This window comes from Mustela putorius, unplaced genomic scaffold (assembly GCF_011764305.1).
Source record: "Mustela putorius furo isolate JIRA1106 unplaced genomic scaffold, ASM1176430v1.1 tig00000596_pilon_pilon_pilon, whole genome shotgun sequence".
Lineage (NCBI taxonomy): Eukaryota > Metazoa > Chordata > Mammalia > Carnivora > Mustelidae > Mustela > Mustela putorius.
This window is the reverse complement of record NW_025421428.1, coordinates 14,108,542-14,177,245: the sequence shown is the minus strand read 5'-3', so window position 1 is coordinate 14,177,245 and position 68,704 is coordinate 14,108,542. Positions and strand designations below refer to the sequence as shown.

General features: G+C 62.3%; 1 protein-coding gene and 2 non-coding genes across 24 annotated transcripts; 1 reads left to right on the top strand and 2 right to left on the bottom strand.

The window, feature by feature from the left end:
• The first annotated feature begins 36,741 nt into the window (after positions 1 to 36,741).
• On the top strand, positions 36,742 to 36,867 carry LOC123392843. Its single transcript, XR_006607524.1, has one exon. It is a non-coding gene; the product is annotated as a U6atac minor spliceosomal RNA (small nuclear RNA).
• Positions 36,868 to 38,233: 1,366 nt separating this feature from the next.
• Positions 38,234 to 60,887, bottom strand: WDR5 (WD repeat domain 5). 22 transcript variants are annotated; one of them, XR_006607494.1, is made up of 16 exons: positions 56,767 to 56,901; positions 55,968 to 56,051; positions 53,778 to 53,977; positions 53,038 to 53,146; positions 52,619 to 52,692; positions 52,155 to 52,244; positions 51,869 to 51,958; positions 51,604 to 51,687; positions 47,989 to 48,044; positions 44,883 to 44,929; positions 42,589 to 42,664; positions 41,759 to 41,792; positions 41,403 to 41,477; positions 40,851 to 40,938; positions 38,973 to 39,819; positions 38,234 to 38,462 (listed from the first exon to the last, which is right to left on the bottom strand). XR_006607494.1 is itself a non-coding variant. In XM_045082881.1 (16 exons), exons 4-16 carry the CDS (start codon positions 53,856 to 53,858, stop codon positions 39,719 to 39,721), a joined length of 1,005 nt encoding a protein of 334 aa, XP_044938816.1. In that variant the 5' UTR covers positions 53,859 to 53,977; positions 55,576 to 55,696; positions 55,968 to 56,051; positions 56,767 to 56,901; the 3' UTR covers positions 38,234 to 39,718. The 22 variants fall into 22 exon arrangements, 11 of the variants coding, with proteins under 11 accessions (XP_044938816.1, XP_044938817.1, XP_044938815.1 ...); XR_006607493.1 differs by having other exon boundaries at positions 38,234 to 39,137; positions 39,219 to 39,819; XM_045082881.1 differs by adding an exon at positions 55,576 to 55,696 and having other exon boundaries at positions 38,234 to 39,819.
• Positions 60,888 to 67,214: 6,327 nt separating this feature from the next.
• Positions 67,215 to 67,324, bottom strand: LOC123392834. Its single transcript, XR_006607515.1, has one exon. It is a non-coding gene; the product is annotated as a U6 spliceosomal RNA (small nuclear RNA).
• Positions 67,325 to 68,704: the final 1,380 nt, after the last annotated feature.

Genomic DNA, 68,704 nt, shown 5'->3' with positions numbered 1-68,704 from the left:
GGGTAAGGGTCCCCTCCGTTCTGCATTCATTTCCCTGGTGAGACGCGGAGCATCCTGGGGCTCAGCCTCCCACCCCAGGGACACAGTGGGCCTGGCACCCCAGCTCAAGCACATGGCCCACCAGTCCGGTGTCCCAAATACCCTTCCAGGGGTTCAGTCTCGTCTGCACCGCAGGAGGGGTGCCGTGCCTACCTCTAGGGACAGCTAGGAAGACACGTGCTGGGACATGTGCCAGGCCGCCTGGTCCGCAGCCCGCCTCCCTGCCGGGGGTCTACAGGGCGCTGTGCCCACCCTGGGGCACTGTCCCAGGCTCCCGACCGCCCGCTGGATGGACGCCTCTGTGACACGCCAGCCTCTGCCCACCTCCCGCCCGCACCCCGCCGACTCCACCCCCCTCGCCATCGCGGAACCGCAGGCAGCAAGCAGAACCTTCAGGAAGGCTCAGGTGACCCGCCGTGGCCGAGCGCCCCAGGGTCCGCGATGGCCGTGCTCAGGGCGTGTCCAGGCACGTCCCGCAGGCCCGTCCACCGCAGGCCTGTCCACCGCGGAACCCCTGTCATCTGCCCAAAGCAGCACGGCTAGTTAAAAGTTTTATTGATTGAACACAATTGAGTGTAAGTAGTAAAAGTTCTCCCGATGTAACCCACTTTTTCGTAATGGGTAATCTCAGACACTCGAGTTTGTGTGTTAAAGGAGCTTTAGGACAATTTAATAGCTCATAAAATTTTATAGTCCCAGTTGAAATCAGAGTGATAACTCTGGCCTGCACAGCCATCGGTTGCTAAACGTCCCTCATCTATATTCCCCCTCTGTTTATTGGAAAGTTAACATCTGCTCTGCTACGGGGAGGGGGTAGAAGACGGGGAAACAATGATCTAGTTTTCCAGAAGAAAGGTAAGACATTCGGGCTCTCCTGGCAACATCCTGTTCTCCAAACCCACGGTTTTCCTGTAGGTTGGAGAAGGTCTCATAACCGGCTGACCCACAGGTGGCCAACAGCACAAGCCCTGGGGCCCCTGCGGGGACCGCTGATCTGGGTGGACCCAGGCCACCACCGCGGCCTGGGGTTGGCGGGAACCTGGAGGTGCCCACAAGGCACAGCCTGGTCCTTTACAAAGCGCCCGCGGTGTGCACGGCCCGGGACGGAGGGGGCGCGCGAAGCACACGGACACGCACCAGCGCCAGCCCAGCACGGTGGGGGTCGCCCGCCGGCCACAGAGAGGAGCGATGTCACCGTGCAGTCCCCGCGTGGGGAGCCTCGGACCCGTCGCGGGACAAGAAAGGAGACGGACATGGTGTCGGATTCCTTTTATAGGAAATGTCTGGAATTGGCAAATCTTCAGAGGCAGGAAGCTCACTGGGGGTCGCTGGGGCTGGGGGAGCTGGAGGGGGCTCCCTGGGGGGCAGGGCACACGTTTGGGGACTAGATCCGAGGAAGCGGGGGACGCCGGCCTCGCGAACGCGCTCGATGCTTACAGATGGTCCCTCTCACGGTGTGTGAGTTTCATCTCCATGAAACGAAAGTCTGTTTGAAAGAAGGAGATTCAGCCGGGCAACACGACACGCGGCCAGACCCAGACACTGTGCCTCCCTTTCCGCTCCGGCCTGGCCAAGGTCGGACCCGGTCGGAGGGTCCAGGACGGGCAGGCGGGAGCGAGGGCGGAGGCCGGCTGCTCCGGGAAGTGCGATCGCGAGCCTGGGCCCCGGCACCGTGAGAAGGGAGCTCACTTGCGAGAGCAGCAAGTCGGACACCCTGGCCGGCACGGAGGACGCTCTCGGCACACCGAGGGGGCCCGGGCTGAGAGGACTTGCTCAGCTGGGAGAACCACAGGGGCCACCTCCAGCCGCCACGGAGGAGGCCCGGCCGACCGTGGCCATCTGCGAGAATGGTCTGTGGGAGAGGACCCACTGCTCCCTGGACAGCCTCCTGGGCTTTTGCCCACCAGGAAAAGGGACATAATGAGGCCACAGGACGCTTGTCTCCTGCCACATGGGGGCCCGCGCTCGGTGAGGCAAGGCTGTCGCACAGGCCCAGACGCCAAAGACCCGAGCGGCGCTTAGCCGGGCTCGTTGCCGTGGAAGGGGCCCCCCCGCCTTGCGGGACTGGACGGCTCGGGGAGGCCACGCCACCACCCACACCCCGGGTCTGGCCGGACCGGGGCAGCCACCCAGAATTCGAAACCTTGCTCAACCGGCAAGAAACGTGTCCGGCTAAGGAATCAGCTAAGCCTAACTCCGGGAGACGCAGGCAGGTCTCAGGGAAGAGTGGACAGGACCACCCCACGACTCAGAATGATCCACACGAGCAGGAGGGTCCTTTCCGGAGCACGTGGCTTTTCTTGGGGTGGGCTTGCTGTTTGCTCTGCGGGGCTGTTTCCCGTCCCCCCAGGCCGCCTGCGTCCCTGAGGAGCGTCCACGTGCACTGAGCCTGCACGGAGCCCTTGCGCGTGGCTGTAACCGTACGGGACTCTGTCTGCCACTCTCCCCGGCCCCCCTACCCCCAGCCTCTGCTGCCTCGTCTGTCCAGAGCGGATGCCTGCCACTCCCTGTCCCCCCCGTCTCCTCCTCCTCCTCCTCCTCGAGGCCTTCCCGACCCCCCGTCACCGAGGCAGCCCCCTGTTACCTCCCCTCGCAGCCCGTGGCCGTATTCAAGTCATTCTGCTCCACGATCTCATCTGTGGTGCTTTTCTGCCTCGGCCTCCGTGGGGCCTGACATGGTCCCGGCCCGACCTCCGGGACACCGAGCCCCAGAGGCCGGGAAATATTTGTTGAGTGGTGCCTGGGCATTGAAACAGGGAATCTGTGATCAGGACGCCTGAGCTGGAGTGCAAGCCCTGCGGCTGACTTACGTGGCCACCGTGGGCCGCTGACGTGGTTTTTCCTGTCCACGGAACAGAGAGCACGTCCTGGAGACCGCAGGCCGGCCTCTCCCTGCCTCCTGGCCCGCCCGTGGATCTTAAGCACAAAAGGCTGTTCTGAGAGTCTTGATGGCACCCTAACCCCAAAGAGAGAGGCTGCCGTGCACGCTGCCCGGCCGGCTCCCGCGCCCTCAGAGAGGCTCAGATGTGTGGGCACGAGGGCATCATGGGCGCCGAAATAATCGGGTTTCGGGTAGACGGCCAGCAGGAAGGGGAAAACCATCAAACATCCGAGAGGAAGCCATCCTCAAGTGGCCGTATCACCGTTCCTTCCCACGTTCACGCTCTCCAAGTGGCGGGAAGACAGGGGCGGCTCACGGCCACGGCGCCCTGGCTGCGGGGCCACCTGGGCTCAGTCCCAGGCCGCCGCATGGGAGGCTGCCCGCTCCCTGCCCTTCCCAGGCTCGCCCCCCCCCCCGGGGCTCAGCCATCTTCCATCATGCTGTGGCGTCACACAACTGCTCATCTCCAAGTCTGCTTACCACAGATGCAAGATGAAAAATGAGCCAATAACTCAGTAAATCCAAGGCGCTCGGCGCGAAACGCAATAACGGGGGGAAGACACTGCCAGCCAGACAGATTAAGCAGGCGTCGCCACCGAGAAGCTGCCCTCTCGGGCCTCAGGTGACGTTGAAAGGGCGCAGAGAGGTCTCAGCCCGCCAGATGGAGAGGGTCACAGCCTGGGCGGGGGCGGGGGCCCAGACTTGTGGGCATGACCCGGGAGGGGCCCCGGGCCGCTGACTCTGCTCCTGGTGCTCTAGTTCCCAGGGCTGCAAGACGGGGCGGCCCGCCGGGGCTGCCCTGGGCCCCGGAGAGCGCACACGGCCAGGAAGTTCTGGAACAGGGTGAGGACCCGAGCGTGTGCCCCCACCCCCGTCTGTGCGGGGACGGCACGATCTCGCTCACCCGGAACGACACTTCCCGAGGGAAGAGGTGATGAAGGCACCTCAAAGGCAACGCGTGTATCATACAAGTCGCCGGGCCTTCGCGCACTGCCTGCCCCCCCACTCCTGGAAAGGGTCGGGGCACAGCTTGACCTCAGCTCCAGATCATTTAACCTCCAGACTCAGAGCTCCACTGGCTCTCAGCCCCAGCTGAACCTCCTAGAGAGGGTTCTAGACATTCTCGCCCAGGCCCAAAGACGAGTTCACTGTGGGGCCAGCGGGCCAAGGACAGCCAGAGCCCATGACCCTTGCGTTCCTCCGGGCACCCAGCCAGCGGGGCCCCTGCCTGCGTGTGCTCCTGAGAGGCCCGGGAGGCTCCAAACCCCTGAATGGGCCGGCACAGTCCAGAGCCACGGGGCCATTTGCGTGAAGGTCGCCGCCCAGATGGGCCACACGGATGCCCACGCGTGTTCCGGGAAGTCTCGTTGGAACGTGGGAGCCGATGGGCCGCCCCCCGGCCTCCTGCCTCCCACGGGAGTCGATCGGACAGGCCCAACAACGCGGCCAAGGAAGGTCACACCCGCACCGGGGCCCGGCAGTGAAGCCAAGAGGGGTCTAGAAGGCTCTGAGCCTCCCAGGAACGCGCCCCAGGGCCACCCGAGCGAACGGACCCCTGCCCAGGAGAGAGCTCCCAGGGCCGAGCGCCCCGGCCGCAGCCTGCCCCACGGAGGAGAGGGGAAGTTCGGAATGCTGGCCCTCTCTATTTATTGGCCGTTTGAGGGATTTTGTTCATTGTGGATATCTCACATTAACGGTGATGTTTACAAATATTGCGGGAAAGCATCATTTCTCTGGATTGAGGTGTTTCCTGGAGCCTGGCTTTCCTCACCCGGTTCTACCCACGGCTCCCGCGCTCTGTCGCCTGGGCCCCCCCGCCCGCTCTCTGGGCCTCTGGCCCCCTTGCACTGCGACCTGCCAAGCCCCCCGGCAGGGGAAGGCTTCCTCTGGTCGGGCTCCTGGTGTCCCCCAGAGTACGTCACTGCGGTTAGGAGCTTCCCGTCCGATGGCGCATTTTGGAGACTCGGGAAATGCTCCTTGGCGTCGTCAAACGACCCCGGCGGGAGCAGTAAGCAGCAAGCAGGGCCCCTCCGTGCTGCCGACCCCGCCAACCGCCCCTCCGGAGTCTCCCACCAGGCGCTCTGGTCCGGGACAGACTGCCCTTCCCAAACCACAGATCCCAGAGCGTCTTCTGCGCGGCCTTCCTGGGAAAGCGTCCACCTGCGCACCAGTGTCTGGAGCTTTCCCTTCGGGGAAGGCGAGTCCCAAACACAGCCCACCGCCACGTCGGCAGCCCACGCCCGAGCCCAGCGCCGCCCAGAATCCGGGAACCAGGGAAGACGTCCAGCAGTCCCTACTGGGGACAGGGCAGGGCACTCTGGCATCGACACGCACGTTATTTTGTTATCCATCATTTTCTTTTAATGCGTCCTTATGTTGCCGTGAAAGCACGCTACTGATTTTTTTCTGAAATTCTACGCGAACAAGTTCTACTTCCCATGGTTTTCCTCTCAGACCATCAGTTCTCAGTAAGTTTGGGGTCCAGACTGCCCCCACCATAGCCCCTAGGAACTTGGAGCACGCTGAAGCCCAGGCCAGGATGCTGGCATATTGGGTCTGGGCAGGGGGGCGGGCAGGGGGGCGGGCAGGGGGGCAGAGGGGTTGCTCCCCTGCACAGCCACCCTAGGGATGGCCACCAACCCCAAGCAAGGCAGGTGGCCCCAGGCCTGCTGGCCTCCAGTGTCTCATCTGTACAAGACAACGTTCCTGAAGCCCCTGGAGCCAGGCGCACGGACCCTGGGAGGCAGCAGCTCTCACTCCATATCGCGGCCGCCGGACCCCCCAAGAGTCTGTCTGGTGGCCTCAGCCCTCGCGTGGCCTAGGCGGTGAACGCATACACAGCAGGAGCTCATCTGGTGTGTGCTGTCGTAGTGGGAGCCTTCCTGCAGCCCACAGGCAGGGGGAGGCTCCCATTGCTCAAGGGGGCTGGGGGGACTCCCTAATTCCTTTGGGGCACAGTAGCACAGTGACAGGTGGTCAAGGGGGCTTTGTCTAGCAGATGCCCCCCCCCAGCCATGTGAGCAGCCTCCTGCTCTGAGGGCCCTTCCAAAGGCTTGGGATTCCCTGGGAGGGGGAGGAGGAGGGAGACCCACGCGGCCTCGCACTCGCTGCTCCCACCCGCAGGCAATTCAGTGGTGAAGGGGGTGGAGAGACACAGGTCCCGCATGGGGCTCTGGAGCTGGGCCGGGGGCAGGCAGGGGTCGGGCTGGCAGGAAATGAGGGACGGACGCCTCCCAAGCCTCCCTAGAATCCCAGTTACTGTTATGGAGGAGCACACGGGAGGCCCCCACCTCGGGAGACAGCCCCCAACGCTCCACTAGCGCATTATCTCCCAGCCAGGCCGGAATGGGAAAGCAGCTCCCCCGCACAGCGTCTTTCGGGGGCTGGTTTGTCTGGGTGTCTGGGGAAAGTCCCGGCTGAGGGGGAGGACAGGAAGCGGGGCCAGGGGTGGGATCCCCCCACAGGGCCAGACCACCCGCCGAGAGCCCGGAGACCCGCAGGGGACAGGAGGCCCCGGTCTTCCTCGTCGTCACTGCTTTCTGAGCGGTGTGTCCGGCCCCGGCCCGGCCCAGGCTACCCGCTGCGTCTGCTGAAAAGGAAAAGAATCCTTTTCTGTATTTCGTCCTGGGACCACGTACCTGCAGTAAAGCCCACCCGTTCTCGCGTCCAGATCTGAGGGTCTTGACACACGCGTGTAGTCACGTAACCCACCGCGGGCCCCGGCACCCCTACCCCAGCCTCGGACGCACCCGCGACACTTTCTGGGCCGATGGTTTGGCCCTGGCTGTGGACCCAGGCGGCCTGTGGCCTTCGGAGCGGACTTGTCCGTGGAGCTCTGGCCTTCCTGCGGCCGAGCCGTACCCCACACAGGCACGGGCCCGGGCAGCCTGTCCACCTCCCTGTGGAAGAACATCTGGGCTGCTTCTGGTCGTCCGCTCAGCCACACTCCAGAAAACCGTTTCCCAGCCTGGAACAGGCTTCACAGCCGCCAGCTGGGGAACAGAGCCCCCTCCACACGGGCGGCTGGGTGCAGACATCCGGGCAACCGTGAGACGTGCCGGGGGGGCAATGGTGCTTGGGGACCCCCGTCATCGGACACCCTCCTCAGAACACCCCTGCACGGGGCAGGTCGCCACAGACCACTGCCGACCACCTGGAGTCACGGGCCTTTTCCAACCCTGGGGTCTGGGGGAGTCTGCGGGCACCAGCTCAGCCGCACCCTGTCCCTGGGCCCTCCCCCAGCCCTTCCAGACGTGCCCGGGGTTAAACTGAGCACGGGCGAGGGGGACGCGGTGTTGCTGTTTCCCAGCCCTGCTGGCCATGCGGTGCTGTCCCTTTGTTCCGACGGAGGGCCGCTGGGTGGCCGGGCTCACTGCCCCCTTGCGTCCCCGCCGCCCGCCAGCAAGGAGATCACTCAGGCGCTGATATGATCGCCGCGGGACAGGCGGAAATTGGAGTGTCCCTGGTGCTTGATCGCGCCCGCGCCAGCCGCGGCCGCAGGGACATTAGAGGCCCGCGTAATGGCCCACAGTCAGCTCCCTTCGCAGCCCCACCGTGACCTTGGGCGGCTCGGAGCCCGCTGCTGTTTTAATGAAAAATCAGGAGTTGGGGAATGGCTATGGCTTAGAGGGGGCAGGGAGGGGAGGGCTCCGAGGGGCTGCCCTCGGTCCGTCTGTCCTCGCCGGCCGCTGGCCATCGGCCGCACTGGGCCCTTTGGGGGCTGAGGACCCCAAAGAGACAAAGACAGCCCCACCCTGCAGAATGCTGGGACGAACCTGTGAGCTGGGGGGAGGCTGGGAGGGATGGGGACGCTGGGGCAGGGGTGAGGGGCTGCCTGCCAGGACACAAGGACACTCCGTCCAGGCTGGGCTGAGGTGCCCGCTCCACTCACCGGCCTCGGTTTCCCCGTCTCACAGAGCCCGGCCCCCTCCAGCGCTGCAGTGCGAACGGGCAGCTTTGGCGAGCATCTGCGCGGTGTCCCCGCTGTCTCCACAGCACCGAACCGTCCTCGGGTGCCACTCACCCTATTTTCAGACCAGGAAACAGAACGGACTGCCCAAGGGCCCGCAGCCAAGGGAGGGCAAGCGCTGGGGTGCAGATGTCCAGGGTGTCCAGGGAGCTGCCCCCTCCCCTCCCCTCCCCCCAGCCATGCCGGTTCCCCTGGGCCGATGGCAGACCAGACAGGTGAGCACGAACCCTGGCTCTCTGCAGCCACCTCCAGGCCCAGGGAGAATTCAGAGTCAGGGGAAGGGCTGAAGTGTCTCTCCTGGGGGGCCTCCCAGCCCTCCTGTCCCCCGCCAGGGGCCTGGCAGCAAGGCCCACCAGGCAGCCACCCCCTTAAAACACACACACGGCGAGCGACCCCAGGCTGACCCTGGAACGGCCGCCGCCAGAGCTGATGGAGTTGGGGGCCAGGGGAGGGTCCGCTGTCAGGGGCCCCTCTGGCTGGGCTGGGGGTGGGCGGAGTCTTCTCGTACCTCCCTCCCGTCCCCAGAGGTGCGGACATCATCCCGGGACAGAGACGGGAAATGAGGCCTCGGACCCGGGTCGGGGAGGGATCTCAGATCAGATGTCCCCACCAGACCCAGGTGCCGGCGTCCCTGGGCAGGGCCCCCACTATAGCCCAGGGCTCGGCCACGGATAATCAGGCTCCCTGCCTGCAGGAAGTTCACTGGAAACCTTGGCCTCAGCCCTCGCTTGCTGTCTCTTCCTTCTCTCTCCTCCTGGGATTCCGGAAGGCCGGTGCCTTATTAGCTTCAGTCACTCCAGCAGGATGAGAAGGACTCCTATCCTGGGGGCTCACGACTCCCTCAAAACCCCAGGTCAGCTGCCCGCTCTGAGAGAGGTACATCTGAGTGGCTTCCTTGGGGACATCAGCCCTGCTCTGAGGTCAGAGAGAGAAAAACCCTCCGTGATGACAGCTAACAGGTACAAGGCCCTCCCCCGAGGCTGGCCCAGGACCTCATGTCTGTTCACGCTCTAAAGCCCACAGCAGGGGCGCCTGGGGGGCTCAGTCAGTTAAGGGTCTGTGTGTGGCTCAGGTCATGATCCCAGAGTCCTGGGATCGAGTCCCACATCGGGCTCCTCGATGAGCGGGGCACCTGCTTCTCCCTCGGCCTCTGCCTGCCGCTCCCCCTGCTTGTGCTCTCTCTCTCTGACAAATAAATAAGTAAAATCTTTAAAAAATAAAAATAAAACCGACAGCAATGCCAGAAGACAGAGGACAGCCTGATTCCCTTTTTTCCAATCCTAGAGGGACAGAAAGACGTTCCCAAGCTCACACAGCTCCCAGCTGGTGGGGCCAGGATGGAAAACCAGACGCTGAGTTCCAGACCCCGGGCCCTTCACCGTCCCTCAGACGGGGACACTGAATACCACCCTCCCACCTCCCCGTCCTTCTACACACCCCACGTCTTTTCAGAAAGTCACGGAGCTCTGGTTCCATTTTCCTAACGTGACCTCTGGGAGCCTTCCTGGCTTAGCGCCTCTCACGTCCCAATCCCGCCTGGGCTCAGGGCCCTGCCCCCAATACCACGTGGGCTCTCACGGCCGCAGGAAGCCTTGGACGGTCCAACCGCCACCCCGAGACGGCGCCCCTGGAACCACTGTCTTCGCTTTTCATCCTTGCTCCTGGCGTCAATCCAGCAGGCCGCACGGAGTAGGGGTTCAGAAGTGCTGTCTCCCTTCCGAGATCTGGAGTCACAGAGAGACTCTACCTCATAGCAGAGCCGGAGACCAGGCACCCACGGGTCCTCAGGGGCCCAAGGGGGGCCGGGGAGACGTCCCTCATGAGTGCTCCTGTGGTCCACTGAGCCGACCACTCCATCTGCATCTCCCCACGTAGCCTGTACGAGCCTCGTGGCCCCACTGAGTCACAAGGTCCCTGCTCACAGGTTAGGAAGTTGAGGCCACATCAGCCAGAGTTTGAACCTGGCCCTTGACACCCCCTGGCGCTAATGCCATGATCCTGGGATGAGACAGGTGTCCACGGTCACGAGGCCACAGAAACCCCCGCAGTCGGCGCCTCCAATAAACGCAGCCACAGGCGCCCGAGCGGCCAAGCCCAAGGCCAGCCAGCAAGGGCACCAACCACCCTGGCCCTAGCATGGCAGCAGTTCAAAGCCCTGCGGGGTTTTCAATCAGCTCCCACACGGAGCACAGCCATGATGTACAAAGTGGGCCTGGGCCATGGCTGGGCCACGGCTGGGCCACGGGCACCTCCACTCAGCTAACGAGCACAGAGCATCGGTGGCACCCGCTCGTCACGTGTTTGGTTCGGAGGGAATCGCCCCCGCACAAGCCCCACCAGTGCCCGCAGCAACCAGTAGTCTTGGCATCTCCTTCCCACGGTGGCCGGACACAACCTGGCCGTCCGCCCTGGAGGGGAGGGAGACCTGGCAGTCACTGCCAACCCTCCCCGTCCCCGGCCAGGCGGCCTCAGGGTCTAAAGCCAGGGAGGGCAGGAGCGCTGGGCCGGAGGGAGCCCCCAGCCCCATGGAGGAGGGCAGCAGGGAAGGGCCGTCCTCACTGGAGCCTCCCGCTCCAGGACACCCAGATCAGCAGCCCATCCTCTGGCCCCGGTCGCCGCAGCCCGCAAGGATGCCCTTACCCTCCAGGCACCTCGGAGGTCACCTCTGACGCAGCCCACCCCCAGCCCACCTAGCGTCGGGCCCCGAGCCCACCCTCTGCAAACAGCCAGCACCAACTGGCAGCACCTCTCTGAGCCTCCGTCTTCTCGTCTGTAAAATGGGCACCTGTGCCACAAGGTCCTGGTGTGCTTTCCGTGAGGGGAGAGGGGTCACGCGGTAGGTCCGGAGCCCGGCTCTGGCTATGCCCCACGACCAGAAGCCGTGACCGTTAGAGTCCTCCCTGGGGCCGGGCGCCCCACGGCCCCAGCCAGAGCTGCCCACGCTCTCTTCCTGAGGCTTGACCGCACTCCCTCGCCTCACACAAAACCTCCCGAACGCCTCCTTCCTTCGCCAAGCCGGCTGCACTCCTCCAGAGCCCTCTAGGCCCACCGAGAGCAGGCTTCCTCCAGCCGCTGCGGGTCCCCAGGGACCCTGTCCTTGCCCCGTCCGCTCACGCGGCTGCCGGCACCCGAGGCCCTGCAGAGCCACGGCACTCGGCCACATGTTTGCCCACGTGGTCAGGCTGGTTTGTGGTGGAAAGGACGTGGGGCCAGAGCCCAGGGAGGGACCGACACCTCCTGGGAGCCGGACGACTTGGCTGGGCAGCCGTGAGAGCCCGCGAAGGCCTAGGAGAGGGAGCTGGCTACATGGAGGGCCACGGCGTGGGCGCCAGAGCCCCGGGCCCCCAGGCAGCCGGGCGCTCCGAGGATCTCTGCCCTGCTTGGAGACCAGCTGGGCCAGCTCTAGTCTTGCCACGCCGTCAGCCACACGGGCTCCGAGGAGAGTTGGCGGGGACTGCTCAAGCTGCGGCGTGTAAAGAAGACAAAAGAAAGTGGAGAGTCAGCGTTTGCCCGGCGTGCTTTCGCCCCTGGGGAGCATTTTGGGGCCGGAACGACCGTCACAATGTGCTCCTGGGCCACGAGATGACGCCACGGGGGAGGGCGCCGGGCTTGGGCTCCAGCTCCCCTGCAATGCCCGTTCCAGCTGCTGAAGGCCTGGCAACTGCATGGGCACAGCTGCGGGAAGTCGTGGGGCCCGTGGCACGCACGGTGGCAGGCCACCGCCACGGCAGATGGCCTGAACCCCGGCACCCATCAGAGACTGAGTCCAAACCAGTGCTGCCCAGGTCCGGCCTCCACACCGGCCGTTGAGGACAAACAAGTCCAGGAGCTGTGCCGGGAGCACCTGGGGACAGAGTTCGCGTGGCTCGCGTGCAGGGACGCTTGGAGTCCTTTGTTGTCATCGTGGCGATGGCACGGTCATGGGCCTTTGTTTTGTCTGTTTCCGTGTCTTTGCGCAGTAAAGGAAGACCCCAAATGGCTCTCTCGACCTGGTCTCGTCCGGGAGCCGAGGGACTCCTGCCCTCACGTTCTGGGCCCTCCCCGGAGTCTCCCGTCACCAAAACACCAGCTCCGATCTTTCTTACGAATTCAACAAGTCCACGGGGAACCTAGTCATGAACAAGGCAAAGAAACCCGCTGCTTTAATGGGATGTCCGTTCCAGGGAGAGAGTTGGACAACTCATAAGTAAATAGGGAATGTAGTTTCCGCTGAGCAGCCCGGATATCACGGAGCAAACGACGAGGGTCAAGGAGGGGAGGTGCAGAGAGGGAGGCGGGCAGCCCCCAAGGGTAGGACCCTTGCCCTGACAGCTCATGAAGTGAGGGAGTGAGCCATAAGAACAACTGAGGAGGCACTGCCGGCAGGGAAACAGCAGGTGCAAAGGCCCTGGGGTGCGAATGAACCAGTGGGCACAGAGAGGACAGTGTGTCCAGGAGAGTCACAGCGGGGCCGGATGGAGAATGGTGGCACCCTCTAAGGGAGAGGCAGACACCGGGAAGATCAGGTCGCCGGTTTAGACATGCGAGGGGCATAGAGGGGACCAAACCCAGGACAAGGACAGGAGGACGCAGAGCAGGGCGCAAGGGCTCCCGGCACGGAGAATGCCTGGGGGCGCTCCTGAGGGGCAGGTCCGTCTCCGTGGTTGTGAGGAGGAACTTGGAGTGAGAGCGGCTGAGGGATGCGCGGGGCCGTGCGGCCAGCTGGTGGGAGGCGGCCGGGAGTGAGCCCGCGTGGGAGTCCACGGCCAGGCCCCAAGGGCTTCGAGGCTGGGCTGGCCCCACTCCAGAGACCGGGTGCGGATGCCTACCCCCACCCCAGTCCCCTCCAGGCCGGAGCCAGAGGAAGCTGGTTTCAGGGACACGGAGCTGCAGGCTTCCTCCGCTGATGCCCCCGGGCTCTCCCGCGGGCTCAGGGCGCAGCCCGGGCCTCCTCACAGCTCCGGAGGACGCACTCTGGCCTTGCCCCTGTAAAGCCCCTCCAGGCGGCCCTCCCCTGTCACTGGGGTCCATTCACCTCCGCCCCCTTGACCTTGAGTCCTTGGAGGCCCCAGCCGTGTGGCCAGCTTAGCTGAAAGGGGACGCTGAGTCATGGCCACAGAACTACACGACGTGATGGCTGGGAGGGGCTGCGGCGATCGGTGAGCCGACCACGCGCCTTCCTCCTTTCCCCGCCTTGCCTCTCTGCCGCAGTCGTCCGGCTTTCCCTTGAATGCTCCCTACGACGAGGGGCTCAGCCCCATCAGGACAGCCGTGTCCCTGCTCAGTGTCAGTTCCAGGCTAGAGCCGGGGGCTGGCCTGTCACGGCCGTGAGTGTTGGTGCACACCCCACAGCTGGGGGCTTGCGTCTCCGAGGCCCGGACACCGTGCGCCTGCCCTTCACCGGCAGGACCGCACCTGCACCGACCAAGTCCCCAGACAGAGGGGCCGCGGCACGCACCTGCTCACCGGGCCCCGGCATCACCCAGCGGAAATAAGGCCTCTGTCACCTGAGAAGGACTCGCACAGGAGTTCCCAGATCTTTCTCGGACCCCCCCCTTCATACCCATGATCCAGGAGAAAACCGCGTCCTCTCCGTAAGCACGCCCTCTCCGCCAAGGCGCTATAAATACGGAGAGATGACATCGCTGGCCGCGCGGGCCTGTGAGTGATGTCATCGTGGGGGTTGCCTAGCAACGCCGACAACGTTTGGGAGGCTCTAATTCTCGAGTAGGGTGAAGTCCCGTTCCGCAGCTCCGTTCATCAGCTTCCTGGCAACTCCGCCAAGATGATCTCATTTTATTCATGATTATTTTATGTGAAATGCACTTTTAGCTCTAAGAGAACACAAAGATTTAATTCAAAACCCGCTATTGCTTTATGTTTCCAGGGTGCCGTTAACACGGCCTCCGTGCGGATAACCATGGTAACACGCGGGTAATTAGTCTACACCGCGCGGGGCGTTAGCGCGAAGCCAGGCCAGCTCCCCCATCGGCGCAGACTGCCGCGCGTTATTACTGGAGTAATTACCTGCAGTAACACACAAATTGAACTAAATGGTCAATTGAAGTAAAGTGAATGGCTTTTTATTCTAGTCCCTAAATAATGTGTCTGCTTGGCTGAGCCGTTCGAGGTAAATAAAAGTCTCCGACGGGCCTCGCCCCGCCCCGGGTGTGGGGGGAAGCCGCCCGGACAGGTGCGGGGCACCCGGCAGGCTCCCCGCCACCCCTGCACCGCCCCCCGCGCCTCACGGACCAAACCTTGGCCCGTCCAGGACGAGGGACCTTACGTAACGCGCCGCGGGATGAGGACGCCGCCGGCTGCCACACTCACTCCTCCCCCCGCCCGGGAAGAGGGCACAGAACTTTCCAGAGAGAGGATGGGGTGAAAAGGCAACAGGCCTTCCTCCCAGGGATGTTGTGCTCGCCCCTCTGGTAGGTGGGGCTTCCTGTGGCAGGATGCGAGGGGAGGGGGTCAAAGGTCACCTCTGCCTTATTAACACGGCGTTTCTCGAATTCCATGAACTTAGAAGATCTTCAAACAGGAAGTGGCTCGGGGCTCCTCCAGGATTCGGAGCGGAGCTGCCCGGCCTTCCCGGAGAGCGGGAGGGAGGCAGAGGTGAAGGGGCCGCTGGACGGGGCCGGCAGCCCTGGTCCCGCGTCCTGGGGTCCTTCCCCCCGCAGCAGAGGTACACCCACGAGGGCGGGGGGGCCTGGACTTTGGGCGGGAAACACCCGGTCCTCCGTGTTCCTTCGTGGGACGGATGCAGCGTGGCTTCTCCACAGGCCTGGCCCCAGGGGCTGGCCCTCAGCACAACGGCCACCGCCCCACGGGCCACCCACCCAGGCCAGACGCGGAGCCGTGAGGGCACCCGGTGCCACGAAGGCCAAGGACAGGGGAGGGGGCACCAGGGGCTCCCCAGAAGGAGTGAGGTCGACGGGCGGCTGCCAGGGGGAGGCGGGGAGGAGGGAGGTCCAGCCCGGGAGTGCGGGCAAGGCTGCAAGTCAGAGAAACTGAAGGAAGGCGTCGGACCTCAGCACCGCCTAGACGTGCCCCGGACACACACACCGAGGGAGAGGGAGACGCAGACGGAAGAAAATCATGACTTAAAACCCACAGCCGTGGGCGCCCCGGTGGCTCAGTGGGTTAAAGCCTCTGCCTTCGGCTCGGGTCATGGTCCCAGGGTCCTGGGATCGAGCCCCGCATCAGGCTCTCTGCTCCGCAGGGAGCCTGCTTCCTCCTCTCTCTCTCTGCCTCTCTGTCTACTTGTGATCTCTGTCAAACAAATAAATAAATAAAGTCTTTAAAAAAAACAACCCACAGCCGTATCTGCACTCCAGTGTGGTGGGGCAGACTCCTGGCAGGGAAAGCTGCTGTTTTTCAGAAAACGCTCTGAAAGACTTTGGTTTTCGAGATAAAGACACGTCATCTGCTCTGGGTTGGAGAGGCCCAGACAGGCACGGGCAGGAGCTTGCGCTCCCGATCAAAGGGGGACGCCCAACCACAACAGCTCGTGGGTCCGGGTCTCTCCTATCCCACTGCGGGGGCCGAGTGAGCATCGCTAAGGCGGCCCCAAGCTCGCAGTAGGGGCTGCAGACACAGTAACATCTCCAGAGGGGAGGAGCAGAGGCAGGGGGTGGTGGGCAGCGTGGCCTGCGGAGCCCAGGGGGCGGTGCGTGGGTTCTCGGCACCCCTGCAGACGAGGGGGACCTAAGCCAAGGTGGGACCAGGACACAGGCCTGTGGGAGGACGCAAGAAAGAGCAGGGCAGCCCCCACACCGAGGTTGAATGCAGACCATCGCTCACAGACACGGAGGCAAAAATACAAAGCAAACGGCCAGCGAATGGAATCCAGCCATAAAAAGGACAGTGCGTGAGGAAGGTATTGCTCGCGTCACAAGTGCGGAGTGGGGGATCGCCAGGAAACTGACGGATGCGATTCACCGCGCCGACACGCCACAAGGAGAATCAGACAGCGTCTCACTGCGGGCGGCGAAGACACTTGCGGGAAGTCAGCATCCATGTGCGACTAAAAGCAAATGGCACTTACAGACCAGGAACAAAGGGGAAATTTCTTAAGCCATTTAAGGGTATCTGCCAAAGTCAGCCTACTTAGTGGCGAAATAGTAAAAGCTTTCCTTCCAAACTTAGACGCAAGAATTTCTCCCCTCACCCTTTCTGTTCGACATTCCAATAGCCGCCCTCACCCGTGCAATAAGACAAGAAAAATAAACCAAAGGTGGAAAGACTGGAAAAGGGGAATAGAAAATTCATTTTTCATAAGTATGGGATGGCGGACACAGAGGATCCAAAATGACCCCCAGGTCAGTAACTAGGGCCACTAAGAGTTTAGCAAGGTTGCTGGATGTAATCAACACATAAAATCAGATTCATGTCTATGCGGTGGGAGTAAACAGATAGAAAGTGAGAATTTTTTTTTTAAAGATTTTATTTATTTATTTGACAGATGGCAATCCCAAGTAGGCAGAGAGACAGGCAGAGAGAGGAGGAAGCAGGCTTCCCGCCGAGCAGAGAGCCCGATGCGGGGCTCGATCCCTGGATACTGGGATCATGACCTGAGCAGAAGGCAGAGGCTTAACTCACTGAGCCACCCAGGCACCCGAAAGTGAGAATTTTTAAATGATACCTCCTGACACAACATCCAATGAGATCAGGTACCTGGAACTACATCTAGTTCTATGCACAAGACCTCTAGAGAAAAAACAATGTAATTTTATTAATAGACATTTATGAGGACCTAAATAAACAGGGGGCATAGATCGTGTTTATGGTGCAGGAAACTCAACATTCTGAAGATGTTAATTCTCCCAAATGGATTATTTTCAGATCGCGTTCATTGAGGTATAATGATCTATAGTAAAATTTTTTCTATTCTTAGTGCACAGTTCTCTAAATCTTCACAACCTCGAATAGTTGTGTAACTGTCACCAGAACCCACATAGAGAACACGACCCTCGCCTCCCTAACTCCACGCTGGTGACTAGCAACCTCTGATCTACTCTTTGTCCCTACAGTTCTGCCTTTTTTAGAATATAATTTAAATGAACTCGTACAGTGTGCAACATTGGAGGCTGACTCCTTTCACTTAGCATAACTCATTTGAAATTCATCCCTGTTCTCGCATGTATCCGTAGCTCATTCATTCTTATTGCCGGAAAGTATTTCATTAGATGGACGTACCACCGTTTGAAAAATATATGAATTGCTTCCAGCTTGGAACAATTATAAACTGAGCTGCTATAAACATTCATTCAGACACAGATTTTTATGTGATTTTCTTGGGTAAATATGCAGGAGTGCAACCAACTGGGACATACCGTGAGCATGCGTTTAACTTTGTAAGAAGCCGCCGGGCTGTCAGCGGAGTGGCTGGGCCACACTGTGTTCCTGGCAGTGAGGTATGAGAGTTCCGGGGGCTCCATAACCTCACTCGCCATTGTCAGTTTTTAAAAGCCGTGAGTACGGGTTGGAGTGGTGCATCATTCTGCAACGATGTAATGACTAATTATTCTGAGCATCTTTTTATGTGCTTACTTGGCCATCATATATTTTCTTTTGATGATGTGTCTTGTAATGCGTTTGTCGGGTTTTGGTATCAGCATAATGCGGACCTCATAAAAAGAGTCAATTCTTCCCTCTTCTTCCATTTCCTGGACGAGGTTGGGCATGACTGGTATTCTTTCTTTTAAATATATTTTTTTTAATTTGAGGGCAAGGGGGAGCATGAGTAGGGAGAGGGGCAGAGGACAAGCAGACGCCCCAACTCAGCGGGGAGCCCTACTCTGAGAGCAGGACCTGAGCCAAAGTCAGATGCTTAACCAACTGAGCCACCCAGGTGCCTGGTATTATTTCTTTCTTAAGTGTTTGGTAGAATTTTCCAAACACTACCAGTTGAGATGAGTTGAGAATACTCACCTAAGTCTGAATTTTTTGTTTCTGGAGGGTTTTTAACAACAAACTCCAACATATGGGAGTGTGATATGTATGGGACTGTCATCTTTTTTTTTCTTCTTGAGTGAACTTTGGTAGCTTACATCCTTAAAGGAATTTGTCTATTACCTCTAAACTGAAGACTTTGTGGACACAAAACTGTAATAACATTTATTAACATTTTAATATCTACACGATCTGTAGTGATGTCTCCTTTTTGTCCTGATATCAGTGATCTGTGTCTTCTGTCTTGGTCTCCTCATCAGTCGACTGGAGATTTGTCAATTATATATGGTCTTTCCACAGAGGCAACTCTGACCTTGTCACTTGTATTTTCCCGTAACCTTTTTCTTTCCTGTCTCGTTGATGTCTGCTCATTACTCTTTCCTTCCTTCTGTTTGCTTTGAATTTAATTTGCTTCCTTTTCTAGTTCCTTGAGGTGGAGCTTAGATCATTGATTTCCTTTAGCTTTTCTTTTTTTTCTTTTCTTGACTGTAGTTGATGCACCATGTGATGTTAGTTGTCGGTGTACAACTTAGTAACTGGACAAGTCTATACATTGTACTAACTTCACTGCAAATGTAGTAACTGTCCATCTGTCCCATTACATCACTGTTAGAGTATCATTGACTGTACTCCTCATGCTCTGATGCTTAGTCCTATGACTTACTCATTCCATAACCAGAAGCCTGTCTCTCCTTCTCCCTCCCCCCATTTTGCCCATTCCCCCACCCCCTTTCCCCTTTGGCAATCATCAGTTCATTCTTCATATTTATACATCTGCTTCTGATTTTTGTTCGTTCTTTTTTAGATTTCATTTATGATTGGAATCATACGGTATTTGTCTTTCTCAGTCTGACTTATTTCACTTAATGTTATATTTTCCAAATCCAACCATGTGGTCGCAAACGGCGGGATCTCATTTATCCTTGTTTATGGCTGAGTAATATTTCATAGTATACCTACACCACCTCTTCTGGATCCATTCGTCTATAAATGGACACTCAGTTCCTTCCACGTCTTGGCTGTTGTAAATAATGCTGCAATAAACACAGGGGTGCAGATATCTTTTCAAGTTAGTGTTTTCCCTGGATATATACCCAATAGTGGAATTACTGGATCATAGGGTAGTTCTGTTTTTAAATTTTTGAGGAACCCCCATACTGTCTTCCCCAGTGGCTATACCAGTTTGCATTCCCACCAACAGTGCATGAGCATTCTTTTTTCTCCACATCCTTGCCAACACTTGTTATTTCTTGTGCTTTTTATTTTAATCATTCTGACAAGTGTGGGGTGGTATCTTGTTGTGGATTTGATTTGCATTTCCCTGATGATCAGTGATGTTGGGCAATCTTTTTTGGAAAAATGTCTGTCCAGGTCCTCTGCCCATTTTTTGATCAAATTATTCGGATTCTTTTTGGTGTTGTGGTTTTCTTTTCAGTGTATTTAATTATAAACTTACCTTTATGAACTTCCTATATATAAATTTTCCACAAATAAATTTATGCTATGATTTTCCCTTAAATGTTGCTTTAGCCGCACCACACAAAGTTGATAGGCTGTTTTAATTTTCAGTCAGTTTGAGATATTTTGTCATTTGCCATGCTCTACCCTCTCCCCTACACTTGCCACACAGCCCTGGGCAGCTGCAGCAGTCAGGGTTTGGGGACAGCTGGCACAGGGGAGCTCCAGTGGGGACTCCAGGGCTCCGCATCTGGTGTCCTGGCAAAGACGACTTTCGGGCCCCAGGCCAATCCCAAAGGAGCTGTTCAAGGGAGAGAATGAGTCGGGGCCCACCGTCCATCCCGGGTGTCCCAGCATCAGGGCCTCAGCCTTCCTGACGCTCTGGCAGTCGTGACCCCCCAAGGACCACTTATCCCATGATCCAACCCCATGAACCAGTCTAAGTACACGTGACAACAGCCATCAAGAAGGCCTCACTGGGCGCCAGGGGGACCATAGGCCAGCGCTGCCTTGGGGACCCCCAAGTCTGCAACATTCCCTTCAAGTGGAGAATATTATGGCTCTGAGCCCATGGGGTCCTGTGTCAGAGCAGAAGCTGCAGGGCAGGGGACTCAGGGAGGCTCCCAGATTGCTCCGGGAGCATTGTCACAGGAAGGAGTGCAGCAGGGAGCCAGGACCTCTATCGCCCTGCCCCGGGCCCCTATTTCTTTCCTTCCAGTCTGGAAGCCAGGTGTTTCCGCACCAAGGACATGGATGTCTAGAGGAGGAATGCCCAGTCCTGGGCTGAGAGCTTCTCCCAACAGCTGGCGGGAACACCCACCCCAGGGGGGGGCCAGCTCTTCCCAGGCCAGGCACAGGGGTGTTCCCCATGTTCCTTGGGGTCCTTGCCAGGCCAATCACACTACACTCGCCCCAGGCCCTCCTGTCCGTCCCTGTAGGAGGAGAACAAGCAAGACATGGATATGGGGACCACTCAGGACCTACAGCATCAAGCTCAGGGGGGCCCAGGGCCAGCTCATGGGGCCCACGGTCAGGCATGGGGCTCGGCTCTTCCTTCTCCACAACCAGTGAAGGAAGAGTGTCCTTTCCCACTGGCTCCCGGTGCTCCGCCCTGGCGTCCAGGCAGGGGAAGAGGCAGCCGGGGCCTCTGCAGTCGTCCCCACAGCAGCCCTCTCGAGCAGCCTGCCCCGCACACGCCAGCCCCACTTTCTTGCTGCATCTAGAACAGGCCTCATACTGTCCCTTGTCTCCTCCGAGATGCAGAAATTGCCGGTGGCGTCCGTGTTCCCGTGTTCTTATACCAAATTAGCCACACTTAACTCAAGTGCCTGCCTCCGCCCACCGCCCGCCCGCCAGCCCAGGCGCCCGAGCCCACAGCGGGCCTGACTCACTCGCGGATGCCACTCGAGGTTCCCAGGCAGGGAGCCGGCAGCTGTCTCCAACCTTGTGACGACCAGGCTGTGACAATGGGACGCCAGGTCCAGCTCGGGAGCACTGCTGTGTGACTCGGGGCAGTATGTCTCCCCCCGGGGCCTCCCTAACACAGGGGCTGGGGCTAAGCCAGGGGCCTGTGCTCCCACGGACTCACCTGCCCAGAGGAGACGGAGCGCAGGCGAGATCTGGCAGCCAGAGCCGCACAGCCCGTCCCGCACGGAGGCTGTGCCCACCCTGCGTGCCGCTCCTCTGTACAGAGGGGCTGCCCCCTCCCAGAGGACCCCTGAAGGCACTGAGACGAGTGGCAGCGGCTTTCTGGTCGGGGCCAAGACACCGAGGCGTGGAACTTGAAGAAAATGGGTCTGGAGGCTTTTGGGTAACACCCGCTGGCGTTCCCCCACCGCACCACGCCCGGGCTTTGTGACCCCGAGCAAGCCTCCTCCCTTCTCTGGGACCCAGTGTCCCCGCGCACACGATGGGGACGCGCATCCCCGCACCAGGGCGCGCGGCATCTAAAGGGCGTGGCGCGCGGCCTGGCCCCCGGCGCAGGCTTTGGGCGTCTGCAGGAAGGCCGAGCGGAAGCAGGGACGTGTGTGTGCAGGCTGACAGCGTCGGGGCTGGTGGCCTCCGTCCTCGGGGTGCTCCTCGCGGACCCCGAGACAGCGCGTGGTTGTGCAGAGAGCACCGGCCTGAGCGTCCAGAGACCTGAGTCTGCGCCCGGCTTGTGTCCCCGCCTCCGCCTCTCGGCCTCCCCTGAGCCCGCTCGCTCACCCACGGACCCCAGAGAGTAACTCGGGGTGAGGACGCTGGGAGGGGAAGAGCCAAGCCCCCAGCCAAGGAGGCCGGGGCGGGCGCCGCCTCCTCCCCTCCGCACAGCAGACGCGATTCCCACAGACTCTTCTAACGCCCGTGATTTGTCACATTTAAAAAACTATACACGGAAGGTACGTAAAATCTCGGGGCCCGTGCACTTGTGACGTATGTGCTTGACTGTTTATAAGTTAACCTTAATTCTTTTTTAAAATTGTTTTGCTTTGTTTTTTTATTTAAGATTTTCTTTATTTATCTGACAGAGAGAGACACAGTGAGAGGGAACACAAGCAGGGGGAGTGGGAGAGGGAGAAGCAGGCCTCCCCCGAGCAGAGAGCCCGATGCGGGACTCGATCCCAGGACCCTGAGATCATGACTGAACTGAAGGCAGATGCTTAACAACTGAGCTACCCAGGCATCCCCCCAAAATAGTTTTTTAATAAAAACACGAATCCAGCTCATCAGACACAAAGCCAGGCTTGGAGAGAGTCAGGGACTGGGGTGCTGGGGCCATGCCAGGGCTGCCCAGGGAGGAGGCTCCAGGCCTCCAGGAGGGAGGAAGGCCCAGTGACGCCCACAGGTGAGCCGGGCGGAGTTTGGACGGGAGAGGCCGGCCCGCGGGGACCACGCCGTGGCACTGGGAGCTTGGCTGCCCTCTCTGCGGCCTCCTACGGCCAGAACGTGTCTTTGCGCATCAGGGGATAGTCCCGGGCAGCCCGCAGGTCCCAGAGCCCTCGGCCCCCCGACTCCAGGGAGCCCCCTCAGGGCGCGGCTGCCAAGAGCACGGCACATGCACCGGGGTCCTGGGACCTCACCTAGACCCTCAAGAACAAACTGGCCTTGGGCTGTAACGGAAAACGGGGCGGCGGAAGATCCCGAGGCCCTCGGGAAAGGGTAGCGGAGGGCTCGGTTATTCCCAGTCCCCGGCCCTTCCCTTCAGTCCGAAGCACTGCGTCAGGAGCTACGGTGGGGGCACTGGCCTTGCTGGCCTGCCTGCCCGGGAAGGTTCTGGGGCGGTGCCTCCACCAGAAATGAGGGAAACTCTCCAAGGGACAGAAGAGGCGCCGGCCTCCTTGACTGGGTCCCTCCCAGCCCAGCCTTCTGCATCCTTGACCCCCCCCGGCTCAGCGCCCGGCAGCCTCGGGCACCCACTCGCCTCGGCCTTCAGCCCCTGCCCACAGCCGGCCGGCCGCTCCAGCGCCTGCCTCTCCCCTGAGCGCTTCTGTGCCTGCTGCCCCCACCAGGTGACGTCCACTCAGCCTTCAGGAGCTCCCTGTCGAGGGTCCCATCGGGGCATCCCAGTGCCCACAGTTGATAAGCGCATGGGGAACGTTTGCCAAAATAACGGGCAGCGGGGTCCTAAGGGGACAGCAGACATCGGCTCGTGAAGGAAGGAGTAGCCTTGGCCAAGGTCCAGAGGTGAAGCAGAGCTGGGTGTCACCCTTCATGGTCTGAGGGCACTGGGGAGCCATGGAGGGCTTGCGGCAGGGGAGGGCCAGGTCAGAGCCAATGGTCCGGGTAGCTGCTGCTCCCCCAAACCCACCTCCCCATCCCCCCATCCGGCACGCCAGTGCAGAGGGCAGGCCGGAACTCCAGGCTTTGCTTTGGGGGGCTGGGGGCGGGGGGCTCCGATGTTTCCACAGTCGGGGTCTAGTTGCACGGACAGGCAGCCTCAGGGCCGGCCATGGTCCCCACGCCCTCCCACTGCAAGGACGAGGCAGGAGCAGGCTGCACTCACAGCCCCATGCTTTCCCGGGGCCCGGCCACATGGCAAAGGCCACCGACGTGAGCCTGTGCAGGGGTGACGGTCCTGCCCACACGGAGCCACCACCGTTGGATGCCGACAGGGGAGGCGACCGCACCGTGATGGCCACCGGCAGCCATCACAAGCCCAGCAACCAGCCGCTGCCCCTGCTCCCAGCCCCTGAGATGCCCCGGAGCCCCTGCAGGTGGGGAGTGTGGCAGAGGTGACGGAGCTGGGACAGTGGCACTGAGCACGTGGCTCTCTCCTCACACCAGCCTCCTCCCCTCCCTCCGCAGCAGCACCGGGGCCCCTCACCCATAAGAGGAGGACCCCCTAGCTCCCAGGACTAAGCAGGGCGCCGCACTCGGAAGCCCAAGGCCAATGCCACGCGGGCCCGGAGCCGCCATCCAGCTCGGCTTCCTTGCCACGCCGGCCACCGAGCACCTGCGTCGTGGCCGGCCCCGACCGCGATCGCACGCGCACGAAGCACACTCCTGATCGCAAAGACGAGCCCGAAAACAAAGAAACAAACAAAAAAAAACGGAAAACCTCACAAATCCTTGTTTTCTCACTGCACGTTGAGGTGATCTTGTGGGGAGTGCGTTTGGTCACCTAAAATACATTCTTGAGACTAATCTCCCTGGTTTCTTCTTTTTTGGATGCGGCTGCTAGAAAACGGTCGCGTTTCCGGTCCTCTCACGTGGGGTCGCCTGGCGCCTCCCGCAGTCACCTCGGGGAGCTGAGTGCGTTGACGCGGGACAGAGGGCCCGGGATGGGGAGGGGGCGACCAGTGCATGGGGACCAGCCGGGGAGGCCGCCAGACGCAGGGTCAGGGTGGTGGATCCCGCCGAAGGGTGCGGCCGGGGGCAGCAGCTACCAGGGCTCGGCTTCCCCGCTCCGGGCTCTGGCCCTCCTGGCCTCCCTTTGCAGGGGCTGGAAGCACAGAGGGGCCCCGGCCACCCAGCGGGCTGCTGCTCCAAGCCCCACAGTGGCCGCCCTCCCCGCCCGCCAACTGCCAGAGAGAAAAAGAACCAATTAGCGCCTCCCTCCCCCAGCCCTGACCCCACCACCTCCCTGCATCCCTGGTTTTCTCCTCTCCCGGACCTCCCCTGCGCCCGCCGCCGCCCCCCCTCCCGCCGCCCCGGCCGCCCGCTCCCTCCAGCGCCAGCAGAGCGGGAAACAGCCACAAATCTTCGGCGTTACCCTACTTTATTTACACCGGGCGCACAGTAGCAATTCAGTCTGAAAAAGTGCCGTGTTTTCGGAGGCGTGCAGCCCGCGAAATTGATGTTTGTGTTAATCAATCTTGTAGGAGCCTGCGGGGCCCAGAGAGGAACCACACGAGAGGTTTCTTCTATTGATGAATCGGATCCCGCGCGCGGGGAGGAGGGGGAGGGGTCGCATGCTCCGAGCAACTGCGGGTCCTGCCCCCGCCCTGCACCGCCCCGCGTCTGGGGGCCGTAACTTCGCCCTCACTCGGCGTCCGGCCCCTGCTGGGGCACCAGCTCCAGGGTCGGCTCTGCCTGACCCTCCTGTCTGGGAACACCCCTGCTCTCGCCACCCGCCTGGGTGACCCCTCGGCCCCCAAAAGTGCCAGGCCCTCCATCCAGACAGGAGCCCGTGCGGCCCCCCGGCCCCCCGGTGGGGAGTCTGGGCGCTGGCACCGACGCACAGGACCCAATCCGTGCTCCCTGAGGCGGGCCAGCGGCCAGCCCAGAGGCACGCTTCCTTGTTTCAAGAGTCCGAGGCCCAGGCTCTGAAGCCACCTTCGGGAGCGTCGGCTGACCCGTCCCCGGGCCTGGGAGGGCCAGGAAGTGGCGGGCAGGCAGTGTGGGGAAAGAGTGCGACCCTCTACCTTCCCGTGAGGCTTGTAGGGCTGACCCAGACTGACCCCGCCCGGTGGTTCTCACCAGCGGGGTGGGACCCACAGACCCATTCTGCAGACACGGACTCAGAGGCTCCAGCTGGAGAAAGACGGGGCCAGGGCTCTGCTCCGAGGCACCTGGTCCCCAGGAGTCCTGCGACCCGGGGCCCGGACGACAGCCTCACCCCCCCAGGTCGGTGGTGGGGACGAGTGAGCAGGCCCACTCCGGAGCCACCATGGAGGCTGCCCGTCTGACGCTCCCTTACACGTCTGAGCACAGGGACACCAACCAGGAGGCCCGTCAAGAGAGCCAGTCCGTCCCCTCCTCTCGAGGCCCATTGCTTCACGGGTGTCACCAGCACCCACGGGGTCACGAGATAACACAGATGCAACCCTCTGTCGTGACTGAGCCCCTGCTGTGGGCCACGCTCGCCATCCGGTTCGGTCCCTGCAAGCATGAGCCTTTGCTGGAAGACCCTCCCCCGCCCTGCAGTGGCGAGACCCGAAGCCGTGAGACGGACGACGCCCGGGCGGCCCGTGGAGGTCCCTGCCTTCCCCGCAGCTGGGTGATGGTGGGGCAAGCCCAGGCAGGAGCTGGAGAAGGGCCCAGGCCCGCAGAGGCCTCCCAGGGACCTGGCCTCAGCTTCCCCATCTGCAAATGGGTCTGAAGCAAGCCATCAGCCGTGGCCCCCGAGGGCGTCATGCTGGGAAGCCTGTGGGCCCAGCAGGCCTCGTCCGGAGCAAACGTGATCTCTGACTAACCGGATGGAAGGCCCCGGAAACAGCCCAAGGACCCCATCGTCGCTGGCCTCAGGGGGCGGCCCGGTGTGGGGTAGGGGAGCATTGGCCTGGACACCCTGAGAGCCGGTCTCCCTCGGACTGCCCGGCGCCTTCATGTTTGCCGTGTTCCGTCCCGAGGGCCACCCCGCCGTGACACGGGGCAGCCGAGAGCTCGGGGCGGCTCCCCCACCCCCGCCACACTGTTCTTGGATTTGTAAGGACAGCTCAGGCTTTCTGGTTTTTGTTTTTTGTTTTTTTTTAACTGCTAATTGGGTGAGTCTTGCCCCATTTCCTGCACACACTCGCACACACACACTCACAGACCTTTGATTTCCCAACAAACAAACAAAGCGTCGTCTCTGTTACTATGCAGAGTGTCCTCTTCGGTTGACAAGAGCCAAAAGAGATGACCCCAAGCCGTCCACCACGAAACGCATTTCCAGGAAGAGGTCAATGGCCCCAGCGCCTGAACCCCCCCCCCACCAGAGAAAGTCCCCGGGAGGCCGGGTTGGCCCCCAGAGCTGCCCTCCAGCTCACAGAGGGCTGCCCTCCCCACCACTGCGGGCTCGCCCTAAAACCAGCCCCGCACGCCGAGACCGCCGTGACCAAGGAGAGCCAGCGGACTGAAGAGAAAAAAACTTAACGCCCCGCAAGGAAAACAAACCACAGACAAAGCGAAAGGACAAAGGACACATTTGCGAAAATATGTACAACATACACGGCTGGGAAAGGTGTCCCGTTCCTCAGACAGACGGGTTCCTTTCAAAATGCTTAATGTCACAAAATTCAAAAGTTAGAAGAACGCAGACGTCTTTGCCCATACCAGACTGGCAGTGTTTTGTTTCGTTTTGCTAACACCTAAAATTAATAAGAGGGAAAAGGCACGTGGGGACCCCCGACCCCCACCTACTGTCCTGGAAGGAAAAAGGGCAGTTTCCGCCCATGCGGGGACACGCGGCGTCCCCCGCCACCTGCCACTGTCCGGCTTTCTCCATCGGAGACGCGGATGTCGGCGTTCGCTACGGTAAAGGTCGTCAAGCGGTTTGCGGTGGGGGGGTGGGTAGGTAAATTGCCAAACTCTTACACAACGTGACGCCTCCTGGACATTTAAAGTCATGGGGCCCGGGCACCTGGGCGTCTCCGTCAGTAAGCATCTGCCTTGGGCCCGGGTCCTGATCATGGGGTCCTGGGATCGAGTCCTGCTTTGGGCTCCCTGCTCAGCGGGGAGCCTGCTTCTCCCCCTGCTTGTGCTCCCTCTCTGACAGATAAATAAATGGGATATTAAAAAAAATTAAAAATTAAAAAATGAATCCCCAGGGCCAAAGGACCTCACAGGAAAAGGTAAGAGAGAGGCAGCAAGCACGCTCTGTGGTGCTAATGTGCACCTGCACCTGTACACACGCCCATGTCCACACCGCGCCCCGTCCACCCACCGTAGGCATGCACGCACACGCACTCGCACACACCCTGCACGCACGCACTCGCACGCACACACACTCGCACACACTGTGCACGCACACATGCACTCGCACACACCCTGCACGCACGCACTCGCACGCACCATGCACACACGCACTCGCACACACCCTGCACGCACGCACTCGCACACACCCTGCACACACGCACTCGCACGCACACACACTTGCACACACCGTGCACGCACACACTCGCACACACCGTGCACACACACACTCGCACGCACACACACTCGCACACACCGTGCACACACACACTCGCACGCACACACACTCGCACACACCGTGCACGCACACACTCGCACGCACACACACTCGCACACACCCTGCACACACGCACTTGCACGCACACACACTCGCACACACCGTGCACACACACTCGCACGCACACACACTCGCACACACCGTGCACGCACACACTCGCACGCACACACACTCGCACACACTGTGCACGCACACATGCACTCACACCCACTTGTGCACACACGTGTGCACACACCGCACACCCGCCACCACACATGCATGCACACATACACTCCTGTGCACACATGAACACACCCACACGTAGGCAAGCACACACTCACCCGCCTGACTTTCTCCTGACCACGAGGTACTAGAACTTGGCGCCTTTCCGATGTGTCCATAAGGCAGCTGCGCCGCTCCCTCTGGGGCCTCTTACCTGTTGGGGGGGCGGTGACACCTGACCCACCTGCCCTGGGATCGCGGGGGGTCCCACTGGAGCATCCCCGGTCAGGGTGAGCCAAGGACAAGAAGCCTCACAAGAGACGGAAGACGAGAGGCCGTGTGAGGCCGGAGCCGACCAGAGGGGCGACCCCAGCCCAGGAGCCCCGGGGCCACCAGGCTGGGAGAGGCGGGAAGGAGCCTCCACCAGCACCCCCAGTGGAAACATGGCCCTATGACGCCTGCGCTTGGGACCCATGGCCTCCAGAACGGGGAAGGAATACATTTCTGTTTTCAGCCTGTGGTCCTTTGTGACAGCAGCCACAGGAACCCCGTCCGGAGACCAAACAGGGTTCAGCCACGTGGGAGGGACGCCGGAGTCCCAGGCCCACAGAGCCCCGCACCACCCCAGACCCAGAGCTCCAGAAGAGCAGATGCTCGCGGCGTGACCCGGGACCCGCGTCGCCAGCAGCACGTCTCTGGCACAGTCCTTGTCCCTTGTGTGGGCAGCAGGCCAGGAGATGCCGCGTGCAGCCCGCAAGGAGCCGGGGACGCGATCGGGGACGCGATCGGGCCAGGGCGCAGCAGGACGGGAAAGGGCAGCGGCTACTGGGCCACAGGCCACACGCAGGGGAAGGGGTCAGGAGCAGGACGCTTGGGGAGCCAAGAATGGGAAAGGCCAGGCCCACAGCAACCAGGCCTCCTCCAGGGCCCACCGCTCCGTCCTGCCCCCTGTGGGACCTTCCCCGTCAGGCCTGCCTCTGGGGCTGTGTTCTCCATGTCCACAGAAAGTCCAGATTGGGGCCCAGGCACATGACCCAAAAGACAGTCCCCATCCCGGTCCACTGTGAGCCCGTCCTGTGCCTGCTGTCTCACTCACAAAGGCAAGCAGACCCCAGCTCTGCGGCTCCAGGGAGGCCCGAGCAGGCACGCTGATGCCCCTTGGGCAGAAAGCCCCCCCCAAAAGGGCACCCAGGCCAGGTGCCTCCCGGTCATCCCCAGGGCTCCCTTGGAGCCTGACACTGTGCTGGTCCACGCCTGGGTCAGAGGCAGCCAGGCTACATATCCAGACCTCCCCAAATAGCTTCTCGCCTCCTCCACACCGCACTACCTGCGTCTGGGGGCTGATACGGTCAGCGGGAGCGGGCTCTGCGGGCCACCTCCCCGAGGAGAAGCACGCACAGAGCCCACTCCGGACCCTGCTGTGCAGCACCCAGGGGCCCTGGACAAGATGGATGGGCAGGGCAGGGGCTGCCAGACGCCTGGAGAAGCATCGGGCAGCGAGCCAGCCAGCCCCGCATCCCACCAGGGCAACCATGATGACTCACTGGGATGCCCCCTCCACGCTGCCCGCCTTGTGGCATCTGACCCTGTCATCTGTCCCCCATCCCTGCTCACCTGCACAGCCTCCCCGAGCCCCAGCAGCCTCCTGGCCTCTGGGCCTTCCTGCTTCTCTCCATCTTCCAGTCTAGGGGGCCAGTCCTGCTTTTCCCCACCCCAGGGCCTTTACACAGGCTGGGTCTTCTTCCCAGAGCCCGTCCTGCTTTCCCTGGATAAACTCAGCCTGTCCTCTCTGGCCCCCTCCTAGACAAGTTCCCTCGGCCCCTGGAACTCAAAATGCAAGTCAGGATTTTGTCCGCTGCTGGCTTTCCTCCAAGAGGGTAGGCCATGCGTCTTTAGAGGACGGTCTTCTCGCCCCGGCAGGTGCAGGTCAAGACACACAGCAGGTCTTCAACAAGCACAGGTTCCCCAGAGGAAGCGCGTCAGCCACTAGCGTTCGTCAAGACTTGCCCTGTGCCCCCGCAGCCCCGCAGGTCTCGCTTCTCTCTCCTTTCACAGTTGAGGAGACGGTGCGAGAGAAGGGGCTGGCCCCAGGGCCCTGAGGCTCATTCACAGGGGGCCATTTCGGACCGCCCGGCCACAGAAGCTCCCAGCAGCCTGCATACCATCGGGCCTGCCCCTACCCTGCCCTGCCCCCGGGGACAGGCCGTACCCCACCTTGGAACGCACTCTGTGAGCAGTGGGGAGCAGACTGCTTCCACACAGGACTTCTCAGAGCCTTCACTGCTCTGCATCCCGGCCCTCTGGGAAAATGAGCAGAATCTCGCAAACGTGTTTGGCCACGGCTGGCGCTGTAGGGGCAGGGGCTGTGGCTTCTGTGGAAGTCTCAGTCCTTAAGGGCCGAGGGAGGGGGAAGCCTGGGCTCTGCCGTTACCAGAGCTGCCTTCAAATCCCTCTCTGTTCCCTTCTAGCTGGGGGTCCTCTCGGAACCTCAGCTTTCTCCTCTGTCACATGCAGAGCGGAGAACCCAGGTCGCACGCCAGAAGGACTCTTGTAAGCCCCTGGGTCCCACAGAGCCCCGGGGAGGGGTGGGGTGGAAGCAGCTTTGACAGGCGGGGCTGGGGAGAGCCGGTCGCCTGGCCTCCCCCCTCCTCCGGGGTCAGCCCCACGGCGTCCGGCGCATCTTCCCCAGTAAACCTTTTCCACTGCATGTTGAAGGATGAGTTTTGCCGCCGCGTGTGAGGGATTTGTTACCGCTTCGTCACGAGTCCCCCAGCATCCCTGCCAAGCTGGGCCCACCGGGACCAAGAACTAGGAGGGGCTGCGCTATCTGTCTCCCCGTCCTGGAACCCCAAGCACCGAGGCCCCAGGGGGCGCCCACAGGTGTAGAGAAGACTGGACCTCCCCGTCTCTCCAGCCACAGGCAGGACTGTCTCGGGGGGGGCCCCCCGCACACAGAGCCGGACAGCGGGCCGACCCCCAGCCGGCTCCTGGAGGGCCATGACCGGGGTCTCAGGCCCGCAGGGTCACAGGCCCGGGGCTCCCCCTTCCTGGGCCGGCCCTCTCGGAAGGCCGCAGGGGGCCGGTGCTGGGATATTTATATTCCAGAGGAAGGGCAGCCCCCGCACTTGGTCCAGGCAGAGCTTCCGGGCCAGGGGGCCATGGGGCCAGGGCAGGACCAGAGCGCTCTGGAGGCCTCCCAGTCACGCAAGGAAGGCCTCCGGCCAGACGCCAACCCTGGGAACACTCCGTCCCCTCCTTCCTCCCCACGTCCGGGGGTCAGCGGTCACATTATTAATAGCAGCCCCTAAGGAGAGGCCTCACCCCTGGACGGTCATCTCTCCCAGCAAGCACGGCCAAGTGGCCTGGCGGCATCCCTGGGAGGCAGTCAGGAAGCCCCTGGGAATGACGGTCGGGGGGGGGCAGGGAGGGGGCTGGAGGGGCATCACCACCCCGCTTGGGTCCTTCATGGACGAGCCGACAGAGAAAAGTGGCTTTGAAAGTCACACGTTCTCTCTGCCGTCAACGGCAAGACACAGCATCGGCCCAAGACGGCTCTGGGTGGCAGAGAGAAAGCGCACTGGCCTTGAACGTGGACTGAGCTGCCCGTGCGCCCCTTCCCGGGATGACAGGGAACCCGTCTGCACCACAAGGAGTAGCCAGTTTTAAGGGCGTCGGGGCCCATTAACACCCAGGGAAAAATCTGGAAAATCTGGGACCCCCCCCCACCTTGCATCCAAGCCTCCTGACAGGCGGCCGGCCTGGCACGCCGCAGCTCAAAGGCTCGCAACTCTGCCACGTTCAGGAAATAGGAAACTGATAAAATCATTCTCGTCTGCAGAAATGCAAGAACCTCTGCCCCCCGCGTGGCTGTGTGAGACCGGGGCTGCCGTGCGCGGCGCGGTCTGAAGCGCGTGTGCGAGCGCCGGCATCCCCGCACGGACAGGCAGCACGGGCTGCGGAAGGACTGGGGCCCCCGAGTGCCCCGTGCCGCGCCGCTCAGGCACCTTCCCGCAACCCCACAAACCCACCAGCCCGTGGCACCTGCCAGCATCTCCCCCTGCTTCTTGGGGCTCAGGAGCCTGGACTGCAGACTCCACCGCCTGCCCCTCTGGGGTCCCGCCTTCAGACATCCTGCAAACGCCCCGAGCCTCGGTTTCTCCATCTGGGAAATGGGACAGGAAGAGCCGGCACCCCCGAGCCTTCCCTGGACCAAGCCCCGAGCTCAGGTCCTGTTGGAAACTGAGGCACCCGAGGGCTAGGGGGCTTTCCCAGGGCCGCGGTGAGCCAGGGCGAGCTAAGGAAGCCGGCTGTGCTCCGGGGCAGAGGCTTAGGGAAGGTCGGTGGCCGGGCCGGTCCGCCCGCACCCGCCGCCTGGACGCTGAGCGGTGCGGGCCCGCCCCCTGGTGCACGCTCCTGGAACTGCCCAGCCAGGCGTCCCTGCCGCAGTCCGCAAAGCGCAGGGGGAGGGCAGGAACCCACAGCCCCAGGGACAGCCCACCTGCCACCCCTAGGCCGGCAGGACAGGAGCCAGAGGACAGGGGCATCCACAGGCCATGGCCTACCCGATTCCAAAGGCTCCTGGTCTGTTCGGTGGCCATCAGCGGTGGCCTTGAAACAGACCCTCTGGATCCCAGCGGTCAAGCCCAAAGGCTCACCATGGCCCCAGATGGGCTCTGGGTCACCGAGGCCTTCCGCTCCAAAAGGCAATGAGTCCTCAGGGCCTGTCGCTCTTCCTGGGAATGTCACCGCTCGCCCCTCCCGGTGGAGAGCCTCCCAGGAACCTGGAGAGAGCCCTTTGGGGCCGGCTGGACAGTCGGCAGAGGAGGGGAGGGCACCAGGGGGCCAAGCTCCCCCAGCACCACCCCGTGCAGGTCCCAGGGGCTGCCAGCAAGATGCGTGTCCCAGCGCGAGTCCCCGAGTCATGCTGCAGCCCTAGTCCCACCACCAAACCCCAGATCCTGCGGGACTGTGCCGGGCGGTCGGCGTTCCCACTCTGCTCCCATCTCCGGCCCTGCCCGTGCTCGGGGACCAGGAGCTCTGAGCCGGCAGAGCCGGCAGACCTGGGCCGTCACACGGCTGGGTTTCTGGGGGAGGGAAAAGTCCACATGGGAGACCCCAGCGGCCGCAGACTTGCTACCTGAGTCCAGGATTCTCCAGATCCCACCGAGAGACTTGGTTGAGCTCAGGAAAGTGCAAGGTCTCCGAGGCCACTGGGCCTGGACATGAGTCTCGGAGGCCGAACAGGTTTTCTGATCTGAATAACGGGGAGCACGGTCTGATGCTTGCTGAGCGAGCGGTCCCGGACAGGACCGGACCGGACCGTCCCCAGCTAGGTCTGCAGAGCCCAGCTCTCAGAGTGCCGGCAAACCCGGTCTTTGCCGCCAGGGTAAGCCCCAGCCGGTCGGGACCGTTCCTCCGTCCGTCCATCCGTCTGTCCGTGCAGGTGGCCTTGATCCTCCCCAGGCTGTTTCCCCCTTCCCGGCATTCTCTTGTCTCTTGCACAGACGCCCACCCCCCGCCCATCAGCCAAGACGCTGCTCCCAGCCTCATTCTATTACCACGAGCTCCAACAGCGGGAAGCGGGCAGCAGGGGAGGGCAGGCGGTGTCACACAATTCTGTTTCACGCGGGATTTCCCAGACAAGCTGCTTCTCCACGGGACAGCTAGTGGTCTCCTGGAGCGCCCTGTAGGAAGTGCCTCTGGACAAATGACTGAAGTCCCTTCCCCATTGCCAGGGTTGCAGGACCGAGCAAACAGAGCTTCTTCAGGAGCCTCTGCTGAGTTTAAATTTCAGAAGCCCGATGGATAGCTTTTAGCATAAGTATATCCCACAAAATATTCGGGGCATACCTACACAGAAGCATCGCTGTTTGATAACATCCGGTGTTTTTACCCAGCAACTTCACAGGACACTCGGAGAAGGGTCTACACGGGCCTGGGGCTTTACCAGGGCCGGAGGGGAACCCACATCCCACCCACTTGCACCATCTGGGGGTCTGGGGCTGGGTCCTCACCCCAAACACGAGCGGCCACCCGCTGGGAGCCCTCGGGCAAGTGCCTCATTTCACCATGAGCAAGATGGGCAGGTCAGCAAGAATTCACCTTCTCTTACTTCCGGATTTCATGTGGGGCCTTTAGGGATGGCCCCTGGGGAGCGTCCAGTGGGTTCAGTCCCTGGTGAACTCAGGGGGAGTCCACAGCAAACTGCCCCCACCCCCCCTTGGGTGACTCTGCTACCCAGCCAGCCTCCCTCCAGGACACCAGGCAGGTGACCCTCCCTCGGGCCCAGAGCAACCCGCCGGCCCAGTGCGTCGCTCTGTGGAGCAGAGCTGAGGACAGGCCAGGACCGGGGCTGAAGGCAGGGTTCTCGCAGCAGTGACCCCTAGGCCGACCACGCCTTTATTCCGCACACGCTACGGGATGCCCTTCGGTTCAACGGCAAAGGAGGCACTCTTTGGCCTCGAGTCCTGGACACCCCTGCAGCAGGCACCCCGAGAAGCAGCCCCGGTAAAGGCCACCAACAAACCCGGGTCCTGGGACGGAGCTGCTGTCCCCTGGGACTTTCCCGCCTGGTCCTCTCAACCCCGTGAAGACCGGATTCCACAAACCTTCCCACACTTGTCACTCTTGCTGAGTCCCCTGGAGGATGTGCTGCCTCCCGCTCTCCATCCGGAGCAGACCGGCTGCTCCCGTCTGGGGAAGCAGATGTGTCTGGTGAATGCAGATTCCTGGGCCTGCCCAGTCCTTTGATTCAGACCAGGGAGGTAGTCCCAGGAACCTGCATTTTTACCCCAGGTGGTTCGGATTCACACTAAAGCGTGTGAGGCCCCCCCTGGGGGTAAGGAGCCCAGTGGCCCTTGGCTCTAAGCCCACGTGGACCAGGAGCTTGTAAACCCGAGGGAAGGAGGCCCCACGTGGCCTGGCGATGGGCAGGAGACAGGAGTGGGACCCAGCTGCCTTCTGGGGAGGCTCCTGTGTGTCCAGAGCTGAGCGGCTGGTGGGGCGGAGGCCGAGAGCTGGGTCCAGAAGCAACTGTGCGGCCGAGCAACGGACACAGGCAGACAGGCCGGACACAGCCGTCCTCTCGCTCACACTCAGGGCGACCGGCCCAAACCACCCAGAGCCTTTGGCCTCCATATCTTCAGCTACAAAACAGGGTGCGGATGGCCTCCTGCGCACGGGAGTCGGGGAGTCGGGGAGCCGGAGGGTCCTTCTCATGCCAGGTCACACAGCTCACCCAGGCACCCTGACGGAGGTGCCTCTCTGCTGAGGGTCCTAGTCACCGAGCTCCTCTGCCCGCACCTGCTCTGCTGCCAAAGTGCAGGGTCCTTCCAGCCACCCTCCAGGGTCTGCGTCTGTAACAAGGGGTTCGCCCCAACTCATCAGCCCGCAGGTGCAGGGACGCTGGCCTCTGGCCCGCAGGGTGGGCCCCACCCCCCCACCCCCCCTACCCCCCCCGCACCCCCCCCCGCACCTCTCCCGCGGACTGCCCCCCACTCCGCAGCTACGGGCCAGGGCTCCAGACCGAAAGCCTCGGGGAAACGAAGAACTGCCTGAACCAGCAATGTTTCACTTTTTCTAACGATTAGACCTTTTCTGAGCTTCCCGGTGCAGCCGGGGGGTGCGGGGGTGTCCAGAGCAGCAGAGACGTGCCACCCCGGCCGGCCCACAGCGCCCGAGCCAGCGCCTGCCTGGGGGCGCCCGCGCCGGAGACACACCCACGTGCACAGACGCAGGCCTGTGGGCGCACCGGGGCACCTGCGTGCGGAGTGAGCGCGCACACCTGCGCACGGGAGCACGCGCGTTCACACTCGCTCACCGCGCACGCGTGCACCCACACGTGCACACGCAATGCACACGTGCTCACACCCGCTGCACACGTGCTTACACTCGCTCACCGCGCACGCGTGCACCCACACGTGCACACGCAATGCACACGTGCTCACACCCGCTGCACACGTGCTCACACTCGCTCACCGCGCACGCGTGCACCCACACGTGCACACGCAATGCACACGTGCTCACACCCGCTGCACAGGTGCTCACACCCGCCGCACACGTGCTCACAGTCGCTGCCCACACGTGCACCCCCACATTTGCAGCCACACGTGCGCACGCGGGTTCACTGACCGCACACGTGCGCACGCACCCCGCACGCGTACACGCCCGAGACGCGGGGCAGGGGCCTGGGGACAGGGAGGCCGGGAGCACCGGGGCTTGAATCTTCAAGCCCCGAGGAAAGGGCGGGTCGGAGACTAGGAGGCCCGCGGGGCGCAGAGCGCCCGCTCCGAGGCTCGAACCCGCGGCCCCCGGACGGTACACCGCGGCCACGGAGCACGCGCTAAGCCGCGCAAAGAGGGCTCCGAGCATGCGCAGGCCGCTCGCCCGCTCCCTCCCGCCCCTGCCCCCGCCTCCAGAACCCACAGTTCCAAGCGCTGGCCTGCGTCCGGAAGTCCGTGGAGCTGGTCTCCGTTCCGCGTCCTCTGATTCGCTCTAAACCACTGCCATTTCCGCAGGAAGTTCCGCGCCTCTGCCCGACCGTCCGCGAGGCGTGTCGCTGCCGGAAGCGCGCGCGAGTCCTATTTTGTTTCCGGGGGAATCTCGTTTCCTGGAGGACGCTGGGGACGTCCGCGTGTTCCTCCCAGCCTCTGATTGGCTAGTTTTATGAATACATTAGGGCCGGGAATGGCGAGTTTTTCCACGCGTGGTCACAACCGCGGGGATGGGGGCGATCGTGTGCGAACCGTGGCGCCTCCGCGCCGCGGGCAGGTGTCCGGAGGGGTGCCTCCTGCCGGCAGGCCCAGCCCCGCGGCCACCGCAGTCGCCGCAAGCGAAAGGCGGCGCGGGTCCGGCAGTATAAAAGGCGCGCGCGCCGCGGCAGCGGGCAGCGTGTTGTATGAAAGGAGAGAAGGTTAGCACTCCCCTTGACAAGGATGGAAGAGGCCCTCGGGCCTGACAACACGCATACGGTTAAGGCATTGCCACCTACTTCGTGGCATCTAACCAACGTTTTTGGGGCCCGGGGCGGGGGGCGGGCCGGCAGGAGATGGGGGGGGTCCCAGCCGCGGGGGAGGGGGTCGGCCCGCGGGGGGCCGGGGCCGCCGCGACCCCTGCTCGCCCCGCGCTCCCCCGTGGCCCCCCACCCCGAGGCCCTGCTGGGAGCACGAGGGGGTCCCCGACCCGGCGCCCCGCAGCCGCCGCGCAGGGAGCCCGGTCACCCGAGCACCGGCGGCCGCTGTCCCGGGGCAGGAGCTACGACCTTCGCGGTGCGTCTGGGGGTCGGCGGGGCGCGGGTGCTCCCGGGGCGCACGCAGCCCCCGGCCCCGGCTGCCCGCTCTGCCCCGCCTGCGCCCCGGCAGGGTCCGGCGGCCGCGCCTGCCCTCCCCCTGCGGGCCCTGCCCGAGCCCCGGCGAGGCCCTCGCGCCCGTGCCGGCCCGGGGCGCACAGCCGCCGCCCGCTCGGAGCAGGACCGCGGGCCGCAGGGACCCCCGTGGCGGCCGCACGGGGCCGTGTCCCCGCCGGCCCTCCCGGTGCGGGGACCCGGGGCCGCCCGGGTCCGCCCGGGTCCGCAGCCCCGACCCGGGAGCCGCGGGACACGGGGCTTCCGGCCGCGCCGCGGGAGGGAACCGGCCCGGCCCGCGGGTTCCGGAGCTCGGCCGAGACCCCTGTGGACCCCCGCGCGGAGCCCGGGCGCGCGTGCACGCGCAAACACGCGCCGCGCGTGCCCGGGGTCGCGGGGGCACGTGCACGCGTCCGCGGACACGGAGCTGCCGGGAGGAGCGCGGCGTCGGGGCGTCCGGTGCCGACCGAAGGACGGAGGCGTGCCGGGGGCCTCCAGCGAGGCAGGACACGGGACCCGCCGTGGAGCCGGACCGGTGCGGACTGGCTGAGCGGAGCCCGCGGGCGCCCCAGAGCCGCTCGACCTCGGGGCTGGGAGTCGCGTTGACCTCGGCTGTCAGGGCCGCCTGCGCGGGTCGCTGGTCGGCCTCGCGCGGGCCAGGATCGCGGGGTGCGGACTGCGCGCCCCCCCGGGCCCTGCGCCCAGTGGGCGCCTGCGTGCGAGTCTCCCCTCTGCCCGCGTCCACGCTCGCTCTCTCGGAGTGACCGGCAGAGACAGCAGGACTGCGCGCGAGCTTCCAACGGTGCCCACTGGGGTTCCTCCTCGGGGTGACCACACGGAAGACCGTCCCCCAACGCCGGCCGTCGCGGACCGGGGCTCTGCGCTCCTCCCTGTGTGTGACCCGGTCAACAACGAGCACAAGCAGTGACTTTCTCAGCAAGAAACCCCAGCTTTCCCAGGCGGTGACCCGCCCTCCCCCGACCTCGGAAACAGCCGCACATTCAACATTCGGGAAGGGGAGAAAGTCTTACTGGACAAATGTACAAGACAGGAAAATTTTTATTTTTAAAAGAGAATGTATTTGTACACAAATCTACAACAGAGAATTCAAACGTAGAAAAAATAAACTATATCCAACGGCACAGCGCTCGCGTCCACACGCTCTGCTCCTAGGGCTGGGCCTAACCCCTTCAGGCTTCCTACAAAACACATGGCAAAGCAGCCCCCAGGCCCCCGCGCTGACCGTCTGTCACTGCCCGCAGCAGCCCACCTGCAGGAGAGGCCGGGAAACAAGGAAGCGGGGCTGGGTCCCGCACGCCTTCTACTGGAATGCTCGGCACCACCCCGGGGCAGCAGCTCCTGGAGCGGGTCCCGAAGCCCGCCGAGGACAGCCCCAGGACGCAGGGCTCAGGAAAGGCAGGGCGGGCGCAGCTCCATCTGCAGACCCCAGACTGGCAGGGCCCGAGCCTCAGCCACCAAGTGCTGGCAGAAGAGGGGGGCTGGGCCACAGACTGGGCCCAAGGCCTGGCGATCCCAGCACGGTCACCAGCAGCCATACCACCGCAGATTCCCACAACACATGCCGGACCAGGCAGCACCCAACTGCCGGCCCCAAGGCCCCTAGCAAGCCTGCAGGTCCCCAGATGGGCACTGGGCCCGAACCGGGGCCTTCCGCAGCCCACACTGGGCCGCAGCAGCGCTGGGCAGGAGACGGCCGGGTGGCTAGCTCCTCTCCAGCTGCATGTCCCCAGGGTGTCCCCAGACCCGATGCACGACTGACCTACAGGAAGAGCCGAGTCCTTCCCGCAGGCATCCTCAACTTCCTGCCACCTCGGAGACTTTTTCAAAACGGTCCAAGGGCACCGGGGCTCGGCGGGAGAAGGCCGGCACGGCGGCGCCAACACGCCCCGTTGTTACCAAGGCTGCCAGCCGGGGGACGCGGGAGCTACGAGCGCGACGCCAGGCTGTCGGCACAGGGACCACGAACTCCCACACACAAAGGGTTTTTACACGGAAATAACCTTACAGTGTTCTGCGTTTTCCAGAAAGACCGAAACACACTGGGCACGACTACAGCAGGAACCAGTGACCGCGGACCGCGTCACGGGGCGTCTATGAACAGACAAGGGGGCCGGCCGCGGGGCTCACAGCGCTTGCACTGGGGGGTTAGATACCGAAGAAGGTACAGAACGTTTACTGGAAAAAAACACAACTCATGATAAAGTGAACTTCACTCTCTGTAATAAAAAATTAAAAAATCTTGTTGACTCTTGTTTGAACACAATACGGACTAGAAACTTCCCCCGACAGTGAGAGCGGGATCGGCAGGAAATGCCACCAGCAACTTCGAGAACCTTCTGGTGGGAGACCCCCCCGCACCCCCCTCCCCGCCACACCGTCCTCAGAGGCGGCCGAATCCGGGCCCCTCCCGACCCCCAGGCCCAGACGCAGGGGCGCCCTTCCAGACACGGCGCCGGGCCGCCGGCCACCGTCCTGACCGCCCGCAGCGCCGACAGCGCCCGGCGTCTAGCAGTCGCTCTTCCACAGCTTGATGGTCTTGTCGTTCTCCAGGGCCGCCGAGGCGATGATGTTCTCCGTCGGATGGCACGCCGTCGAGATCACCACGTCTGCAACCGAGACGGCAGCCACGTCGGCACCTGCTGCAGACGGGCTCTGCCGCCCCAGGGTCGCGCTCCCACCGCCCCCAGGGCCCCCGCCATGACCGCCCACACTCGGGGCCAGCACCGTGTGCCCACACCGGGGAGCAGGAGCACAGCGGCGGCCGCGGCGCTGGGAAGGTGGCAGGTGCACGACGCGGCAGCCTCCGCGAGCACGGGGGGCAGCAGGAGCACCAGCAGGGCCTGCGTCGGGAGCCCGGCCCAGCCCAGCGCCGCGGGCCCCAGTGGTTAGAGAGCAGCACGGGTCTCGCAGTGTAGACGACCTGCCGCGCTCACGGGGACCAGAGCCCATGCTCCCGCCACACCCCCCCGCTGCTGGGCCCAGGCACACTCCCCAGGGCAGGCTCTGCCTCCACCAGGAAGCCCCCACCTCCCGAGCAGCTACGAAGTGGTGGGGGGCTGGCAGCAACCGAGGCCGGGGCTGCTTCCACGGAGCTATTTACGTGAGCAGATTACGCCACGTGGCGTCTGACCTGTAGGTCGAGGCTGTGTCCCCAGGGGGTGGAGGTGGCTGTAAGGGAGGGAGCAGCGCACTCAAAGGACCCGACGATCGGCCTCCCCAAGAGTAGGCAGGGTAGGGGCAGCCTCCAGGGGACAGAGGTGCCAACACAGGCGGCCCTTAGTGCAGAAGCACAGGCCCCCAGAGAAGTGGGTCAGAACCCTGAGAACAACAGAGCCTCTAGCCCACGGTGGACGTCCTCGGACCCACGCCGGTCTCGACGCAGGACACACACGGACCACGTCCGCACACGGAGCCTACATGGACTTTGAGGCCAGGGAGATGGCCATGAAGAGACGTTAAAGCCGGACCTGGCCCTGGCCAGACAGGAGCTCGGACAAAGCCACCTGCCAGCCGCTCCGGAACAAGGAGCATCCCCTGGGCCACGAGGAGGCCGAGGAAGACGAGAAGCAGACGGCATGACCACGCACCCTGGCTGTGTAGACGTGGGTGTGCGGCCGGCCCAGGGCCCCACGCTCACCTGTGTGGCCCTGTAATTTCTGTACGATCTCCTTGGTCTGCAGGTTCCAGATGTACACCAGGTTGTCCTCGGAACCAGACACGATCCACTGCGAACAGGAAGACGGACGAGGAAGGCCCGGTCAGAGCAGGCTCGTGAGCAGGAGGCCCTCTCCCTGCACGTCCACACCCACCCACACCCGCCCTGACGCTCCCCCTCCCCGCACTGCCGCGAGGCCGCGCTCGGCCATCAGAGCCCGCTGGGACCGAAATCGTTTCCTCGAATCGCCACTCTCTCAAGGTCACGTCCAGTTCTGCCGAACGCCACCACCCACTCAAGTCACGTCCCAGCTGGGCGAGCGCGTGAATACGGCCCCGGGCTGGGCAGCAGAGCCTCGCGGAGACAACGCTGCGCCCTCGGCCGCCGCCAGGGAGAAGACGAGCAGCCCGGGGACGGGCACCCTGCTGTGGGCACAGAGGAACGGCCCAGACACACAAGCCAACCTGTGATGGGGTCACCGCTCAGAAGGGACAGCTGGAGGGTGAGGAGCTCCTTAGCCCGCAGAAGACCTACCTTCCCTCCAGTGACTGAGAAATTGGCAAAAATGCAGTATTTCTCGTTCTTGTGGCCGGTGTACGTCTTCAGGCACTGCAAAGGCAGGGGCGGTCATGTCCACGGGGTCCCCGTTTCCCTGCACCGTGGACGATTCTGGGCGTCTGGAGGGCAGGCATTTCACAGCCGACTAACCTTGGCCCTGAGAGCACCCCACACACCCTCAGCGCCTCACCACGGGGCGGAAGCTTTCCCCGGCGGCCTAGCGAGCTGCGGACTCCCCATTCTGACAGACACGCCCCACGCCGACCCAACGGGGGCAGCTCTGGGAGCCCCTCTTGCTTCGGACCCCGGCTCGGCCCTGCCCCAGCACTCACCTTCCCTTTGCTGTAGTCCCAGAGCTTCAGCGTGCTGGAAGGCAGAGAGGGGGTGAGTCACCTGCATCCCGAGAGTCCCCGCCCCCACTGTGTGCCCGCCCCCGCCCCCACGTGCACACGTGTGGAGCAAAGCCAAGGGCCGAGCCCCACCCCTGGCACGCGCGGGGGCCCCTCAGCGGGCACGTCCTCTGACGCGTCCGAGCACAGTGTGCGAACCCCACACGGCTCTGCTGCTACGAAGAGGCTGCTGGGCGCTCCGGGAATCAGCCCGTGGCTCGCTCCCGCCACGAGAGCGAGAGGGGAGCTTCCAGAAACGTCCAGACCAGATCTCACGGCCACAAACCAGCCCCTCTCCCTGGGCGGGAATTCGCTCTTCCCGAGGCCACCGACAAGCGCCAGCCGCGGGGCCCTCTGGCACGCTTCGGGGCCAGGTGCGGGTCCCCAGAGACCCCCGAAGTGCACACGGGGCAGCCAAAGCCTGAAGGCCTGCCCAGAGGGGGCAAAACCAGCACCAGAGTTTGCTGGGGTGAAACCCAGCGGCTCACAGGCAGAGCCGGAGCTGCTCCGAGGCCGCCCCTGCCCCCACTCCTGCAGACGGGGGGCCGGCAGGAGGAGCTGCCCTGGCCACACGGTGGCCACCAAGAAACCTGGACCCCAAATCCTTCCTCCGCCTGGAGACCGGGCCCCCAGCAGGGCGCCTGCATCCCGGAAGCCTACACCCACCGGAAGGGCGGCCCACGCACGCACAGGACTTAAACCGCTCAGTTTACCAGTGTTGACCCTGGTAGGAGTGACGTCCCCCCCACCCCATGGGCGGCGGTGGCACTTACTTGTCCAAGGTCGCAGCCAGGATGTACTTGCCGTTGGGAGAGAACTTCACAAAGGACACAGGCGGGTTGTCGTCATCTGCGTGGGAAGCACAGAGCCGGGCTGATGGGAGGAGCGCCGGGCCTGCGCGCAGGGGAGGGGCGGAGAGAACAGCCTCCCACCACCACACGGGGCCATCCGAGTGCGGACGCTGCCACCGGTGCCCACACCGCCACCTAGAACGGGTCCCCAAGGAGCCCAGCACACCTCCCTTCGCCCGTCCCTGGCACGGCCGGTTCTCCTCGATGTTTCTTGGGTCCCTGACGGGGGCCCGACCACCCCCTCTGCCACGAGGGCTTAGGAACAAAGGGCCTGTGGCCAGTCAAACTCGGGGTGCCTGGCCTTCCGCCAACATGGGGTCAGTTTCCCCATGTGAAACGGTCTGCAAACGCCTCACCGGACTGAGAAAGTATCACCGCTGAGGAAAAAAGGACTCGGGTGAAGCAGCTCAGATGTTCTCTGCTGCCTAATTAAAGCAAAAGGTCTGCGAAGCCCGTCTAGAAACAACCCTGCTGGCACGACACTGCACCCTGGCTTCTACACCCGGGTCTGAAAGCTCACCCCGGGCGGCCCAGGAATTCGCTAAGAGCCACCGCCAGGGGCTGCCCAGGGCGAGGCCAGCATGTGCAGCCGCGTGACAGCCCTGTGACCCTCACATCGGGAGGAGCGCGTTTCCCCCCAGGTGAGAAGGACAGAACCAGGGCCGTGCACCCTGGTGCCGCAGCAGGGGCGCGGCAGCCGCGTTACCACCTCGAGGGACCTGGCCACCGCACGCCGGGGGCCGCTGCTCCCTCTGACACGTCCCAGACACTGCAAAGGCACATGAGAAGGCGTGAGGCCAGAGGGCCCTCCTCGGGGCACAGAGGCCACACCAGGAAGGCAGGCCCCCAACTCCGAAAGGGGAGGTAGTGCTGGTGTTTCCAACCCAAGCTCCAGGACCAAAGTGTCGCAGGGTCCGCGAAGTTCTAAACCCCTAGACCAGACTTTACAAACAGGCTGGAACACAGCTTCGCACTGCCACCCTCCCGGGGACGCTGCGGGGGTCGAGGCCTGGCGCGGGTACCTGCCGGCTGCCAGCCTGGAGTGAGCTAACGAGCCCCTCCAGGTCTCCGCTTCCTGCCCGGCTGCGAGGTGGGAGGCCGCGAGATGCGTGTTAACATCCACGGCGCTGGACACAGCAAGCGGCGGGCAGCTCCCGCAGGGGCTGGGGCAGCCTCTGGGGACAGAGGCCACGGACTCGGCATATGTCACTTCACCAGAAGTGTGGACTCATGAAGCAAAAACCGCACAAAGGCCACCACTGGGCTGACAGCACCCCTCCCCGACTCCTCATGTCGGAGCCCCAACACCAGCAGCTCAGCTCCTTATGGACAAAGGCCTCGCAAGGGGCAGACCCGGTTAAAATGCGGCTGCTACAGAGACCCTGCTCCAGTGTGAGCAGCGTCCGTACGAGAGAGTAAAACTGGACGCCGGGGGTTGCGCGCACACGAGACGACCACGGGAAGGCACGGCGGGGAAGTCGAGCAGAGGCCGCGGGAGAAACCAGGCCTGCCCACGCCTGGGTCTCGGAAGCCAGCGTCCAGGACGCGGGGATAAATCCTAGGTAAGTCGCCCAAGCTGGGGTGCTTTGCTGTGGCGGCCCCAGGTGGCCCCAGCCAACGTATAAAGCCACATGTGTCCCCGAGGCCCAAGGGAAGGCTGCGGAGCCTCAGAGGCGCCACCTCCTGGACAGGGCGTAGCCCCCCGCCTCCCCCCCTGCCCCGGCCCACCCAGAGCTCTACCAGATACCCTGTTTCACACCTGACCTGAAACTGCGGGACCCTCCAGGCGGATTCTCAAAACCCAGGGCTGCCTCCCCATCGCTTTCAGGGGCTCGGGGCCCTCCACAGGCTCTGCACCCACCCTCTGGCCACACAAACACCTGCCTTTCCATGACCGACCCCCGTCCGTCTGCAGAGACCCCAGTGTCCGTGACACACCAGCAGACGGGGTTCACTTCAGGGCTGGGGCTTCGTCACGTGTGCTCAAGGAGTAATGCAAGCAGCGGCCCCACCAAGGGTCCGCCAAGTGCAGGCAGAGGGTCTGAGGGGCTCATGGGGCTGAGGACACGGCCGGGCAGTCCCGAGTAAGGGCTGACCGCAAACAGCACGTCTGCATCTGTGCACGTCTGCCCAGAAACCCCACGTGATGGAGGAGGGGACAGCGACCGCCGCTGGGAGGGACACCCCACCAGAGAGCCCATGCCGGGGGGACTCACCGATCAGAGTCTTCAAGCACTGGCCCGAGGCGGTGTCCCAGATCCGACTGCAACGCAAAAACAGCAGCAAGTTCTTACAAAGCAAGACAGGAGCCACTCGAGGCACGTGGGCTCCCAGCGAACACGGACGTGGAGACGAAAGCCCGGTGAGGCGTGTCTCAGCTCCCGGCTGCTCCTTCAGCAGCAGCCCTCACGCCCCCCACAGGGGCCTGGCCACCGTGATGGGAACGGAGGGCAGGGAGGAGGCGCTGGGAGCCCCGCCTGTTTTCTGGCACAAACACTCCAGCTTGTTTCCACAGAACCACAGTACCATACGGATTTTCTGGACGTCCCTCTAGTTCAGGAGCAAGAGAATGTATTCAAGGAGCTGCTGCCCAAGACAGACGTGCCAGTTCCGGCGTGTCAGTGACCTCCGTCCACACGGACATGGCTTCAGCAGCAGATGCGCATTAGTGCCTGGCCGTCTGCGCCACAGGCCCAGCAGCGGGGACACCAGCTCACAGGGTGACCCTGCACCTGCCTACCCCGGCCAGGGGACATCCTGGCCCGGAATCCCGCATCGCTGGCCACGGGGGACGCTTCCGCGCTGCTGACTCCCTGACCGCGGGGGGCCTGGGGGTGGGCGCGGGGTTGGCCCTGGCTGCGCTCTGCCTGCCCCACCACGCCCCTCTTCTGGGAGGGACCCCGGCACAGGGCACTGTGTCGTGTCCTGCAGCAGCACACGTCAGGGCTGGGTGGAGGGCCCAAGCCTCGGATTTGCTGCCCAGGCCACAGCAACCCCCCCGGCCTCCAGTCCTCCTCACCCTCCCGGCACCAGCTCCACGGCGTGCCCTCCAGGCCCGCAGTCCGCACCCTCTCACTGCAGAAAGGCTGTGGGGGGCCCCCTCTGTGGAACTGCCCCGTCTGCCAGGCAGGGGCGGGTCCCCCCAGGGACGTGTCCACAAGCCCCAGCTCACTGCTTCCTGTCCTCCAGTCACACTTGCTCCACGTCCTTGTCCCTCCCCCGCTAGGCGCGTCCCGAGTTCCCGCAACTCCCTGCCGCTGCCCTGCTCCCCTGCGAACCACTCGTGCCCGGGACCAAGGAAGGCCGTCCGCCTCAGTCTCACTTTGTAACCAGCAGGGCCCAGCGGTTCGGAGCTGGGACACAGAGCCCACGTGCGGCACAGATCCTGGCTGCCACCCACCCACCCGCGCTGGGAGGACCACCAGCGAGCTCAGCTGCCTCGGCTCCCCTCCTGCCGAGTGGGGACGGCGCGGCCGGGAGGCTAAAGTCCGTGCTGGTCAACCGTCGTGTCCACGGCTCCTAACTCGAAACACAGACCCTCTGGAAGAGAGAAAGCTCTATCCCGTTAACCAGGAGCTCCCAACACCATGAAATGAGGGGCAGAGGGGCCTGGTGTGCTCCCGATTTAACTGGACACGGGTTCAACGCGTGACGGCGAGGTGACCAGTCTGCCCCACCAGCGTCCTCCACTCGAATCTCCATCGGGGGTGGCTGCCAGGTCCTCGCAAGCGCCTGTCTGGACTCTGCTGGTGACACATCACAGACACCATTCACTGGATTACAGACTTCCGGATGTCAATCACACCATGACAACCCTGTCAGTGTTTGAGAAACCCCGGGGTCGCTGCTGGGCCCAGCCTGCGGGCGGCTCCTCTGGAATTCCGACACCCATATTCCCCAGCGAAGCCTGGGTCTCTTTCCAGACTCGCTGCAGGGCTTGGGGCGGAGGGTCACGCCAGCCCCACCGGGTGCGTCGGTCAGGGCCCCTCCTTGTTCTGTGGTCCCCGGAACAGCTTCCCTGCGTCAGCTGTGCGGGATCCGGCCCAGCTCCAGTGGGAGTTCCCAGGCCGCGCAGACCTTCCGCAGCGACCAGGAGCTCGCCAGACGTGCCCTGCTGCCCGCTTCCTCCCCGCCGCCGCCCTGCTCATCCTCCCCGCTTCCTTACCGGAGCTCCTAAGCCTTAAAGACCGGGCCGGCCTCAGTAAGGACACAGCCTTCTCACGGGTCTCTCTCCCCCTCCTCTCTAGAAGGTCTGCAGAGCCCGTCCAGACAACCCCCAGATCACTCAGGCTCGCGGGACACAGCACAGGCTGCCAACGCAGCCAACACACAGCCATGGGGTCGCTCGGGTCCGCCGGGCCCCGGACACGCTCTAGCCGACGTCTAGGAGCGACACCTGCTGCCTTGTGGCCCTCACGGCCCCAGGCCCCGCGTGCTGGCGGGAGCGCACAGGCCCCTCCCGCCAGCTGTGCGCGGCTCACTCTGCGTCTCTCCCCTCGGGGGACGCTCCGTCGGGAAGCCCCAGTGACTGGCACCCAACTGCCCTCTGCCCCCCGACGCCGCTCGCCCCGTCGGCTTCAACCCCTCGCCATCCCTCTGCTCTGCTTCTGGAGAACAAGAGGCAGGAGGTTTCCCGGGCAAGGTGACAGCCTGCCGCGAGGGCGTCCAGCTGCCACCGTGACGCCCAGCGCAGCCGCCCCCTCTGTGGCGTTTTCACCGGATGCTTTCCGTTCCCCGTTTCCTCTTTCTCGTTTCCGGTTTGCTAAACACGGACGAATTCTAGCCGCGCTTTCGCTCTCCCTTGTCATCGGGAAGCTCTTCTCGGGGCATCCTGCAGCCGCTGGCCACGGCCCACCGGCCTCCTCCCGGGGAGCGCGCGGGATGGGCAGGAGGCGGCCCCCCGCAGGCCCCGGCCCAGTGTCTGCCGACGTCGGCGGACGCGGACTTCGACACTTTCTCTCGTGCCTCTGACTCAGCACTCAGCTGACGAGCCCCGAGCCGCACCAGCGGTATTCACTCAGGCCACACTGGACGTTCCATGGGGAACCGTGTCCCCCTGTGGTGGCATTTCCACGCCACATCCCCCGCGGGACGCAAGGCCGCTCCGGAGCCCGCACAACCCCGCGCCCACAAGGAGCGGACTCTGGAGCCGGAGCGCCCCCGGCCTCTCTGCGCCAGCGGTCCCCGCCGGCCCCACGTCCGTCCGCCTGCCGCAGCGCACGACAGCAGACCCCTGCCCCGTGTTCGTGGCTGTCCCCAGAGGCCAGAAGACCACCCTTCAACAAACGCATGCTGAGAAGGGACGAGAACGTCCTCACTTACCAGAGCCCGTCGTAGCTACTTGACACTATCAAGGATCCGTCCCGATTAAAATGAACCTAGGAACAGAGCGGGGAGAAGACACTTACTGCCAAGTGGCCAAGGCAGACTGCGTCCCGAGTGCCGTCCCGCGCACGGGCGCCCCCGACAGACACGCCCCGCGCGCCAGCACTGGACGCGACGGGGCCTGCGGCTTCCTGCCGATGCTGACGGACCCTCGAGCGACACCGTCGGAGTGACTTTTACTGGGTGTCTCAAGCAACAGGCCCTTTGTTTCACGACAGAGGACTGAATTTAGGAGGAAAACTGAGTCCAAACACATCTTGAGAAGCAGAATCATGTACTACAGAACGTGCTCTCGAAACGGAACAAACGCGCCCAAGGGACCAGGCCGCGGGGAGAAGAGAAGAGGCCGGGCCTGGAGAGCCCGTGCGGGCGGGCATGCGCTGACTGGCGGCGCGGAGGTGTCTGACCGGGGCGACCTGGCCGAAACCATCTCGCCTGACCTCACGTTAAATAAAGAAAAACCAGGAGAGAACAAGTCACTTGCTGGGTAACCACCGGAAGAAGCCCCCCGCGCGACCGGCCCCCGCAGACCGCACCTTCCGTCACCTCAACGCCCAGCCCCCGCGGCCCCATCGCCACACACACCTCCGCGGCCGACGAGCCCCGGTCTCGCAGCTAAACCGTCTCTGTGCGCCTTCCCTGCTTTCGCGGGACCCAGCGGGAGCGAAGGAGCCGCGATGCCAGGCGAGTCCTACGCCCACTTCCACCACTTCTACTCGGAGACCCGGATGACGGGCCCACGTCATCCAGGGCGAGCCTCTCCGTGACCACCAGCACCTCGCAGACACCGCCTCGCTCCCTGCCACCCGCGGCTCATTTCCCACGTAAGACCGAGGGGCACGGGGTGGGGGCGGGGCCGTGGCCGCCTGCTGGTCCGCCCCAGCGCCACTGCCCAGCTGGCCCTGTCTCTCCTCGGGGCTCGGGGCTCTTGGCCTCAGGGCTGCCCGTGTGGCCAAAGCGCACCTAACTCACGAGATGCCGGCTGCCCGTGGCTGTGATGGCCACGCTGTTTCCAGACTCTGCTGGACGTCCCCAGGGGCCAAGCCATATGCCCAGGAGCACCTGAGAGCTGGCTGCACTGAGCGCGGGGCCCTGAGTCGCACCGCGGCCGCACTCTTGGCGGATGCAGGCGACATGGGCCAGGAGACACAGAGAAGCCAGGCTCTAGACTCCCGGGACGCCGTCCGCCACAAGGACAATTCTCTAGCAGCTACGGCACCACGCTAACAAGTGGGATGAACTTGGCTTTGTTTAACCCAAAGTCTCTCTGGTACCACCCACCATGTGGCCGGTGTTGAAGTCACCCACGAGCCACTCCTGACTCCCTTCCATCTCACGGACCCGTCGAAGGCGCTGAGTGCCCAGAGCACCTCACACCCCCAGCACATCTCCATCCGGGCTCCTGGCACTTCACAGGCTGTGCCACCGGCCGTCCGACTGGCGGCCTCCGGCCGGACTACTGGGCCCCACGTGCAATCCAGGACATACTCGAGAGGCTCTTTCGTGTCCGTCCCTCCCTACTGGTGGTCTTGGCAGGACGGGCTCACAGGCCCGCTACCTACCCACGACCACCTGCGCCAGCCCCTCGAGGCGACCGTCGAACTCGCCGCCATCTCTCCGACCACGCTCGTCCCCTTCTCCGGATTTGCAAAACCCTCTATCACGGCCCACTGCACCAGACACTGACAAGTGGACACGGGTCCCCAGAAGCTACCATGGCAACCTTGTGCTCTGCCTTGTTCCCAAACGCATCGGGACCTCGCGGCTTGGCTTCTCCCTGCCAGCGACACTCCGGTGCAAACAGCAACGGGGCCTCCCGGCCCACCCCCACACCCGGAACGGAAGCACTATGAAGCCTCGACAAAGGCAAGAAGTCGGACCCTAACGGGGCTGCCGAGTCCGTACTCGGATGACAGACACTCGGAGCTCCGATGGGGGCAAACAGCGGGCAGAAGGGAGCTCCCGCGGAAGCAGCGAAGCAGGAAGCGGGGTGACGACAAGGAAAAGCCACAGGCCATGCGGCTGCGGCGAGGGCCACAGGATGAGGCAAGTGGACAGGAGTCCGGACAAGAGCGGACGGGGCCAGACCCGGGCAGGAGGAGGGGCGGGGACGGGGCCGCCAGCAGAGTCCGAGCCGTGAGCCTTCCTGCTGGAAAGCCAGGTGTGCCTCAGGAGCCTGGGGACAGACACCACGGGTGCCCGAGAAACCGTCCCACGGGGACGCACAGCAGCTGTGGAGCGCCCCGCCACTCAGAGGACAGACAGCGGAGGACACATAAAACCAGGGCTCCAGGGTCCCTGGGTGGCTCAGTGGGTTAATCCTCTGCCTTCACCCAGGTCATGACCTGAGGGTCCTGGGATCGAGCCCCACGTCAGGCTCTCTGCTCAGCAGGGAGCCTGCTTCCCCTCTCTCTCTATGCCTGTCTCTCTGCCTATCTATGATCTCTGTCTGTCAAATAAATAAATAAAATATTAAAAAAAAGAAAACCAGGGCTCCTCGGAGGGGAGACCGGCTACTAGCAGTGCGCTGAGCGGCGCGGGTGTGGGAGTCACTCTCTCCTCGCTTCACCTGTTTGCCTTTCTTAAAAGGACATTTCACTTCCGTAGGAGACAAACACTGGACAAACCCTGCCACTGCTCAGGCTAAGAGTCCGACCCGCAACACACCCCCTACCCCCCAACTCGCAGGCCAGAGCCTCCCGGCCTTCCTCCGGCTCACTTCCCGGAGCCAGCCCACGCCGCTGCCATGCTCTCCTTGGACTGGGAGTCCCCCGCGGAGGGCAGAGCACCAGGCGGACCAGGCCCGTCCCCACAGCGCACGGCCTTTCTCGGAGCCCTAAGTGCGGGCGGGGATTCTGGGCGGCGAGGGCCCCTCGAGGCCGCGGCAACCAGCGTGCGATATGTGTCCTCGACACATCCGGCTCTGCAAATGGTCTCGGCTGGGCAAAAAAGCCCTTCCAAGGCTGAAAATGCTTAAAATCATGCACCTACACGATTTCAGAAAGTGAAAAGGACCATCTGCTCAGTAAAAATAAGCTGTTTACAGGATTCCTTCCCCTTTCCAAAAAAAGGCAAACTTGGCTAAGAAACGAGTCTAGGCTCTCTGCTGACAGAGAGGAGTCTCCTGGCCACTCAAGCAGTGAGGTTTGCGATCCAACGGGTCCTCTAACCCCGCACGCTCGTGGCACACACGGCGGGCACGTGCCCCAGGCAAGCCGCAGAGCGCACACAGAACACATGTGGAGCCACCCTCCCTGGGCTCTCCGCCTCAGCTAGGTCATCCCGACCCCATCCGCCGCCACCCCAGGACCAAAGCCCACTCCACTCCAGACTCCTGTCTCTGGGGCCACACTGCCCGATGCCTGGCCCTCTTCCAAGCCCGGCCATCCTACCCGGGCCATAGGACTCGGCTCGGGGACATCACAACAGGCCCCTCGCCCACCTGTGCTTTCAGGGGTCCAGGACCGGGAGGCCTCTCTCAGGGTCCCCCGTGCCCCCTCCCCGGCCATCACCCGGTCCTGCGCGCGGAATGCAGGGCCCGTTGGGACTTACCGCTGACACCGGGTCCGAGTGCGCAGGCAAAGTCTTGAGGCACTTCCCTGTTTTCACGTCCCATATCCTCACACTCTCATCAAACTGAAGACAAAGGAAAAGGTTAAGGCCCTTCCATGGTGGGGGGGGGTGGCGGGGGGATGCCTGGTCCTCTGGAACCCAAGACCTGCCACCACTGCCCCCTTCGCTCCCCAGCACAGCAGAGAAGACTCAAGGCTCAACTCCCAGGCCCCCGGCCCCCCACACCCCGAGGCACCGCACTTACGGAGCCCGAGACAATGAGGTTGGACTGGGGGTTGAAGTTACAGCAGAAGACGTAGTTACTGTGGCCCTTCAGGGTTTTCAGACACTTGCCCTAAAACCAAGTATTGTCAGACTAAGTTACTCCCCAGTGGTTATTTCAACACCGAGCCCACAGGGGCCCGAAGGCACATCTCCCCCCAAGCGGGGCCGCCCGTGACCAGCTGGTCCCCAGACTGCCCTCCGACTCCCACGACGTGCCCCTCGTCCAAGCACAGGCTCGGCCAGGAGCGGCACCCTCAGAGGCTTACCGAGCTCACGTCCCAGATCTTTAGGGTTTTATCGTCTGAGGCAGAAACGAGGAGGTTGGAATCTGACGACCAGGCCACATCTGATATGCCCTGGGGAGCGAAAACACAGAGCTACGACCTCCACGGGACAGACACGGCAAACCAGCGAAGGGCAGATCGTCCGTCCAATGACACGGAAGCGTATCGCTCCACCATCCAGACCCTCAAGCTACCCGGACCACACAGACGGACACTACACGGTCCCCCAAGGAGAAGTGTGCTCTCTGCAGTCTGGCAGAAACTTATCTGGGAAGGTCAAAAGCATTTGCTTAAAAAACAAGAAGCAAACAAATAACTGTGGGCTGGGGGCGGGGATGGGGAGGTTAGAGCCCCACCGGAAGAGCCCAGGGATGGGCCCTGCCCTCCCACACCGGGAGGCCTACAGCGGCCCGTGGCCAGCCTCAGCGTGCAGGGCTCATACCTACCAGCTTGTGACCAGATATGGTTTTCTCAAATTTTCCATCATACGCTCCCCAAATTTTAATGAGTTTATCAGCAGCTGAAAGAAAGGAAGACAGAAGAACTGGGTGCTTCAGTCATCCTGAGTACAACATGGGGGATTCCCGTGAGAGCCCTGGGAACAGTGTGAATCCCTCAGGAACCCCTGTGAGCAGGCTCCACGCACAGGGGACCACCAGCGCTCAGGCACAGGCCGTCCACCCCTTCCCCTCGCCCCCAGGCCCATCAGTTCAGAGTGGCAAAGGTCCCCAGTTAGGGTGAGGGGCACACAGCTGGCTGCAGTGCCCCCGCGGCAGTGTTAGGAAGCAAGTCCTCCCTCTGTCCCCGGCTTCCAGGGGCAGTTCAGACGGCCTCTGACAGGAGCTCACACCCTGGTGATACATACACGAACTTGCCAGCCACTCCCCGTTCGGGCTGAATTTCACGGAAGACACGGCTTTCGTGTGGCCGGCCAGGGTGAACTTGAGAGCATAGTTGGGTTTCACGGGGGTCGGCTGTCAAAGAGACAGTGGCAGTTATGGAGCAGTAACCACGGTGCTGGCTTCCGGCTCAGACCCACCTCCTGAGCCCCAAATGCACACTCCAGGCGCCAGCTATGCTCTCTGAAGTTGCCGTCCAAGCTGGACGGGTTTACATCGGGGCTATCCCCCCTCCACAGCCCTGCTCCTCCTGCAGCCCCTCCTCAGGGCCCCTGCTCCAACAGGGGCTCAGCACGGAGGCCCCTCAAGGCCTCACCACCCCCAACACGACCGGAAGCCCCGTCTGCAGCACCACGTGCAGCAAGCACAGCCTGAAGGTCACAGCCTCGCTCAGAGGCCTGTGTGTGCGGCCTGGTGTCCACCAAGGGGGTTGGCAAACCTGCCTGGGCACCAGACCTGTGGGGCCAGGGAGGGGGCTTCACGGGAGGCTCTCTGGGTCCCACAGAGGATCTCACAATCAGGACCAGGGACCTTTGTTGGAGATAAAGCCCCTCCGCAGGGGACAGGCCTGGGCCTCGGCACGTGAACAGGCACTGGTTAGGCGTGCGGTCGATGACTGAAAACGCAGAGTCTGAGAAGCAGCCTCTCCGGGGAATGTGCGGCCTGGGCACCCCCCGCGGTTCCCCCACAGCCCTCAGGGACGTGCCTTGCTCTGCGTGGCCGAGGAGGAAGGGGTGGGCTGTGCTCTGGCGGCCTCCGTCTCTGGCTTCTTCTCCTCCGTTGCCATGGCTCTAAAGCCCACCGGGCAGGGGGACGGGCGGGGAGGCGCGGGAAGCGGAGTTCACAGCTCCACCGAAGGTCCCCGAGTGCAAAGAACTGTCTGCTAACGAAACCTACAGCGGGGGACTGAGGCCAATAAAAAAACCAAATTTTACAAGTTACTTCCCAGAAAAAAGGATGAAAAACCCCTGCCCACCTTGCTGGGCCCTGCAGCAGACACGCCGCTGCCAACGAGGAGCCTCTCCCTCCGTGGGCCCAACTCGCCCTCACCCTCCGCACAGCTGAGACAGCAGGCCCGGGCCCCTCTTGTCCACAGAATCCCTGGCCCCACCTTCAACGTGCTCCCTACTGTTATCCTCGGCTGGAGAATGTAGCACCGTCGAGGCAAACAAAACGCAATTTCCTTCAAAGGGCCCTTGAAATGTCGAAAAAAAAAAAAAAAAAAAAAAAAAAAAAAAAAGCCAAACCAACCCAAACTGCAGGAGACTGAGCTCCGGGGTGTAGAAATTTGGGAACTCGTCCAACGCTCACAAGTGATGCCACGGTGCTTAGCCGCCATGTTTGAAAACAGACGCCCCAGTGGTCTGGGCCCCCCGGGGGGCCTTCCCTGCCGCCAGGCGCAGACACAAGGCTGCCTCCAGAACCCCCGCAGCTCAAAAGGCGCCCTGTCCCCAGCGAGCCGATGGCAAGACACAGCCGGGAAGTGAGAACCGGGGCCAGTGTGCCTGCTGCGGAGCCCCGAAGCCCAGCTCGCGCCGCAGGAGGGGAGACCGCGGCTCAATTAGGTTTAGGCGTGACAAGGGGAGCTGCCGGCGGTGCGGGAGCCCAGGGTTCCAGAACCTGGCTGCGCCTCCTAGAAGCACACCTGGGGACTCTGAAACGGGGGGAGCCACAGGGCGTGCTCACAGACGTCGCTGGCCATCCAGCTCCCATCCGATTCCCGGCAGCGCAGCGCCGTTCAGTGGATGAGTTTGCGGTGTAAATGCTAGCGTGGCGCCCCACACGGAAAGCTCGTGCGCGACTCCCTGTCGCACCGAGGCAAAATGGAAGCCGTCGAAAAAGAACATGTCCCGAAATCTTTATCCAACGGGAGGGGAGAGAAAGGACAACACGACCCAGCCGTGCAGAGCACAACAGATGTGGCCCCGGCTGGCCACCCGCAGCAAGGGCTCCCACCCCAGCATGGACGGTGCTGCACCCAGAGCCCCCAGTACTGGAGCGGGGGAGGGGCAGGTCGCATCATTGCACCCAGGGTTGGACCTGCCGGCAGGAAGCTGGTGCCCAGTAAGTGCTAGCTGCTTGGTGATTCAATCTCGTGCAACCTGGCCATGCCAGCTAACCCGAGCTGCCTTCCCCATGGTGGGGTGGACAAGCAGGGAGCAAAGAGGTCAGCCCGGAAAGACTTCACCAAACCCAGCATCTGAAGAAGGTACCAGAGGAGCCGAGGGAGGGGTGGGGGAGAAGGGCCCTGGGAACAGAAGAGGCTTCCCTGGGTCCACGGGGCAGACCTGCTCCTTTTAACACAAAAACTGAGACCCACCGGGAGGTGAGCTGTGACTCCCTGCCCTCAGGTGAGGACCCGGGAACACAACAATCTCCCAGAGAAGGGGTCAAACCCCTCCCTCCCAGCTCAAACCCAATCTGCGGTCCCTTGGGCTAGCAAAACACGAACATGTGAAAAATCAGGGGGACTGCAAAGAAGACAATTTCTTGACTCAACGCACCCCGCCCCGTTTCCACTTAAGAGGGGAAAAAGCCTTGCATCTTCCATCAACACTCTGGGGAGGCGTCGGGGTAGCAGGTCACCGGCTCCACGGGGAGTCCACGACCGGGAAGGCAGCTGTGCTGCGGGAACACGTGTGTGGCCTCCAGACCACATGCCACCTCCCCCGTCTGCAGTCACGGGTCTCTCACCCAGGTGAGCCTGACCACCCACCCCCCAGCCTCCCAAACCTGACTGCTCCCGGGCACTGCTTCTCAGATGCAGACTCCTGGCCCACCGCCAGACACTGGGCCCCAGGTGAGGTCACCTGACGCGCAGGTGGCCAGACCAAGAGAGGGGGCAATGCCGCCGCCCCACCTGTTCTGCCTCCAGCTTCTACCCGACCTTACCTACCTGCCTTCTGGGGGGCGGGCCAACCTCAGAGGCAGCGTCCGGCGCAGCACCTGCCAGGGTGTCTGAAGGGCCTGGTGAACGGACCTGGGAGGGAAGCCGGGATGAGAAGGCTGCAGGGAGCGACTCTGCCACCCCCCAAAATGGCTCTGGCACACCAGACTGGAGGTGGAGCGGGCGCGAGGGCAGGAGCCGGGGCTCTCGCTGCGTGAGGGCGCCCCGCACCTGGGGAGCCCGCTTCTCGGGGAGACACGGGGCCTGGCGGGCTGGGCGGAGGGCGGGCAGCAGGTCGGGGTAGGGGCGTTTCTGCAGGAGAGGAGAGCGGACGGGTCGCGCGCCAGGCCAGCGCCAGCCGGGGTCTGGGGTCGGTCTTCGGAGCAGCAGCGGAGAGCAAGGGGGAGATGCGCGCGGGCTGCGGAGGGAAGTCACAGCCCCCGGGCTGAGGGCTTGTCAGCTGGCCGCTGGGGGAGGGGCGGCGGGGGAGCGGCCGCACGGGTGGGCGCTGGGGGGTCCCCGGGACCCGCAGGGCGGTCGTGGGGGGATGTTCGGGGAGGGGGCCCGGGACCCGAGTACGGGGACGGGGCCGCGGCCGGGCGCGGACGAGGGGCGCAGAGGGGGCACCCGGAAGGCAGGCGGTGGGGGCGCGGGGCGCCTGCACCGGGAGGGCCCTGGCGGCGCTGGGCCGGGACCTGGGCCTGGCCCGCCGGAACACGTGCGGCGACGGGGCGGCCCGGGGGCGGCAGCCAGCGTCGGCCCCCGCCCGCACCCCGGGTGCAGTCCCCAGGCTGGCGGCCCCGCTTACCTGCCGGCCGCGGCGGCGGGGCGGGCGCTCGGGGCGTCGCGTCGCCGCCGCCTGGGCGGGAGCCGGGCCGAGCTGGACGAGGCGGCGCGGGGGGGCGCCGGCAGTGCGCGTGCGCGAGAGGCAGGGCGGCGGCGGGGCGGGGCGAGCGCACAAAGCCAGCCTCTCGGAGGGGCACTACGGGGAGCGGCGAGGGGCAGAAAGCCTCGGGCGGGCCCAACGCCTTAAAGGGACGGCTTGCGGAGCGCGCTTTCCCCTGCGGAGCGGTAACCTCTGCGTCGGCGGGCGTCGGTCCGTCTCGCGCACTTTCTAAAAACGGAAGTATTGACACCTCGGGGAAGGGCCGGGCGCCCCTCGAAAGCTCCCCGCCCAGCTCGGCCGGCAGCGGCGCCCCAGGAAGCAGCCGGGCTCGCCCCTGGGAGTCGACGGGCGGCAGGTCCCTGGCGCTCCTGTGGGACCCTCGCTCCGGGGCCGCCGCTCCCCTTCCCCGGGCGCACGCAGCTGCCGGCGGCGGTCCGCGCGGGCTCGACCCCCACGCAGGCCTGGCACCTCGGCCGGCAGGGACCCGGGGCGCTCCCCTCCCGGAAGGGGGGACCCTGAGCCGCAGGCTTGCGCGGCCCCCGCAGGGCCGACTCCCCCGCCCTGACTCTCCCCCCCGCAGAGCCGACTCCACCCCCCGCAGGGCCGACCCCCCCCCGCAGGGCCGACTCTCCCGCCCTGACTCTCCCCCCAGCAGAGCCGACTCCACCCCCCGCAGGGCCGACCCCCCCCCCCCAGGGCCGACCCCCCCCCCCCCCCCCAGCAGGGCCGACTCTCCCCCCGCAGGGCCGACTCCCCCCCCCCCCCCCGCAGGGCCGACTGCCCCCCCCCTCCCCCGCTCCGCAGAGAGCCTGGTCTGGGACCCGCCGCTCTGTGGTCACCCAGTGCGGCGCTCTGCGGTCGGCCAGGCGGGTCGCTGACGTGTGTCCCCGCCAGTCCAGATGAGGAAGGGGCGGCCCAGAGGGGAGGGCTCGGCCGAACGGGGATCTGGGGTCCCGCGCGTTCTCGGCCGCCGCGCACACCCGTTCCGGCTGTGGTCCCGGTCCGCCCACTCCGCGGCCGCGACCCGACCTGCGGAACCATCTCCAGGGCAAGACGGGACCCCGAAGGCGCCCCAGGAGCCCCGCGCACGGAAGGACGCCCTCGACGGGCAATGCTCGGGGAGCAGGGCGCGCGGTTGTCCCGGACTCGGACACGGGAGCTGAGGGGAGCCCGAGGAGGACGCCGGGCCCGCTCTCTGGCCCTGGCCCAGCTCCGCGTGGATCTCCGTGCCTCGGAGCCTCGCCACCCCGGGCCGCCTTTGTTACGGCGGTTAACGGAACCAGCGCGGGGTGAAGGACACTGCCCTCCTCCTGGCCACCTGGGCCAGCGTCGGAGCCCATCGTGTCTCCCCTCCATCAACGCCTGGGGGGCTCAGCCATCCATTTCTCTCCATCCTGGCCCCAGGTTTTGTCTCCCAAGGGGTCTTTTCCGAACCTTCCGGAAGCTCAGTCAGAATAAAACCCCCAGTGCTGGATCTGTCACCTCCCCCGCCCCGATAGCACTCAGAGCCAGCTCCCCATTGCTCTCAAGTCCAAATCCAGCGTGTGCTGGCGGAGTTTACCAGACTCCCCCCTCTAGCCTAGCAACACCCCTGATCTGTGCGCCCCAGGTCCCGGCCCCAAATCAAAAATACCTCCAACCCTCCCGGCAGAGCTGGGTAAGGTTTGGTACCCAGAACTCAGAACTCAGACCCGGTTCCCCTCCTCTCTCCCTGGGAGACCGATCCTTCTTGTGAAAATGAGGAAGCCCCGTTAAGTGCTGTTGCAACCCATCCTGGCGGCCATCCCTGAAACAGCACAACCCGAGAACACAGCAGATAAAGCAATTTAGCAAAAGCAGGTGATTGGCTTTATTGGCGAAGTCTTAAATCCATTTATATCCCTTCCGAGATGTGGTCGGCTCGGCTCAGAAAAATCGCAGTTAGAAATGGAAGAGAGGGTGAAAACTGCGGAGAGGGGAGAACGTTCTGGAGATCGTTTTTTCCAGAACATTAACTGTGCTTTGGCCAACGGGAGCTAGTTGGTAAATGAACCTGTTTCCATGAGCAGTTTTTATAAAGACAGTGTTTCTCAAGGCTGTCTCATCAAGCAGAGCTCAGACCTGTCTGGGCACCTTCCGCACGCGCCCCGGGGCCCTCCACCAGGCACGGCAGGGCGCTCACGGCAGGTGGCACTGAGAGGCGGAGGGGGGCGCACCGGGGGTCTCGTTCTCTGCTCGGCGTGTTGCGTGTGGTCACGTGTTCTCTGTCGCACCGTCACAACGAGGCTGTGAAGGGGGGGCCTTTACTCCTTTTCCCGGCGAGGGAGCGGAGTCTGCCAAACCCAGGAGGGCTCCACGGGGAGGCAGCAGGAACACTGTGTGCTCCCGGGTATGGGGGGCAGGAAAGCACTAGTCCTCTGATGCCAAGCCCAGAGCTTTGGATTCTGATGGCAATTGATGAGGGAGGGTTCTGGAAGTTGAGGGACAAGGGGATGCCCAGGACCCAGGGCTTCCAGGAGCCCTTCACCAGCTTCCACACTAGACGGCCCACCTCTGCTGCTGGGTCACCATTCCAGCTGCTGACGCTACCCAGAGACCCCAAGGCTCCCACCAGCCCAGGTCAGTGGGGGCCACGTTCATTCCTCTTCCCCGATAACGACCCCGGGGGCAGCCGGTTTGGGAGACTTGGGTGCCCATTTCCCCTCCTTGGGCTCTCTCCCTGCCCCTGCCCCCGGTCCATCCGCACACATGTTCTGCCCAGCATCCCCGGGGGCCCAGTGGGTCTTCAGCTACCCTGAGTCAGAATGGCCACTCCCAACCCCAGTATTCAGGAAACCGTTTCTCGTCCTGGCTGTGCTATCATCCTTCCCCTCCACAGTCTCTTTCCCAGGTCCAGAGCGAGCAGGTCGGACCGGTCCTAATGGCAAATTCCCTCCCTCAGCCTTTGCCCCGGGTGCGCCTCCCCCTGTCCCATCCCTTCACTCACTCCCCACCCCTCCCACCGGCGACAGAGCACCGCAGCCTGGTCGCCCCTCCTCAGCTCCCTTCCTGGTGTCTCTCCCAAGGGGGACCAAGAGCCCGGTTGGCCTGGTCCTCCCATTTTAGAAATGAAAGCCCCCCCGTCCCGGGGGACAGTCGCTGGCACCGTCCCCAGTCACTGGCTGAGCCCCTGGCTCAGCCCAGGGCTGCCCCGGTGGTCTGCCCCTTTCTGTCTACTGGCACCGCGGCCCTAGGCCCCTCGTCAGCGTCTCCCACCCTCTGGGCTCGGGGGAGCGGGGACAGCCCTCGAGGGCGGCAGAGCCTGCTGGGAGGGGCCCACAGCAGGGACACAGGAAACACCGTCCCAAGGAACGAATCCTGGCGTGTTCGCTTTCCCTTCCTGTTGGATTCCGGTCTAATCGACCGTTGCTTCCAAGTCCCCACAGCCCCATCCGTCTGCCCTCCGCTTCCACGCCGCTCCGGGCCGGGAGGGCTCCCGGGAGCCCCCTCCAGGTGGTGGTGGGTGTGGAGGACCGGTCTGGCCCCCGGGCCAGGCTGGGCGGGTCGCCGAGCCGGAATCCCTGGAATGCAGCTCCGACTTCCAGGGCCGGGCCCCACCTGTTCCGGTCTGCAGATTCCCTCCCCACCGCGGCCGGGGCTAAGCCCCCCCGGTTGGAGAGGGGTCCCGACCCGCAGCAGAGCGGGGAGGAGTCAGCTCCGGCGACAGCCCGTGCCCCGCAGAAATCAGAGGTCTGAAAGGAGAGCTGTTTCCAGAGCTGTGCGTGGGGTGGGGGGCGGGTATTAGGCACCAGTGGTTTACTGGGTCCTTCTCCGGCACGTCGGTGCGGCTGCCAGCGTTCCACCTGTGTGGCCCTGTCACGTGCAGCTGTCTCCGTTTGTCCAAGTTACTCAGCCGCTCCCCACCCCGCTCCCTGCAGCTGTTCTCCTGAGCGCCTACTGTGTGCCCTCGCCGTTGCCTCCACGGAGGACTTCCAGTCTGGTCGTGCGCCTTCCCAGGCGGGCTTGGAAGCTATTCTGATGTTTAGGGAGGAGGAAAATGAGGGTTCCACGAGCCTCCTGCCTTGCCCCAGGCCACCCTGCAAGGAAATGATGGAGCTGGGGCTGGACCCTGCTCTTCTGGCCTCAGTCCATCCCTGCACACCCTGCACCAGACCCCCAGACCGACCCACAGCGCCCTTTCCCTGGGCGACTTCTGCCTCCACAGAGTGCCCGTAATCCGGCAGCTTTCCCGCTGGGGCTCCGTCTCTGCTGACGGCTACTGCTTGTCGCCCCAACGAGCACTTTCCAGCCCGTTCCGGCAGAGAGCCCTGGCGGCATGTTTGGACTGTCTCCGGGGCTTCAGGACTGTGAATGTGGGATGAGATCCAGGGGCCCCAACTGGGTCACGAGGCGGGAGCATTGGAGTAAGGCCTTCACCTGGGCCTGGAAGCCCACAGGGTGGCCCCAGGGCCCCAGCGCCCGTCTTTCTGGGTTCCCAGTCTGGCTGTGAATCCCCGAATGGAGAAGCCAGCGGCCTGAAATAGAAAAGCTGACACCGGGAAACACCGAGGGCCAAAGTCCGAGGTCTGTGCCCAGCTGCTCTCCCTGCCAGCTGCCGCGGGCTCAGGCCCTCCCTGGCTCCCCCAAGCCCCGGTGGTGGCCCTTCTTTCTGCTCTCCCCTTCTCTCCAGGGTCTTTAAATAGACAAACCCCCCACCTCCCGCAAGCTAAGGGCTAAGCATTTGCAGGGAATGAGCAGACCGGGCTTCCCCCCCACCCCCCCTCCACCCCCTGAGACCTGGGCTAACGCAGCTGTCTTCCTGTGGCCCGGCCTTGGGGGCCGGAATTGGAGGCCTGGCCCCATTGTCAGCCCAGACCTCTCAGGACCCAGGCGGCTGGGGTGGGCGCTGCTCTTTGAGCTTCTGCTTGGGGAGGTAGGGCAGGCTTGACATAGGGGCTGTTTGGTTGTCTGGGCCAGAGGAGGCCGGGTGTGGATGGTTCTGGATAGTTCCGGGCCCAGACTTAGAACCCCTATCCTTCACGGGGTCTCCTGTTAAAGCTGGCGGGGACCCACGAGGGAGGGACTACAAGGGTGGAGGAAGGCATTTAAAGAAAAGAAACAGTGGTCCCTGAAACGGAAATGAGAGAGCGACCTCAGGGCCCGCGTCCAACACAGCCCCTGCGGCCACTCGCCCAGGGGTCTTTCCCTCCCAGAGGGCCACGGGCGGCAGCTCAAGGCTGGGGAGGGTGTTCAGGCATTATTTCCTACGGATGAAGTCAGTGGAGATACCGTGAAGGTCTGTCCCCCAGGCAAGAGGCCAGTGGGCCCTGCTCCCTCTAATGCTGGAACATTCTGCAGCCATCAAACAGACGGGGTGGCTGGGAGGTCGTGCCCCGGAGGGGTGACGTGGCATTTTGAGAGCAAAGGAGCAAGTGGTGGAAGCTTCTTGAAGCCAGTCTGCGGAGAGAGAATCTGCAGGGCCAGATTCTTTCTGGTCGTGTCAACCGTCCCAGGAAGCCCAGGGGAAGGGACTTCGGGAGGGGGCTTCGGGGAGCCTCTTTCAGCTTTGCTTGTGTGTCTCCGACTTCCATCCAACCCATGTCCCACTTTTGTGACCAGAGAAAAGAAGTCTGGGTCTCAGTGGGGGAAGGACGCTGGGAGAAGCTCCGCGAAGCCATGGCAAGCTCACCGCCTGGCCTCCTCCCCTGTCGAGCCCCGGCCCCGGCCCTCACTCCCCCACCAGCACCTCTGGCCGGGACCTCCGTGCCCGGGACTCCGGGGAGCTGTGGCTCTGAAGCTGGCCCCACGTGGCCCGGCCCTCGGGGAACTCTGTGCCTGGGGGAGTCACTCCTAAGCGCCGCTGAGGGTCACGGAGCGTGGTGCAGGGTTCTAGCATCAGCTCCCAGCGCGGGCGGGTGGGTTGATGGAAAGTCAAGGAGGCTTCCCAGACGGTGTTGGACCAGGGGCACCTGAAATGCCAGGGCTGCGCCCCCAAAGCAGGATGTGTGCATCTTGGGGGCCAACAGGCCACATAAACAAAAGCCAGTGAATGGTGTGGGGCAGCCAGGGGAGGAGGCGGGAGGAGCCGGAGGCTGGGCCTGGACTGGAGACCGGAGTGGAGCCCAACCAGCGATTCCATCCATGGGAGAATGCGACCTTCAGAGGGAGACCAGGGAGCTGGGCAGTACTCAGAGCTGCCTGCACCCTGAGGCCTGGAGACGACGCAGCAGCAGGAATCCTGGATGTGCAGAGGACGGCCTCGGAAAGCAGCCCCTGGAAGCCCTTGGCCGCTAAGCTCCTCACTGGGTAAAAGACATCTCGGACATCTGGGCACAGCAGAATCCCATGGGCCTCGGGCTGCAATTCTAACTGGCCCCCTATAGGGTTCTGCATGACTCGGACATTTGGGTAGTCCGTCCTGCTGTCCGCCCATTGGCAGAGAACTCAGCCAGGCCCGGGGTCTCCCCTGCACCCCTAGTTTCTGCTCCTTCCAATACTGGCCGGCCCGGCTCTCCCATGCCAACCCCCTTCAGCCACAGCCTCATCTCTCCAGAGCTCCCAGATGCCCTGCCCAGTGGCAAGCCTGCGGGAGGTCCCCTTTGGTCAGCCCTCCCCATCTCTACGCCCTGGGTGGGGAGGGCCTGCAGGAGCCCAGCGGGGCTGCGGAGCGGCTGTGCCGGGCCAGCGTCCACGGGGCTCCCGCGGTCCTGGATGCACATCCTTCCTTCCTCCTGCACTTCTGGTTCGGCCCCCGGATGGTCTGTCGGGTGTCAGAGTCCACATCGGTCCCTGAGGAGGCCACAGACATCTTCTCAGTGAGTCCTGCTGCCACATCCAGCCCCGAGCCCGAGGAGCCGCGGCGTGTGCATGGTGGTTGATCCTCACGAGGCTCTGAGCAGCGCAGTGGCTAAAAGCCTGCGTTCTGGAGTCAGACACACTCAGACGCCTCCCTACGTCTCAGGTTTCTCATCTGTAAAGTGGGAATGGTCAGACCGACTTGTCCGGCGTTTTAAGGATGCTTATACCAATACCGTGGGACCCTCAGTGCACGGCTTAGAACCCAGTAAGCATGCAGAAGGTACCGTTGTTCACAAATCTTCATTTTCTCTTGTTCCTTTTGAAGTAGGTCATAAAATTGAAAGGGGGATGTCTTGGGGTGCCTGGGTGGCTCAGTGTGTTAAAGTCTCTGCCTTCTGCTCAGAAGGGTCCTGGGATCGATCCCGCATCGGGCCCTCTGCTCAGCAGGGAGCCTGCTTCCCTCTCTCTGCCTGTCTCTCTGCCTGTTTGTGATCTCTGTCAAATAAATAAATAAAATCCTTAAAAACAAAAAAAAGAAAGAAAGAAAGAAAAAGAAAGAAAGAAGTAGGGTGGGGTCTACACAGTTGTGAGAGTCGTGCACATGCGTAGACCGGAGTCACCAGCACCAGCTTTGGGACTGTCGACTTCCCAACCCCCTTCCGTCCCACCGCCCCTTGGCAGGCAGATCCTCCCCCTCCACCAACGGGGTCCAGGTCCCTAAGATTATTCGCCTTTCCCAGAATGGCCTAGAAGTGGAATTACACAGTGGGTGGCCTTTGGGCAGCATCGCGTCTGAGGGTCCCCCAGGTGGTTCTGCATCAAGTCTGTCCTGTTTCATTGCTGGGGGGTGACCCCTTGCACACACAGACCACCTTTAACCCTTTCCTTGCTCAAGAACACGTGGATCCCTTCCGTAAAGGCGATGGCAGACAGAACGGCTATCTGTATTTGTGCGGACGCTTTCGTGTGACCAGAAACTCACTCCTCTCGAGGCCATACTGAGGACAGGGGCTGCTGGATCTTTTGGCAAAACCGGTTTTAGGCTCAGGCGGATTTTCTTGAGCCCTCCACCCCCCCATCCCTCCAGCAGATCTGTGCTTTCTCACGGTGGGTTTGCTGCCAACACTTTTGTATTGTGGGGAAAATACATATCACATAAAAATTGACCATTGTGGCCATTTTTTAAGCATATAATTTAGCACAGCAGCAAACACAGCGCATCGCACAGCCACGAGTAGCCCTTCTCCCCGACTTTTGCAACATCTTGGACTTCACCAGCGAAACAGAAACCTCCTATCCCCGCCTCCCCGGTGCCCCAGCCCTGGTGACCTTGCTCCTGCTTTCCATCTCTACAGATTTGCTCATTCTAGGTGCTTCACAGAGATGGAATCTGTCCTTTAGTGTTGGCTTGGTGCTGTGACATCTTCAAGGTCCATCCCTGTGGAAGCAGGTGTCAGGACGTCATACGCGTTACGGCTGAGTGACATTCTGTGGTGTGTATAGGCCACATTTTCGCATCCGTCTGCTGACCCCACCATTGAGTCACCCCCGTCTCTGGGCTGTTGTGAAAAGCCCCGACGCGCACTTGGGTACGCATATGTCTGTGTGAGTCCCCGCTGCCTCTTCTCCTCTCTCTGTGGTTTTTCTCTGCAGCTCCCTGTGGCTGACGATGTGCTTGTCTGCGATCCCTGTATCTCCTTTGGCGAAGTGTCTGTTGAAATATTTTGTTTGTTTTTTTTATATGGGTTATTTGTTTTCTTACGGTTGACTAGTGAGCGTTATTTCTGGAGTACCCTTTGTAGGACGAGCACGTTACAAACGTTTCCTCTGAGTGTGTATTTTGCCTTTATTTGCTTAGCTGAGTCTTTCTTTAAAAAGAAAAGATTTTATTTATTTGACAGCGAGAAAGAGAGCGATCACAAGTAGGCAGATGCAGGGGGAGCAGGCTCCCTGCTGAGCAGGGAACCTGATGCGGGGCTCGATCCCAGGACCCTGAGACCATGACCTGAGCCGAAGGCAGAGGCTCAACCCACTGAGCCACCCAGGAGCCCCAAAGGTTTTTTGAATTCGATGAAGTCCCCTCTATGATTTTTTTTCTTTTATTAATCGTGTGTTGGACATCACAGCTAACATTCTGCCTAATCTGTGGCCACAAAAGAGTCACGGTTTTCCATCATGTTCCGATCTATGATCCGGACTGAGTTAGCATTTCTATACGGGTGAAGCATGGGTTAAGGCCCAGCAATTTCCACATCGTGTATTTTAACAGTATGTCATCAGGTGCACAGACATCTAGAATCATGACGTCTCGTGGTGACTGGACACTTGGATCCTTATGTCACGTCCTTCTTTATCCTTGATAGTTTTCCTTGCTCTGGACTCTACTATGACACTAATCCAACCCCCCGGATTCCTTGACTCGTGTCTGTCTGTCCGTTTCTACCTTTGATTCGTAACCCTCCTCTGTCATATCTGAAGCTCGTCGGAGACAGCCTGTTACCGGGTCATGGCTTTTCGTCCATTTTGACAATTTATGTTTTTTCTGTGGTGTGTTCAGGCCATTTATGTTTTACTTTGTTGTGTAATGAACACTTCACATGGTATCTGCCCTCTTAAGCTTGTAAGTGTGAAGTCCGCTATGACTGACTATAGGGAAGCCATTTACACTTGTTTTTTTTTGATAGACGTTACAGCATTTTGATTTATCTTTTCAAAATTTTTAATTTAAATTCTACTCCGTTAACATATAGTGTAATATTGACTGCAGGAGTAGAATTCATTGATTCATCACATCCCTACAACACCCAGTGGTCATCGCGCGGGCCCCCTTAGTCCCCACCGCCCGTCCAGCGCCCGCCTCACCCACCGCCCTCCATCACCCTCAGCTTCTTTTCTGTAGTGAATAGTCTCTGATTGTTAGTTTCTCTCTCTTTTCCCCCTTTCCATATATTCATCCGTTTTGTTTCCTAAATTCTCTACGCGAGTGAAACGATAGGGTACTGGTCCTCCCCTGACTGACTTATTTCACTTGGCATAAAACACGCTAGCTCCATCCAGGTCATTGCAAATGACAAGATTTCACTACTTTTGATGGCCGAGTAGTATTCCTATGTGTGTGTGTAAGTACACCCCACACCTTCTTTATCCATTTATCGGTCCATGGAGACTTGGGCTCTCTCCATAGTTTGCCTCTTGTTGATAATGTTGCTATGAACATTGGGGTGCGTGCATGGACTCCTCTGAATCTGTAATTTTTGTATCCTTTGCTTAAATATTTAGCAGTGTAGTTGCTGGATCATAGGGTAGTACTACTCCTAACTTTGTGAGGAGCCACCATCCTGTTTTCCAGAGTGGCTGTGCCAGCTCGCATTCCCGCCAACAGTAAGAGGGCTCCCCTTTCTCTGCATCCTCACCGACACCTGTTGTTTCTTGTGTGTTGGCCATTTGGACAGGTGTGAGGTGGTATCGCATCATGGATTGCTTTCGTAGTTCCCCGACGATGAGTGAGGTTGAGCATCTTTTTGTGAGTCTGTCATCCATATGTCTTCTCTGGAAAAATGCCTGTTCGTGTCTCCTGCCCATTTCTTGACTGGATTGTCTTTTGGGTGTTGAGTAAAACTATGGAACATTTCATGAGTTTGCATGCCCTCCTGAGCAGGGGCCATGCTAATCTCCATTCTCCATCTCATCCCCATTTTAGTACACGTGCTGCTGAAACGAGCACTGCACTTAATGTAATTATTAGCACGTCTGGATCCTGGTCTACCATTTCATTATTATTTTTCTATTTGCCTTTTTTGACCTACATGTGTCTTTTCCTGCCCTTAAGAAATTATCTGAAAATTTCTCAGTGTTCTGCTGTAACTTATCAATTGGGTTTTTTGACTATGTGTTTTGTGTGTGCACTTTTTTAGTGGATATTATAGGGGCAACAAGTATATCTCTACGTTTACTTCACAGTCTACATCACGTCAATATTTTACCACTTCGAGTAGATCGTAGATCCTCACCAGCACGTCCCTCCCTTGCCTCATTGCCTTTATGTTATGGTTGTCACATGTATCAGACCCAAATGCACTGAAAATCTCACTAGACAATGAAATGTTTTTTTCCTTTCAACTATCATGCATATTAAATTAAATTAAATATTAAATTAAAAGGAAAATAATGGTCTGTTTGCCTAGATATTTACAATTTGTGTTGCTCTTCCATCATTCCCAACATTTCCAAACTCCCCCCTTGCTTCGTGTCCCTCTTGCCGAAGAACTTCTCTTAAGCAGTTCTGCTCGTCACAAATTCTTTCTTTTTCTTCACCTGAGAAAAGTCTTTCTCCTTCTTGAAGGATATTTTTGCAGAATTGACAGCTTTTTCTCTCAATGCATTAAAAATGTTGTTCCACTCCCTTGCAGCCTCCATAGTTTCCAATGAGAAGTCTGCTATCATTCTTCTCCCCCCACCCCCACCCCCCGTACGTATTTTTTGATAAGGGATGTTTATTTCTCCAGGTTCTCAAGAATGCTCTCTTCATGTTTACTGGTTGGCACTTGCTGCATCTTGTGTGGGTTTCTTCAAGTTTAAGCTGTTTGAGGTTCACTCAGCTTCTGGAATCCATAGCCGGGTTTGTGTCTTTGCCAGATTTGGCAAAAGGCCATCAGGAGGCCAGTACACAGTCTAGGCAAGACACCACAACACCCGTGATGGCCGTAGTACAAACAGCCATCACTGAGTTTTCCTATTTTGCCAAGTAAACGTTTCTGCCACATGATCTCATTCGATCCACAGACGAGATACGTCCCTTCGAGAGAGGAGGGACACATGGGCAGAGAGACATGGTACTAAGCTGAGATTCAGGCACAGAGACCTCGGTTCATGGACCCAAGGTGCCCCCGTGGTTCTCTCCCACCCAGTTGTCCAGCTGGGAGAAGGAATCCCGATGACAAGGAGCTGACTAAGCCAGAGCATCCTGCTGATAATCAGAGGTTTTCCTGCTCCAGGGAATGTTGGCTGAGCGCGTTTCAGAATCTTCTCCCTGAGACGGAAACCCAGGCTATGCTGTGTTCGTGTATTCAACGAATATCAATTGAGAGCTCGCTTTACGCTGAGC

Bases quoted from the DNA above. Each gene is read 5' to 3' on its own strand.
- WDR5 (XM_045082878.1), bottom strand. From the start codon at position 58,200: ATGGAGGGGAGACACGATGGGCTCCGACGCTGGCCCAGGTGGCCAGGA. The intron at 56,377-56,766 runs GTAAGCGGGGCC...TTCCCTCCGCAG, and splicing joins CCCGCCGCCGCGGCCGGCAG to CCCGCGCGCATCTCCCCCTT. The intron at 56,052-56,189 runs GTGCGGGGCGCC...CTTCCCTCCCAG, and splicing joins CCGAGAAGCGGGCTCCCCAG to GTCCGTTCACCAGGCCCTTC.